Genomic DNA, 70,234 nt, shown 5'->3' with positions numbered 1-70,234 from the left:
AAAACCTTAGAAAATAAATTTTTTAAAAATGTACTTATTTTTAACATATATATTGCTCCTATCATTTTCCTTATTTCTGTTGAAACATATATTTCAGAGCTTCTCAATAGACAGGACAACAAGTAAAAAGTGTTATATGTTGAGTGCAAGGGAGCTATCAATTACTTGGTCCACCAATCCCCTCTACTGGTGTTGGAAACCCCTTCTTCTTCACTCAAGGTATTATATAATTCTTTCTTCCTAATTTGTATGATTCATTTTTCGTTACAGTCTGTCATTAAAAAATGTTAAAAAAACTTTATTTAATAATACTTCAACATTTTATTCATGTTAAGTTCTATTTATTTGACAAAGTGTTTCCATATATCTTAAATTTGATGCCCAGTAAAATTACATCACATAAATTGGGATTGAGATGGAGAGAGTAATTGTTTTCTCCTTTTGCTTTTCTGTATTTGTTACAAAAGTGCAAATTTTTAATTAGATATTTTTGAGTAGATTGTTAATAAAATGATTACCTACAATGTCTTTCATTTACTCCTAGATGACTACGCAATCCCAGATATTAATTTTTCAAGTAATTGACAAAATATCAGTTCAATTCACTATTAGATGTTGAAAGGACTTGAACAATTCTATAGGGAATAGTTCTCACAATTACAGCCACAAGATTAAAATAATCATTTTAATTTTCATGATCAAGCTAAAATGTTGTGACATGAAAATGACTTGATGGTATACTAGATGACCAGTACGTAGTGCATTTAATTTCTAATTTGACTCAACTGCTCTTCGATTTTGGGTGTTCACAAGTACACACTACTCTGTGTTCCAACAGATTTCCAGAAGGCGTGGAGCTTATTATGGTATGTTGGCTAGAAATCAAAGGAAAAATAAACACTCGAATGTTGTCTCCTCGTACAACATATGGAGCTTACCTCATTGTCAACCTCGCTGGTCGTGCTTTCGGCTTAGACTCTTTGCCATCGGAGGTCTCTGTCAAAGTAGGTGACCACGAATCGAAAGGAATCGTATATCTACGACGTAACAATGGGAAACAAGAATTGGAAATGGTGATAATGAGACACAGGGTGGAGACATTGAGATCAAGAGTTGATAGAGGAGGCCAAGAGCATGTTTTATGTGAAAGAGATGATGGATGGTTGGAGATTGAATTGGGTGAATTTTATTGTGATGGAGTCAATGATAAACAAGTTACAATGTGCCTTAGAGAAATTAAAGGTGAACACCTTAAAGGAGGCCTTATTGTTGAGGGCATTGAGCTAAGACCCAAACTAATTTATTAACTAACCAAGGGAGTTCCTTTGTTTTTTCTCTCTTATTGGAATTTTTTTACTACATGTATGTGTATACTATAAACAAATAGCTTATTTAAGATAACTATTTGAACTCATAGCCGAATTATATGAATTTTTATTGGTTAAGCCGTTTAGAATTGACTTCAGACTATTGAAAGTTTGAAACAAGAACAAAAAGAACATTACATATGCTGATCGCAATAGCACTAAGTGCTATGAAGTTTTCTTTAACAAATCTTTTGAAGAAGAAGTAGTTTGTCAATTCGTCTACATATTAAATAAGTTATTATTATTTATTAGAAAAAAACTGAATATAAGTTAAATAGAATTATAGCAATGTAAAACTTTCGCAAATAGCTACTATAATAAACTTAATTATACTTCATAGTTATAGTTTGCATATTTACGACTTGTAGCTACAGTTTAAGTTGCCTTATTTGTATAATTCGCCGGTATATTTGTATAATTCAGTTATTTTTTGTATAAACTCGAAATAACGAATTTATATAATTACAAACATCAGGCGTGTAAGAAGTTATACAAATTATATTATACAAATTCCGAAGTATATAAACGTGCGAATTATACAAAACTAAAAAGCTGAGCTGCGTAACTATAACTAAAGTAGGTTGCGAATTGTAATTAAGACAAACTATAGTTATGTTAAGTAATTAACTAGTACATTTGTATAATTCAATTATTTTTGTATAAACTCGAAATAACGAATTTATATAATTACAAACATCAGGCGTGTAAGAAGTTATACAAATTATATTATACAAATTCCGAAGTATATAAACGTGCGAATTATACAAAACTAAAAAGCTGAGCTGCGTAACTATAACTAAAGTAGGTTGCGAATTGTAATTAAGACAAACTATAGTTATGTTAAGTAATTAACTAGTATATGTTTGCTTATACGGGTAATTTTTCCCTAAATTGGCTACTAGGTGTAATTGGTACATGAATAAGTAAGTCAGGCCCAACTTTAGATTACATGGGCCTCTGTCCTCTTTGAGCACGTAGAAGGCCCAAGAAAGCACGGCTGAACTTCAGTGAAAGAAAGCCCTGTTGAAACCCTAGCCCCAATCTATTTAAACCAGTTGCCTCCTTGTTGTTCAATAGCAACTACTGCCTCTGCAGCTCTCCGATGTAGTTCCGGTAGATCCTTGTTTCTTTTTGGTCTATTTTGTTTTATTATTGTGTATAGCATAAACTGGGCGATTGCAATGATGATAACATTTCCCAGCTCATTATGAGACCTTATATTTAAGGTCTGGGAATATACTCCGTTTCCAACACATATATCTGAGCTTCGCCTTTCGTTTTCTTTATTGATTCTCTCAATGCTAAATCAATATGATGTGTCTTTTTTTTGTTTGCTTCCTTTTGGATTCTGTTTAGTCAATTATGTTTCAATTTGGCAATTGCAATGATGTTTACCTTAATCCCAGCTCTATGAGACCTTTTTTAAAGGTCTTGGATTAAACTTGGTTTCCAACACATATATAACTGAGCTTTGCCTTTCTTTTTTCTATCATATGATTGTTTCGGTTTCTGTTTGGTCTTTTTTGTTAGTATGATTTTTGTTTATTGTGTTAAAACACAGTGGCGATTGCAATGACGCTGACATTAATCCCAGCTCTATGAGGCCTTATATTTAAGGTCTTGGATTAAACTTTGTTTCCAACACATATATATCTGAGCTTCGCCTTCATTTTCTCTACTATTCTGAATTGAAAACAAGACTATGTGTCAATTTCTTGGTTGTTTTAATTTTGTTGATTGTCTAAAATTAGAGGCAATTTTGCGATGATGATACATTTTTCCCAGCTCATTATGAGACCTTATTTTTAAGGTCTGGGAATATATTCCGTTTCCAACACATACATCTGAGCTTTGCCTTTTCTTTATTGATTCTCTGAATTCAAAATCAAATATCAAGTTTTACATTAATAAATTTCTTTTGGGTTTTTTCAATCTGGAAAATTAGGTGTTTTCCCTGTGATGTAAAAATGACCATGCTAATTCTGAATCTTTTTTCTGAAGAAAAGCTTAAGTTATTTATCTGAGGGAGCATTCTTGAAAGTTTATTTAGCAAAACAAAAAATGAAATTTAGACTTGTTATATCGTAACAAACCCAATAACTACACCAATGCAATTCAGACTTAAAACCCAATAGCAAACAAATATGAAATTTTCAGATTGTATTTTTTTTTGTGTATTAGTATGTTTTCAGATTGTATTCTTTTGTTGTGTATTAGTATGTTCTTTGATTCCTTCTTTTTCAGAGTACATTGATATATCTGTACTTGATACAAAAGCGTGTTCATTTATTTGAACATAAATTTACCTGTTTGATTAACTATCTGCATGATCTTGTATATAAGATGTATTGTGAGAGCATTTGTTTTGGTTGCTATATGCGCATACAAAAACTGTTATGCTCAAAGCCCAAATACATAGGTGTTGCATGTGTATCTATTCTTCGATTCATGCTTAGAGAATTATTTATTTTTGAGTGAACTGTGAGATTTCTTGAACAAAGTTGAGGAATTTCAACGAGATGATTTTCTTAGACAAGGTAAGGAGAGAAAAATGTTAGAAAAAGAAAGAGGGATAAATGAGTCATGTTTTTTTTTTCCTTTTTCACGAGATAGTGGGGTAAATATGAGTCCAATGTGGACTGATTTGAGAAATTAAAGGAAAAAAATTTAATTATATTATGATACATTTTATTTGCTATGTAACTAAAATATTAATATTTTTAATAATTATTTTAAAGTATAGTTATTTTTACTAATTATGTTAGGTATTTTGAATAGTTAGCTAATATTTATTTTAAAGTATAATTATTTTTTTTACCAAAATTACGCTTTTAAAATTAAATATTTTAACTAATATTCACTCCAAATAAAAAAGATTAAAAATAATATAATTACATCCCTAATTTTAGGGATATCCCTTGATTGAAATTAGGAAAATAAAATAATTGATTCAAGTCCTACATAGGAGTGATGCCCCTTTGATAATTTGGCAACAAGTAGACAGATATATATAAAACTAGAATTATTTTGTTTTCCTTATTTCACTTAATGGGCATCTCTAAATTAGGAATTTAATTAATTCATTTGGACCCTTTGTAGTTGAAGCAAGTATGAGATGTGGTACTTTTAACAACATATTCAATTTAATCTCATACATGATATTTGAAGAATATAGTGTGCATAAATATGTTGTGAGGTAAAAAATTTGTTTCAATAGAACCTCTAGACAATATCTGAATTGTAAATTCCATATCTAAACTAAAGCAGAAAACCCAGTAATTTGTGCCACACCCCAACAATGTTGTTGCTTTTTTGGTACGTCGAAGTTATAATTCTATCCAAACTTAGAAAGATACTTTCTAAAAGAAGAAAATCGATGATACAACACACAAAAATGTCATTAAATTACTGAACTACGAAACAAAATTGACCGATCGGGTTGGTGTTGATCAACGTGGCCAGTTTAATGGAACATTATTTGATCATATTCGAAGTGGAATGGACCACCACATAGTTGATTGTGTGTATAGTGTGACATGTAATAATTCTGTGACATTCATATATATGCAAGTGCAACAACACAAATACATATATAGTGCTTGCTGTTCACCTAATCATGGCTCTCAAAAAGGATGCACACCATGTGTTCAGCCAACTCACTTGTACATTGCACACCTTTTCTTCCCATTCTAGAGGATTTCTATGGCTTTATTTTATGCCAAAATGGAGCAAGGCCCGGGCTGCCTTAACCCCTAGGCCATTAAAGTCATCGCTTGGGGACTCATATTTTTGGACCCCCATTTTTAAAAAGTAATTACTTATATATGATTATTTTAAAAAAAAATTTATATGTATTATGAGTGCCATAATTTTCTACTAAGGAAATTGATATGAGATAAATATAAACCTGAGTTTCGTAAGAAACAATTTGATGAAAATATGGATAACGAAATCACAAACTTCCTTGAAGAATCTTTTAGAGTTGATCACTTTATATATGTAGAGTAGATCAAACTATTTTTTTACTTCAAAATAGATTTGAACCAATTGAAGTATATGAAAATATTTTTGACTTCTTATTTAGTGGTAAAATATTGAGATCACTAGTAATGAGAATTTTAAAAAATAGTCTTAACCTTGAACTTTCTTCAACATATAATAGTTATTCTGATATTGATGGTTTAGATTTATTTTTGAATTAAAAGCGTTAAGAGAAATAATACAAGTAGAAGATAATGATCTAATGAAAATACTCAATCAAATAAAAAGACTTGATTCTTTTTCAAATACACATATTGCTTATAAAATAATGTTAACAGTTCCTGTAACCGTTGCCTCAGCCGAAAGATGTTTTTTCAAAATTGAAATTGATTAAATCTTCTTTAAGATCAATAATGTGTCAAGAGATATTGAATGAATGAATTAGCTATATTATTATTTGAAAATGAATTATTAAAACAAATTGATTATAAAATAGTACTTAATGACTTCACAACTAAAATAGCTAGAAAATTAGATTTTAAATAAAAATATATATAATAAATAAATAAAATATTAGGATCCCTCTCTTAAGTTTCATTTTATGCCCTGATATTGATGAGTCGGCCATGAGCAAGGGTTCACTTTATGGTATCAAGAGAATATCACATGACATTATTTAATTATGTGCTACATATAACGTTTGTTCACACTAGTATGTAAGTGTGACATTATATGATTAAAGTTATTAAAATAAGGAATAGACTTAAAATGACGTGAAATAATTTGTCTTTAAAGATTTATAATCTCTTGAATGACTTGAGGAAGAAAAAAAGTACAATGAAGGCTTATTAATCTATATATTCTAAAGTTTTTTTTTTTGTTGAGTAGTTCAATGAATAAGTTTAAGTAGATATTTAGATTATATATTGAATTTAGGTAGAATTTTGTATTGTACTTTTGTTTAGGGAACAAAGGGGTAACTAGATTAAACCCAAGTACAAAAGAGTTTCATTTAATTAATCAATAAAAAAAAACAAAGAGAAAGGATAACTATGGCTTAACTGATTTGAACATATCTTAATTGGGAGGATATGAACATAAAAAATGGCATCCAAAAAGACCATTGTGCAATATTAGAGAGTTGTTGTAAAACAAAGGCTTAATACATAGTTTTTGGACCATTGTGCAATATTAGAGAGTTGCTGTAAAACAAAGGCTTAATACATAGTTAGTCTCCGATGGAACACCTCAATTTCTAATAAAGTATTTTAATTAGGCACTTTCAATTCAAAATTTGAAAAAAAAAATTACACATATTTTCTTTTGCGTATAATACTATTAAGTTAACCACATAAAATATATCATATTCTTTAATTTAACAACCATGAATAGGAAATGTCTATGATATTCCGATTTATTGAAATAAATGTATATAAATAAAAATAAAAAAAGGGAAATTTTAGATGGTAATTAGCTACATAATAAATAGACGAGAATAGACACAATTTTCTTCCTTCAAAATTATAATATAAAATATTTAATTAGAATATTTTATTAAAAACTAAAGTATTCAATTGAAATACATGACTTAGTTCGAACTTTGAATGTATATATCTTGATAAGTTTAAATATTACTCCCTTCATTTAAATTTTTTTTTATTTATTTTTCTTTTTAATTAAAAATAATAATTTATTTTTTCACCATACTTTAATTTCAGTTTTACACACCGATATATTTAAGGCCACGGAGATTAAATGACATTTTTGATTAATTTGATATAACTTTAATTAAGTATTATAAGATTGTTTTTAAAAAAAAAAAATTGTAATCAAACTAGATCGTTTAAAAAAAAAAGAAGCTAGGGAGCATGTATTAAGGACCAGTTTGGTAGACGGTATTAATTAGAATAGTCCATGGACTAAAATTTAGCCCATCTAATACATTGGTTGGTTAGATTATTTAACTTAAGTCATGGGTATAACCATGGCCTTATTTTATCCTTAGGAAATGGAGGGATAACTAATCCAAAGTTTTACAATTCTTGGATAAGATCCCTAAATGATTAAACTATCTGTTATTTCTTTTCCTAAATTTCTTTTGCAATTTGATTTCCTTTTTATTTATATTGGAATGGTTATAAATGTTCTTTTTGATTCTCCAAATCCCTTTTTTTGTTATTTGATGATTTTACTTATATTTTTTTCTCCATTCTTTTGATTTTTTTATTTAATGTAGTTTGTCGATTAACCACTACTATTTAAAAAAAAAAAAAGATTTAGGTATTAAACAATTTAAATAGTCTTAAATCTATGTTAAGTTTAAGATATATTTGACCAACAAAAAATTAGAAATACACCGTGCTGTCAAGGATCTCCGTAGTGGTACATCACACCTCATAATTAATAACAATATATATATAACTTAACTAGTTAAATGAATTAGAAAATCATAAATAAAAAAAATATTGTCCGAAAGTTATCTACCTTGACTCAATTATATGAAATAAACAATTTCATAATAAAACAAATGTATAATAGGAAATAATTTTTTTTGTAGAGTTTTTAATCAAACACAAAATTAAATGAGAAATAATGAATCAAACCGTTGATAAAAATAAATCAATATTATTTATTTCTATATTAATAATCTCTATTTTATTAATTCATGTATTACTAATATCTGCCTTTATCAATATTTATACCAAACCACGTATAATAAATGTAAAGATATTTTATTCCTTGTCCTTTGAAAACATAGGCCTTTGCCTACAACAGTGTTCTTCGCACCTGAAAGTTCAAAGCTTACATTCCACGTGTCCACGTTTCTCATTATAAAATGGCTGCCCATTCCTTATAAAACAAAAGGCATAGTACTGTAATTGCCACCATAGACATCTTTCCAGTTGTACATTTGAGGATTAACTATTAACCTTCTTCTTCACCTAAAAAACATGTTTTTTTAAGAAACAAAATCTTGTTTACTCTAAAAAAAAAAAACTTCATGTACAGAGCAGTCTAGCAGAATCTTGAAAAATTCTCCAAGAATCAAGAATGTCAACTTCGGATGTTGCTTCCATGAGAAGCCTAAGTGAAATTTCTGAGGAAGAAACTGTACGGTTGAGTATCGATCTTGTAGCTGCTGCAAGACGAAATCTTGGGTTCTTGAGACTTGTAACAGAGTCTCAATGGCTTCAAGAAAGACCCAACATTCTTGAATCTATTAGAAGGTTAACTATTACACTATTTCATCTGGGTATTCCTGTTTTCTTGTTTTTCTGAGTCCTGGAAATCTTGATGATGATTTTTTTTTGCAGGTATGATCAGCTATGGATGCCATTGATTTCTGATCTTTCTAATGGGTCAAACCCTCCAATGATTCTTCCTCCTCTTGATATTGAATGGGTTTGGTACTGTCACACCTTAAATCCGGTAAGAGATACAGTGAAAATAGTGTACTTAATTTTACTTGGTTTATGATAAATATTCGAAAACAAGAAAAAGATGTTAATCTTTATCAGTGAAAACTTTCAGTAAAAAGTGCTACCATATGATTTTTTTTACTTCTAGTTTATGGAAGAGTAAAGTTACATACCTAATTGATTTTCAATTCAGGTCAGTTACAGACAATACTGTGAATCAAGATTCTCTAAACTTATTGGAAAGGCAGCTATTTTCAATGAAGAAAATGAAGAGTATGCATTAAACAGATGCAAAGGAATTTGGGTCCAGAGATATCCAACAGAGCCTTTTGAGAATGAATCTGATGACTCCAATTTGCAGAACCCAGTTTCCACTGTTCATGAAGAACTGCTGAAAGAAGTATCCAAACAAAGACTTTGTTTATACACTAAATTTTCTGAGCCTTACTATTCAGAGATTGTGTATCTGATGGCAGCTCGACAACGGTATAAGGGCTTTCTGTATATGATGCTTAAATTTGCAGATAGTTGTTCTGTTTTGGTCCCTACTTCAGATATTCTTCTAATGTGGATCACTCATCAGGTAAAGGTCTTTCTTTGAAGTTTACATACTAAAGTTTTTGTCTATGGAGAAATCTTTAATTTTCTATTCAATTTACTTTTAGGGAGCTTGAGCATAACTTCTTAAGATAAGTTAAATAATTCATAATGGATTAATGAGCTTTGGGTTGATTGTTGTTCTTACAAAATACTTTATGTCTTCATTATCTAAAGGAAGAAAGCCAAAAAGATCATTAATTTACTAAGTAGATAAGATCCTTTAGGCATCTTCCTGGTCATTTTCGTTGGTCTTCACGTTGCTAGTAAAAGATTTCTGATTTTAATATTGCCCTAAATACTTTGATACCTTATTCAAATGCATAGTACACTGTCAATTTTATTCAGCTTTTAGGTAGTATGGTGTTGAGCATTATTGTAATTTCCGAAGTGTTTGTCATAACCTTAATGTCATAATCCTGATGTCTGTTCACCATGATTCATGACAAATCGGTCTACGTGGATTTGTACTATCTGTTTACTTAAATATTAATATGTATATTTTTTCTCTTTTCAAATGAATGATTCCATCAAGTTGAGATAAGTTTATTGTCTATTGATCAATAATGACTAGTGCATTGATGCTGATACATTTTTTTTTTTGGTTTTTTGTGTATTTGATTAAACAGAGTTATCCTACTGCATACACTTTAGACACAAAGGGGTTGGAGGAGGAAATGAGAAAAGTAGTTGGAGGATGGGAGAATGTGAAGGAAGAAGATGTTGAGAACACGAATAAACTATGGGAAAGAATATTTGATCAGCCATATGAGAAAGCTGGTGGCTTGGCCATTGGAAAGGCTGTTGATCTCAAGCCACCAATATACTGGGAAGTCACAGATACTGATGTCAATGCGAAATACTCATCCATGTTACCGCGATTCTTGCTTGAGGTTAGTTGGATCTTATGCTTTCACGCTTTGCAATTTCCCACTTGACAATATTAAAATTAGGACATATTGAAAAATGTAGTCACGGGAGTGTAGGGACTAATTATTGTTTTCCCTCTCTCCAACAGTTGCAGTTATACTAAACTCAAGTAAGACTTATAAAGTTATATTATTTTTTATCCAAGTTGGTGCCCTATCATCATCTTATTAGGTCACATTTAATTATTGATGTTTCTTTTTTGGATCAGTCCTACTTTTCCTATCTTTTCTCTTCTTCCATCTATTATTTTATGTTTTCATGTTTTTGGTTGGGATGAGTTGTCTTCATCAGTTGATAAGTCTAGTGTGTTGCTTTCATCTTGAGAATTTAATTGCTTATTCATACACGCCTACTTGCCAATTTAATACAATGATAGTTGTTATCCTGGATAAAGGAATATTGAGCGTTGAAGATGAATTTGCAGAAGTATATAAGAGGGAAGTGCTAAAGCAATTTGTTACCTACACTTTCATTAGAGTGGGAAGTAAAAGTTGTAAGATATAAACAAAATATGGTGAACTTTTACTGCTTTTCTTGGCTTAGTAATTGACTAATGGCAGATCAAAGCAATGTTCGGAGATGCTTGTCATATGACTTGAAAATTTTCTAAGAATCAGGAAAAACATTTAACAATTGTCCTAAAGTTGCTTCTCTCTGTAATTTCTGAAAATAATAAATAAATTAAATCTGTTGTAAGAATCTGAAATAATAGCATACATGGAATTTATAATTGAACTTTATAATGTAGTGTGGATGGCTTGGTTCCTCCCATTGAGACCAACAATACTTTCCCTCTCATGGTTTTTCTAGTAAAAAAGAAGAATAAGTTTAAGGATTTCATGCTTTAGAAGTGAGATGAACCTATCTTGTTGGAATATATTACATCGATCCTGCTTATTCATTGCTATACCATGAGGACTTTTTTACTTTGTTTTGTTCTTTCTAGAACTAAAATTAGGATGCTGCTTGCAAATCTGCAAAATACATGCTCCTTATGCATGATCATATATCTTCTTGCCTTTTCTATTGCTGGATTTTTGTGTGAATCAGATAAAATCATTGATGTAATGAAGAACAGAAATAATTTGGGGTACCTAGTTTACAATTAACTAGTTTTGTAAATGGTCAATCCACCAAGACCTGCAACATATAGTTGGTTTTCCTCAAGCATGATTACGAAGCAGACCAGTTCCATGAAGGCATTGTACTATGAGGGATTTTCCTTTGTCACTGTCGCACAGGCAGAGACTTGATTTCATGGATAGAGCTTTTCTTTGATTATAGCATTTATTCCTAGATTTCTGATTTATTTACTTGGATGACAAAACTTGAGCAAAATTACTCAAAGGGGTTAATGTCTATTGCCTGATTAAAACTGTATGACATCACAAAGACTGCTACATGTTGAATCCTGTGGCTGTTGAGCTCAAACATAGTTCTATCGGAAGCCCAATCTAGTTAGTTAATTTGATATCATCAGACAATCAGGTTTATCATCTATAGCTTCTTCATGTTTCTTTTACTTTTCTTTTTTGGGTTTGGAGGTGGGATGGGTGCGGGAATAGCGTTGCAGTAGTATCTAGAAGGAATGACTAAAAGGTTGGATGTGCTATGGTTTGCATTACAGGTCTGTTTAACAGTGAGGCTAAAACAAAAAATGAAACCTTTGAGTTGGGATGCGTCAAAGGAGTTTTTACGTCTTCAGATGGTTAGATGTCACAGGGAGCTCAAAATAGATAGACCACTCAGCAAATTTACGTCTCAAAGGTGGCAAAAAGCCTTGCACCTGTATTGTGAGTTTGGAACTAAAGGAATGGTTCTTGAGGTTCGCCAACGTGGTGGTGGCTGCATCAAAGGAAGTAGCTTGAGAGAGAGTGTAACATTTCTTTGGAATGATTTGTTACGTGCGCCTTCTCTCAATTTTGCAAAAGAAATTGACCAAAAAGTCAGGGTAGCTACATCAATAACTCCTCCTGTCCAAGCCTCCTACTTGTTGAAATGTGTACCTGACCGAGTATCAGATGATTCAGGTGCTATGATATCTGATGTTATTCTGAGGATGAACCAATATCATCCCCAAGAAGGTAGATGGTTATCTCGGACTGTTCTGGATCATGCAGGCAGGGAATGCTTTGTGATTCGTTTTAGGTAGTGAACTTTTTTATTTTGTCTAAGTGATGATCTGCCTCCTTGTGTTTTATCTCCTGATCTTGTGTTGTTGACAATAATGCTAGAGTTGGAGGTGGCTTTTGGAGGAGAGGAGCTGAAACTCCTTCAGCTGTAAAATGGGAGGACCGTATTATAGAAATACGTGAAGGTCGTTGGTCCTATGTTGCTGGTTCCATCGGTAGAGTGCCTGGTATGTTATAATTCCTCTGTCTACTTGACTCTTATCTTTTCTCTGGCCAAACATTCATTTCAACAGTCTATTAGTTATCAACTCATAGATCATGCTGGTTACCACTTTCCAGTGGATGTCTCCTATTATCGGTTTCCTACCTAATTTGTGGTGTCATTTGCTTGTGTTTCTCATCTAGTACAGAGAAAGTGGTAGGTATTGCAAAACCAAAAGATCCACCAGAAGGATGGCATGCTCTTTGGAATCTTTCAACAGGACATGAGCTATTAGTACAGTGGGAATCATCAAGATCCACTTCAGGCTTAAATTTCAGCGTAATAAACCAGCAATCAACTGATTCAGTGGTACGTACAGTGTGTATGAACTCTGATTTGATCTCAGCAGGAATTCTATAGAGTATTGATCATCTGAGTGATCCTTAAGAACACAATCCTTGCAGGTAAAGTTATTGGAAGGGCGACAAATGCAGTACGAAGTCGAGAAATCTGTCTTAGGTGAGGAGACAGAACATGTGCCAAATGAAAAGTTAAAGCAAGTGGAAGACAAAGAAGAAGATGGATTCATAACAGTAGTTAGGTTCTCTGAGGATAATCCGGTTGGAAAAGCTACAGCACTTCTTAACTGGAAGTTAATGGTGGTGGAGTTTTCACCTGAAGAAGATGCTGTATTCATACTTCTTCTTTGCATGTCAATTATCAGAAGCATATCAGAAATGAAAAAGGAAGATGTAGGAAGCCTGTTGATTAGAAGAAGAATAAAAGAAGCAAAGCTTGGTGACAGAGATTGGGGCTCAGTGGTTGTCCATGCTTCTTCATATTCTCCATCGATCTCTTCACCTTACCTTCAGCCTTGGTATTGGAATGTGCAAGCAGTGATGGGATCGCAAGGTGTAGACAATATCCCAAGGCTACAAGCTCCAGTATTGACTTATACACCAGCTGAAGGTGGCGACAAGTTGTACAAGCATGGGATAATCAATTAGGACAAATTACCATTTCCTAATAACACGAAACTGAAGAAGTTTTTCAAGCACAGATTCTGAAACAGAGTATGTACACTCCATCTAAAGTCATTCTGTTATATGGTATAAGCATATCTTACCAGCTCTACCTAGCTGAGTTAATAATTAAAAGGGTAACGAGTATCATCATGTCTTCGGTATACCAAATGATTTTAGAAGTCTTAGTTATGTATGTGTACATTAGGCGAGTTGCACCAAAGACTTGATGCTAGAGGGCACACCCTTGTACAGAAGACGCGGTCTGGGATATAAATAAAGCCTTAAATCATTTATCTAAGATTAAGTTTGCTTAGCGCGGTTTGACCCGGATAAACTTATAATTTGTTTGGAAGTTCCAGTTGCTCTTTCTTTCTGCAGTTCTAATGTTTTGAATAACGTATGGCCTGAGGGAAATACTTGTTTTGTAAAGCTCAAGAAAAAACAAATCGAAAAAAACAGTAATTCATTTACATGATAAAGAAAGAAGACTTTAATATTGAATGGGGTTAGTAGAGAAGCATCTTCATTACTTGACTTCCTTTGTTTTAGTCAAGTTGTTGTCCCTTAATGTGGTATAAATTTTGAAATGTAGACTCTAGTGTATGGATTTTTTTAAAAAAATCCTTTTTATTCACCTATTAATTAATATATGTAGCTAAATTTTGAGAGTAAAGGGGCAAAACAAGTAAGTAATAATATAAGATCTCCAACTTGTATTAGATTCTGAATTTGTGTTAGTTGATATAGGATGGTCAAAACAACAACGTTATTTTGATGCAAAGTCTTTGATCCAGTTTTTTTATATTATATTATAGATAAAGAAATGCCTCTCATTGGATCTACCTACTCTTTATGACCCACTAATTATGGAATTTTGTCTTTGAAATAAAAGTGAGATGCTTTCAATGTGAAAAATCTGTATCAAAGCAATTAAGTGTTGGTCAAATCACATGTTACTGAGTCATATTATCAATCTAAATTAGTATGTTATTATTCACTTCGATTCACAATATTTTTTTTTTTTTAATCTATTCAACTAGAGGTATGTTTGCTAGTGAGGAAAATATTTCCAATGTTACGTTAGTTTGAATTTTTTGGAAAATATTTTTTAGAAAAACAAGTTTAGGAAAATAACTTTTCTAGAGAAAGTAGAGAACATAAATTCTATAAATGACATTTTATACAAGGGTGGCAAGAAGGTCAAGCCACTAACGCGAGGCTGCTTCAATTTTTTTTTTTCATTTGGTGTTTAGTATCTTGCTTTAAATTTTTTGATTTATTTTATTTTAAAACACCTAAGGCCGATTAAAGAGGAAACTGCTCCTTACCAAAATATATTTCATTTTGAGGTTCAAACTTAAAACGTCTAGTTAAGGAAGGATGAAACTCAAATTTTACCTATAATAAATTTATAGGTTAATTGTTCTTTTAAAAAATATTAAACAAAAAAATAACGTCTCTTGATAAAGTTGACTTTAGGACACCGTACTTATTAAGACACTCTTAATTCTATATTTGATTGTGTCTTTCTCATTTTCTAACACACATCATCTTTATTCCTACCTCAATAACTTCCATCCCTATCATCAGTGGCGGAGCCACCTTATAGTTAGGAGGTTCATCCGAATCTCATTCGGTAAAAAATTATATTATTTGTATATGATTAAAATAATTTTTTTAGATAGATATAGTAGATATCAAACTCCCTTCAACTACTTTGTGTATCTATTTCTTTAAATTTTCAACTCCTTATTTAAAATTCTGGCTCTGCCTATCATCCTTCACCCTAATTCCCATAGTATTTCTATGATTGAGTAATAGAATTATTTTCCCCTTAGATAACTTCGTTAGTCGACTCTATAAGATTATTCCACTAGTAATGAATTTATGGTTCAGATAGGGTAACTAACAGATATGTACGGTGATTGCACGTTTTCAATCTTTTATTGTCCTTCTACAAATTTGCGTTATTACAGGGACCCACCAAGTGGTACGGCCACGGAAAAAGAGGAACAAAATAGACTTTGGAATTTAATATACATAAGAATAATTAATCAATTGCTGAGGTATTAATTATACAGAACTGATTAACAAAATTAAATCCTTAGATTTTTTTATTTTTTTTTGGTAAGGAATCGTTCGATTATTACTTCCTCCGTCCATTAATAGTTGTTCATTATACTATTTTAAAATGTCTAAAGTAATATTTGTCTATTTTATAAAATTAATGAATAATTTTACACTTAGTTTCTAATTTGCCTTATCATTATATATAGTCATTTCTCTATTACATTTTTTAAGATATTGTATCTATTATAGGGTAATGCTAAATTGTCAGAAAATTAAAAAGTCTATAATATCCTTTTTATTTAAAAATAAACTAATTTTTTTTCTATTTTTTAATTAAAAGGTATTAAAGTTAAAAAGATAAAAATGTTCAAAAAAGTAAAATAAAATAGTGTGAAATATGTTATTTTACCATTCTGATTAAATTTTTTGGCCAAAAAGATTTTTCCTTTATTATATTCAAATGGTAAATTTTTAAAAAATATGCAAAATAAATAATGAACAAGTGTTATTGGATAAAAGAAAGTACGTACTACTATAACGTGAACTATTATTGATATCATGTTGACCTAGCTCTCCAATGCAATAATTTTAAATAATTGATATTCATAAAGAAAGTATAATAGATCAACTTATTTAAATTTGAATTATACAATTTTAATTAGAAAACCTAACTCAATTTATTTTGACCCAAATAGAGGTGAAACTTGGATAGGAGGTCATCAATCCCCAGTAAAATAAAAAATAATGTATGTGTTATATGTATAATACATATTAAATAAGTTAAGTAATGTCTATTAAAAAAACGGTGACATTTTTTTGTAGTTACAGACTTATATATACCAATTTCTTGTTTTGTTGTTTTTTTCTTCTTTAGTTTCAAAGATCTCCTTACCAGATTTTATAGTGCCTACATTATATTATACAAAGAAACACAATTAACATATGTATATTAAAAGGATTAACACTTCATCATTTTCAAATATTCTGAATTCGCATCTGTCCCTAAATAAATTGTGAATAAATCAAGATGTGTCAACTAAACCTGGCACCACTCGATCTATTTTCTCCGTTCATTTTTACTTGTCATTATTTGACTTAGCACATCTATTAAGAAAATAATTATTGATATATGTATTTTACCAAACTATGCTTATTAAATGTTGTTTAGTACTCTCTATGTCCCTAATTACTTGTCCACTTTTAAATTGACACACCTATTAAGAAAACAATGATTGACATAGTGAGTTTATCATTTTACCTCTATTAATTATGGAGTAGATGAATTAAAAATTTAAAATTTTCAAGAAGCTCTACCTTTTTCAAATTTAATTAATTGAGGATATAATAGGTAAAAAGAATTTATCCTTTCTTGATTTGTCAAAATAAACAAGTAGAAAAAGGAAAATTGAACAAGTAATTAGGGACAAAGAGAGTATTAAGTCTTTGGAAAATGATTTGGAGAATAAGTATTTAATGTTGACGGTAAAATATGAAAAAAATTTGTCTTTTCTTGATATGTCAAAAATGATAATTAACATATAAAAATGAACGGGTAATGCTAAATGGCCAGAATTTAGCCAGAAATTTAAATTTTTTATAATATTTTTTTTATTTTAAAATAAATTGATCTTTTTTTCATTTTTTTAAATTAAAATGTATTAAAGTTAAAAGGTAAAAATGTTCAAAAAGGTAAAATAACATAAGTAAAATACCATTATGGCAAATTTTTCTGGCCAAAAGGATTTTTCCAAAATGAAAATTTAAAACTAAGAGCATGTTTGACATTGCTGCTAAAAACTGTTTATTTTTAGAAGCGTTTTTTTAAAATAGATTTTCAGAAATGTATTTTTCAATAAAAGCAATTTGTATTTGACAAATTCATTTTAAAAGTGCTTTTGATAAGCAATTTGTGTTTGACTAATTTTTTTTTAAGAAGTGCTTTTGAGAGTTAAATTACGAAAAAGAGTAAATATCAATGTACTTTTAATTTTAAGATTATTTTATAAAGAGAAACTATTTCAAACATCTAATACAAGAACTTTAATTACATTTTTAATTTAATTAGTTAAAATGTACATCTTCAAATTTTCAATCAATATTGTATATAGATAATTGAAAAATATTGATAAGATGAATCTTTGTGTTATTTGTTACCTATTTTTTTGGATCCAATCTTAGCTATTATCTTTTTTTTGGTTATAATACTCTAAAGTTTACAAAATTCAAATTAAAATAAAATAATACGTAAATTAAGAACAAAAAAAATTGTTATTTGTTATTTTTATGGGAGAGTCTAAATCTTTAATTGTTACTTTTTTTAATCTTACAATTTTTTGTTGTTAGTTTTACTTTCTAACTCTGTAAAATAATACGTAAATTAAGAACAAAAAAAATTGTTATTTGTTATTTTTATGGGAGAGTCTAAATCTTTAATTGTTACTTTTTTTTAATCTTACAATTTTTTTGTTGTTAGTTTTATTTCTAACTCTGTAAAATAATACGTAAAGTAATATAAACAATACAATATATAAATAATAATATAAAACATAAAAAAAATAAAACTCTTCAATGAAAATTAACCAAACTTATGAAATATATTAATTAATTAATAAGGAATATATTGATAAATATCTATGTAAGGGATATTTTAGTTTTAAAAAAATAATTTTCTACTTGTGCTTTTGCTTTTTTTAAAAAAATAGAATTTTTTATCTTCTTCCAATAGCAGAAAAACTGTTTCTCCTTCCATTTAAAAGTAGAATTTGTCAAATACTTAATTTTTCATAATAAGTGTTTTTTCTCAAAAAAAAAAAAAAAACTTCTGACCCAATAACAATTCCAAATAGGCTTTAAGTAACAAGTAAAAATGAAGCAAGAATATTTATAATACAATTTGTTACTATGTTTAGAAAGTTTAAAACAACTTAATTATTTTTTGTGAAGATAGATACTAATAGTAAATTTCAAATGGGCAGCAGGCTCTCACGTGAGATGCCTAATTTTTGGCCACTTATTAGTAGGCATCAATCAACATGCCACCATCCCAGAGTTTACAGATCACTTATCAATGAAAATGCATCTCCAGCACCATTCCACTTATCTTCCCAATATCAACAATCCTTTCTTTCTCTCTCTCTCACACACACTACTTGTCTTCTTTAACCTATGTCACACCTGTCGTCATAGCACCTCGGAATTTCCGATACCCACCTGAAAAACATCGCCGGAGAATTAGGCATCTACCATGATCATCTTTGTCTGCATGACCCGGTTTGGTCTTTCTTGTACTCTTTCTTTTTCCACCCTTCAACCCCTTCTCAACGCTCGTCTCCTCTTCCTCTTTGTCCCGACATAATACAGTTACAACCCTTTTCTTTTCTTGTAGTTTTTGGTGGGAAGAAGAAGATCCGAACAGAAAGTATTGACTAGTTGAGTTTTTTTTTTGTTTTTTTACAGAGTATTCAAGATTTGTATGTCAGCGTATTGAATGTTAAACGGATTCAAATGGGCTTAAAGGAGTAGTTAGAATTCATTTAATTTACCCAAGAAACTTGGAATTGAGGTTTAGTACAAGTAGTTTTTGTTGTTGTTGTTTCTTATAGTTTTCATGGATTCTGCTCTGTTTGTTCTTAACGAGGATCTTCTTATCAGAATTCTTTCCTTCATTACCCATGATTCCGACCGCAAAGCTTTCCGTTTGGTTTGTAAAGCATTCCTCCGGGTTGACTCTTTCCACCGTACCCATCTCCGGATCCTTCGTCCTGAGTTCATTACAACCCTTTTCTCCAAATTCCCACGTATTTACTCCCTTGACCTTTCCGTTTGCCCCCAAATTAATGACGGAGCTGTTTCCATGCTGGTGGGTTATGGGTTGCCGGATTGGAGTAGGAGGTTGAGGAGGTTGGTGCTGAGTCGAACCACTGGGTTGAAATCAGCCGGGTTAGAGATTCTTATGAAGTCTTGTCCTGTTTTGGAGTCTATTGACGTGTCTTACTGCTGGGGTTTTGGTGATAGGGAAGCTGCGGCTTTATCTTTTGGTGGGTCTTTAAGGGATGTAAAGCTCGACAGGTGTTTGGGTCTTACTGATGTTGGTTTGGCAAAAGTAGCAATTGGGTGTCAATGCCTAGAGAAACTTAGCTTGATGTGGTGTATTGAAATTACTGATCTTGGGATTGATTTTCTGTCCAAGAAATGTACACAACTGAAGCAGCTTGACATTTCATATTTAAAGGTTTGTTTATCTTACTATCCTTCTTTTTGATCGTAGCATATAAGGTATCTGTGTTTGTGAAAATGTGGATTTGGTGTTGTTTCAGGTTACTAGTGTGTCACTGCATTCTATAAGCAGTATGGAGAAGTTGGAGCTTTTGGCTATGGTTGGGTGCGGCATTGTGGACGATGAAGGACTACATTATCTTGGAAAAGGGTGTCCTTCGCTTCAGGTGATTAACACGTTTGTCAAATTATTGTGATCAATTGTAGAAAAATATGAGATCATAGCTGCTTTTTGGAGTTTTGTTCTCCTCTCTTAAGGTGGCCTTTACCATGTTGCTATCTGGTTTTTGCCGATTTTAAGACTGAAAATAAACCTTGTATGCAAACACAATTGCTTCATAAATAAGCACATGTAGTTTCATTTTCTTATAGCTTGTGGAATTATATTTATTTATCATAGAGTGAAGATGGGCTTAAATTTGTTTTTGTTAACTTATACTCTCTCAGTTCCAATTTATATGACATAGTTCAACTCGGGACCGAGTTAAAGAAGAAAATGGAAACTTCTAAACTTGTGGTCTTAATCATGCCATAATATTTGTATTGCTATAAAAATTTTGGAACTTGTTATCATAAACATGCCATAACATCTATGTGGCTATAAAAGCTTCTTGTTGAGTGTAGAATGAGAAGTTTTACGTTAAAGTTAGTTCAATTGGCAAAGGTTGAGGGACTTGTGTCTTTGGTCACAGATTCCCGAATGTCAAAGGCTGTGGTTGGCCCAAAGGATTGGCTCCATATGGATTTCTCAGTCACTAAAAAAATTATATCCAAATATAGATATGTGCCATTCTTTTTGGAATAGACACATACGAAAGTATTGTCACATAAAAGGAATAGAGTGAATGACTCGTTTCAGGTGTCATGGTTGGAATTTGAGACAGTTAGTGCATATGACATTTTCCTGATGACCAAATTATGCAGTAAGCACATGAATCTGGAATACAGGAAATACTTAATGGAAAATATGATTTATGGCTGGTGATATTTCCTGGTATTCTGACTGTAGGCGAACAAAGGCATCACTTGATGCTGCATGATCTAGTTCTGATCCTTCTTTATCTATCTATCTATTTGTACTTTTTATGAATCCCACTTTCAGCTTTTCTAGTGATCTTTAAGCATACCAGCTGCATTCGTATTTCTTCTTTCTTCAAGTTATATTTATAGTGGAAAACAATTTTCTATCCATGAATATCTGAAATTAGTATTCTAAAGCTCAAGCTTTAGCATTTTATGTGGCGTACATAAGTTTCTTGGGTTGCCATAACTATTCAGAAACTTGTATGTTTACAGGCACTGGATGTATCAAGGTGTGACAGACTAAGCTCATCTGCCTTAGCTTTCTTGATTAATGGACATCCTTCAATGCTACAAGTCTACGCTAGTCACTGTTTCCATGTGAGTAAATTTGTTGTTAGAACCTACATTTTGAATAATTCCTTGGGGAGTTTTTGATGTTGGTTCTGCAATTTAGATTGAGAATCTTGATGCACCAGGAGTTTCCTACTAAAGTCATCCAAGGGCTGAAGGACCTAAAGAATCTGAAAAAGCTCATACTTGATGGAGCACCGGTTTCTGAATCATTCTTCAAGATCATTAATTTCAATTGCAAATATTTGGTCGAAATAGGGCTTGGAAAATGCAAAGGAGTGACTGACAAGGGCATTCTCCAGCTGGTATCAGGGGGTGTTAATTTAAATATCTTGAATCTCACATGCTGTAGCGAACTTACCGATAATGCAATATCAGCTATAACAGATTCTTGCCGGAGTGTTTTGTGCCTCAAGTTGGAGTGCTGCAACTTACTCACAGAGAAGAGCCTATATCACCTGGGATTACATTGTTCCTTACTTGAGGAGCTTGATCTTACTGATTGTTTTGGAGTCAATGACACTGGTGAGGCTCAAGCCATTGTTCTTTTGTTTTTATTAACGTATTTATTCTGTCACCATTCAGATAAAGGTAAATTTCCATTTATTCTGAAGGACCCAGAGCAAGAAATCTGATTTTCCCTCGTCTCATCTGGATTCTATTTCCATTTTTATATTCTTCAAGTTTTGGGCTTTTGAGTTGGCTTCCCATTTCTCAAGAGCAAGACATCTAATTTTCTTCTTTTAATGACATGTGAAGCTTTGTGCATTCATGTCTCAAAGCTCCTCGTGTCAAGTCTTCGATGATATGGTTACTCCAAAACTTGTGCAGTTGGTGACATACCTTTAAATTAAGCATTTCAAGCTAGGAATTCAGCTATGCTTTAGGTCTGCGCTAATATGTGTTGCATCTCATCTCTTCTGCAGGACTTTATTACCTGTCTAAATGTACAAAGCTTATATGCCTAAAGTTGGGATTATGTACTAACATTACTGACAAGGGACTGTACTGTGTGGCTAGAAATTGCAGCGAGATTCGTGAACTTGATCTATACCGGTAAAGTGATTGCCCCATCTGACTTATCCTGTGAATTTGAAAATGTCTTCTTATATTGTATCTTGAAAACCATTTGCAGGTGCCAAGGAATTGGTGATGATGGACTCTATGCTTTATCAAGTGGTTGCAAAAGAATGCAGAAGTTAAATTTGTCTTATTGCAGTGAGGTTACTGATAGAGGAATTGAGTGTCTCGGCCATCTACCAGAGCTCTCTGACCTCGAGATGCGGAGTCTTTTGAATGTCACAGGCACTGGTTTAACAGCACTTGCTACGGGATGCAAGAGACTTGCTGAATTGGATGTGAAAGACTGTACTAGCATTGATGATTCAGGTTTCATGGCGCTTGCTTATTACTCTAGGAATTTGCAACAGGTATAATTTCTCAATCTTGAACTATTCTCTCTACTTCTTGTAATGTATGATGCTGTTAAATCTGCTTGGCATGTACTTTCTGCATTACCAGTTGATTCGTAATGGTTAAATAACTATACACCTTTGATCAGTTTTTATCATTTCTCGAAATCCTGAGAACAGTAATTGAGTTGTAATCCTTTTTCAAAATTTTGTTCGATACAACATAACTCTCTTCTCTTGGTCCACAATTACATTTATATAAGTGCCAGGAATTTATTTTTTGTAGAAGTTATCAGCAACTCTGTAACTCTGATTTAGTTGCTACAAGAGTCCGTGCTCCTTTTATGTTATCAGCTCACTTTTGAGAGTCTAACAAAACTTTCCGTGATAAATTAGGTTTTAAATACTTCAACAGATTTTTGGCCTCAAGTCTTTCATAAAACTGAATCAGTTTTTATAAAAAGACTGTTTGTTGGGATCAAGCAGTCCTGGTTTTCTTTTTGTTCAAAGTTCAAAATAGCATAGTAATCTTGGCGGTGCATAATGGTTCAAGTTTCACTAGTAGATTTTCTAGATTACTCTTTTTGTATAATTTTCTGGACCCATGATAAGATATGTTAGAATTATGTTTCTCGCAACTATATCCACTTTGTTGCCTTTGGACTTAGTAGGCCATTCATCAGGATTGAGAATTATCATTTCACTATATGCACCACACTGAAAGGACTCTGAATGTTGCATTAACCCTAATCAACTGGTCAATTCTTGTTTGTAATGCTTAAAAAGTTCAGAATACCCCTACTTTTTGGATATCAATCACAGTTTTTGCAAAATTATCGACAACGTTTTGACTGATCAAACTTGATATTGAGTTTACCAACTCAAATAATCGACATATACACTTACTCCATTTCCCCTTTAAGGTTTATTAGCGTCAGATATGTCAGGTCACTTAATATTCTTACCAGCAACAGTGTGTACTGTGTATGAACAGGTAGTGATCGTACTTGAACTTTTGAGTTGATTTTTTTTTCTGCATACTCATGAGGTGTCAAATTGAGACCATCTGAGGATTAACTATATTTTTTCAATATCAATTAAAGGACAAAAGGAATCACATGGAATGAAGTTGTCTCGAAAGACCTACAGTTTTTTTGGAACCTATGCAGACTTAGCTATAGATAGAGCAAAATGGAAGAAAAACATCCATAATAGGTGATATTTACTAGTTGGGAACAGGTTTTACCATTTTAGTCTTGTTAGTAGGTTGACTTTGAACCTAGTGCTTTTCTGGAGTATTTTGATCTTACCATAAATTTATATGTCAGTCAAAATATAGAGAACTTTCAATATTAGTGTTACTATTATTTATATATTTAACTCATTTTCAAAAAAATATTATTTGGTATGATGATGACATGAGTTGAGTTTAAATGGAGAAACATGGTCAGTGAGGATTCTTATAACCAACCCCAACTTGTTTGGAATTGAGGCATAGTTGTTGATGTTGTTGTAAATAAAAGGACAAGTTTCAACCATGACGTCTGTTTTAACACCTTTCTCACAGGCATCTGTATGATGGTTACTACACTTTTCAATCAGATCATCAGTTAGAATCATGTCACTGTTTCTTGCACAAAGCTGTGGCATAATTATTTTTTTTAAAATTTTGATTCCACACTCGACTTGAAAGTTGTAACATGCTTGGTTGAATTTTATAATTGTTGTCTGTTCAAGAATCAGATGTACTTGACAGTGCATTTGTTTAGTAGATCTCTGAAATGAGCATTCATCAGATCTATTGATTGCCTTGCTATTGCTCTATGCTTTTACGGTTTAATGAACAATCTCTTATGAGTTTAACTGGGTTATATACTTGTTTAAGTTGGTCAAGTTGACTGAGTTCAAAATGAAGGTCATAACTCATAATCATTAAGTGTAATACAAACATTTTGCCGTATAAAAAAAAAATACAGACATTTTCATGTCAATTTCACTAAGTTCTACTAGCCGGAATTGACTCAGTTTGTGCAAGTATGGTTAAATTCATTTGTGAGTAGATGCATGTAGCTGTTGTTGGCACCCTTGATGCTTGCTATGCATTGAGACTTGGTTATGTTATGCATGCAGTAGTATAAGCAGCAGATTTTCTTCTAGATTTTTGTTGTTATTCCTCATGTATTCCTAAATAAAGTACATTTTGTGCGATTCATGCCATTCTTGTGTCCTTGAATACCTAAATGGGAATAGAGAGGCTTATGAATTTGTCTACAACTGCTGAAATAAGTCTTTGATGGCAGATTAATCTGAGTCATTGTGCAATCTCGGATGTGGGCCTGTGCATGGTGATGGGGAACTTGACACGGTTGCAGGATGCCAAGCTCGTAAACCTTTACAACGTGTCAACCAATGGCTTTGAGGTTGCTCTTCGGGCTTCCCGTGTTCGGCTGAAAAAAGTTAAGTTGATTGCCTCCCTGAGACTACATCTTACGCCGGACGTAGTTAAGACATTGAAGGCAAGAGGTTGCAGGATTAGGTGGGATTAAAAGGTACAATATCCCAACAGTACATGCCAATGTGTGTTACCATACCCCCCCACTTACATGAATGGGGTACTACCAATACATTTGAGCTGTTGAACCTAAAACTTCTCCCATTACATCAGTAAGCAGAAATTTTCCATCATGTTGTTTTTGTAAGTCCACCGAAGAGATTTTGCGCGACTCTTCACTTGTGTGGACTCATTGTATAAACTTCTTATGTACCTTTGCAGTCTGGAGATCAACTATATGAATGATAAAACATCATATCAGAGGATCTCTAAAGTTAATGGCAGAGAATATCTTCTTATTAATCCCTTTGCCATTTTGCGCCTGCTTCTTGAGTTGAGGGTCTTTCGGAAACAATCTTTCTACCACCCAAAATAGGAGTACAATCTGCATGTATATTACCCTCCATACCCCACTTGTGGAATTACACTAGGTATGTTGTTGTCTGGTTATTGTGGCCATGTTAAATGTGAACCAGAAAACTAACAAGTAGAAAAGGAAGGAGGAGACCAACATTTTTTTACAAACCAAAAAGTATATTGAATGGAGCCCACACACTGGAGAATCTCACTTTAGGTATCCAGAAATAGCCTATTTAAGTTAGCCACCATGAGAAAATTGACAATACATTGTAAAAAAAGGGAATTTTGTAACCATGTCATACAAGGCATGCAGGATAACTTGAAAGTTGGAAAGAGAGAAAAGCATATATTTCCATGTTTAGAATTTTCTCTTCCTTTTCTTTCATGACAAACAATTCTCAATTTGTATTCCCTTCCTATCAATCTTTCTTTTAAATTGGCCATTGCAACCATTCCCTTTTTCCAATCTTCATCCAAAAATAATAATATGGGGATCACCAAATTTCTCTTTATTCTCATTCTCTTACCTTTCTACCAAGTTCTCTCTCAATATGAATATGAAACTTTCCATCCATATCAAAGATCCCCTACTCTTGATCCTCATGCTATGATCATTCAAGCTTGCAACAACATCCAAAACCAAGCTTTATGCCTCTCACACATACAATCCAATCTTGATGATCCTGTCCACAGGGACCCCAATTCAATCCTCAAAGCAGCCATTCAAAACTCCCTCAATCAAGCAAAGCTAACCATTCAATCCATCACAAAATTCAGCACATTATCAGCTTCATCCAGGGATCAAATGGCCATCGAGGATTGCCAAGAACTTCTCGATTTCTCAGTCACTGAACTAGCATGGTCCTTAGGTGAAATGAGAAAAATCCGAGCTGGTTCAAAGAATGTTCATTATGAGGGAAATCTCAAGGCGTGGCTGAGTGCTGCATTGAGCAATCAAGACACATGCTTAGAAGGATTCGAAGGCACAGACCGACACCTCGAACATTTCATCAAGGGCAGTTTAACACAAGTAACACAACTCATTAGCAATGTTCTAACTTTATATGTTCAATTACATAGCTTACCATTTAAACCACCAAGAAATGAGAACATAACATATGAAAATCAAAAGTATCCAGAGTGGATGACAAATGGTGACAAAGATTTGCTAGTTTCTAATCCAAATGGAATGCATGTAGATGCTGTTGTATCCTTAGATGGAAGCGGCCGTTATCGGTCAATTGCACAGGCTATAAATGAGGCTCCAAGCTATAGTAACAGGAGATATGTGATCTATGTGAAGAGGGGAACTTACCATGAAAATATTGATTTGAAGAAGAAAAAAACCAATATCATGCTTCTGGGAGATGGCATTGGAGCCACTGTCATTACTGGTAACAGAAATTTCATGCAAGGATGGACTACTTTTAGAACTGCAACTGTTGGTACGTAGTTTTCTCATCAACCTCTTTTCTACGTTTCTGTTTCTTTTAACTTGACTTCAACTGACATTTATGCACTTCAACTTTAGATATGCACAAACTGTATAAAGTTGAACAAATAGACACATGCATGCATCCTACCTGACAACTAGTTCCCTTTCTCTTTTGATTTATTTAACAGCTGTTTCGGGCAAGGGATTTATTGCAAGAGACATAACATTTCGCAACACTGCTGGGCCTAAAAACTTCCAAGGTGTGGCCCTTCGTGTGGATTCGGACCAATCGGCCTTTTTCAGGTGCAGCATGGAAGGATATCAAGACACGCTTTACGCCCATTCACTCCGTCAATTCTATCGAGAATGCAACATCTATGGCACCATAGATTTCATTTTTGGCAATGGTGCTGCAGTTCTTCAAAACTGCAAGATTTATACTAGACCTCCACTTCCATTACAGAAGGTAACAATCACGGCCCAAGGTCGAAAAAGCCCAGATCAAAGCACTGGATTTTCGATCCAAGATAGCTACATTTACGCCACTAGGCCCACTTATTTGGGCCGGCCCTGGAAAATGTATTCAAGGACTGTTTACATGAATACCTACATGAGTGGAATGGTCCAGCCCAGAGGATGGTTGGAGTGGTATGGGAATTTTGCTTTGAATAGCTTGTGGTATGGTGAGTATAAGAATTATGGGCCTGGATCATCACTTACGGGTCGGGTTACGTGGCCCGGTTACCATATTATCAAAGATCCTTCATCGGCTAATTTCTTCACTGTTCAACATTTCATCGACGGCATGTCGTGGTTGCCGGCCACCGGCGTCCAGTTCTCAGCTGGTCTTACTAATTAGGCTGCAGTAACGTATAGTAATAGTTTAATTGTTTCATTATATTGTGTATATAATTCAAAATGGCATTGTATTGAAGAGCAATAGTTATACCCTACTACACATGATATTTTATGCAGTTAAACTGAAAAATAATTTCAAAGGCTAAAATGAGCTGTAAGGTGTAAAAACTACATTGAATGCTTAGGAAAACTGCAAAATGTGAATACTTTGATTTTTAGAAACGTAACATGCCATTACTTTTTATTAATATATCATACAGCCCATGTCTATGATTAAATATTTTATAAGTGTGCTTGAATTTATCATATGTATGTGTTGATCGACAAGATATAGAAGATTTGTTTTAAGTTGACCTATGTTTAGCTGTGTTACGTTGTCAAATTGCATAGATGAGGAACAGAATGCGCTGGATTGAATGTTTGAGATCTCCACAGCTTGGCACATCTTAAATTGGTTATACATTTATCCATATATAATATTAACGGTGTATATAACTTAAATTCATAATCTTTTCTTCATGTCTAAAATGATTGTATTAGAAATTTAGAATACTCCTAATTGGTGAAAGCAAAAAAGTTGACTTACAGTTCGAAATCTCCTAAAATCATGTGATTACTATTTTAATTTTGTCTTACCATGTGCATAATTTGCCACGTGAAATATATATATTGCACAATTATTTTTTTAAGCTTTTGGATTGCTTAATGCAACGTAGTCAATAGTGATGTTATTGCCCTCTATTGATACTTCAAGATAAAGGCAAGACAAATTTGTCTTTGTAAGTTGTGCCGATTTGTCCCTGACCTTGTACTCAAAAGGACAATTGAAACAACAATTCTTGACATTAGTCATTTACTAGTACAAAATTATCTCATCCATGATCAATCATCAATGGCCAGTAAAACAAGGCCAATTTTATTTTTGTATAATTGAACAAAAGACTGTTAAATTAGCCTATTTCTTGCGTGTATCAATTGAAGTATTTTGATAAATTGAGAATCAGAACGTTCATTCAATTAAAAAAAACGTATATGCAAGAACCATAAAACGAAACTCTTTTTATTCAGAATTGTTCTCCTACCTTTTGTGTGGAATGCACCTTTATTTAATCTTTTCCCCTTTAATCGTGATGGAGAACCTGTTGCAAGTGTATGACAAAGCTTCATATTAATAGCTAGCTGAAAAATAAAGTTAGCTACTTATGTAACTCGTGGTTTTATAAGAAAAACTGTGCAAGTTTGTCTTTGTATTATTTTAGCCCAATAATTGACATCAAAATCAATGATTTAGTGAGATGAGTACGGAGATGATAGTGTGATTGTGTAGAATCTTGTTTAGTGTCTTTTACTACCTTTATATCTTTGTTTCAAAGATGCATGCACAAAAAATATCCTAGTGGGATTTGGTGACCATAGTTACTCGGTTAATATCAGTGGCACACGATTAATCTTTCAATTAATTAGATCATTTATATTTCAATTGGGTAAAATGTGGACTTCAATATATTTTTTACCCACAAGAATATGAACAAATATGGGTACTTAATTCGTTAAAAAGGAGAAAATCTTTTTCCTTAAATTTTTTTTTTTTTGGGGTGGGGGGAGTTTGTTGGATCATTATCTTACTGGTGTAAAGCGTTTTGGGGGGGGGGGGGGATCAACGTATAGATTTGATTCAAAATGAACAATATCCTCGCATATTAAAAAGTATATTAATTTGGATTATTTTAAGTATTACTTACATAAATTCCATAGTGTAAAAAGTAAATTACATCTTATCCCTACTTTTTTTCTAATTACAATAATCCCTTAAAATTTATACTTCCGGATACATAAGTCACCATCCGGATACATTAATTCTAATACAAGAAAAATCTTTCTGTTGCGTGAAAAAGGGAATAAAATCTGAAAATTAATTAAAACCCATAAATTATGCTTATGTTTGCTTGATCCTCAGCATCTTTGAGCAGATTTAATAACCGGTTGATTTCTTTTTCCATTTAATGAATTTTCTTCTTCAGTTTTATTCATGCAACTCATCAGATGAAGCTCCTTTTCCTCCCACTCAACCTTCCATTTCTCTAGTCCGCCTTTGGATTGTTCGATGGAATTGGTAAGAACATCAAGTTTCTCTTTTGCTTCAGGAAAATCCTAATAGAACGAAGAAATTCAAAATTTCAAATTGCTTCCCCCGTTCAACGAAGAAACCTTTCAGATTTGATTCAAAAACTTTTGTGGAAATTTTGGGTAAGCGAGGTGAGTTATGAAGGATAAAAAAGTGATGAAATTGTTGTTGGACAACAATATCATTTTGAATCTTCAAGTTCATCGAAAATCCTTTCAATTTTGATTCAAGATTATCAAAAATTTTGAGATACAAGATTCTTTCTTCTCCCAGTTCAGTGAACATCCTTTCAATTTTCATTCAAAATTGTTGAAAATTTTGAGATTCAAAATTCTTCTCCTACTTTATTGAAGATCCTTTCATTTTTTATTCAAAATTGTCGAAAAATTTGAGAAGATACATCATGAATATCTTTGCTACTTAGCATTTTACTATTTATGTATCTTGTTTAAATTGATAAATATTGTATTTATACTAGATACATTAAATAAATAATTGTTGCCCATAAGATTTTAGATTTGTAGATCGATACATTACTGTGTGGTAGTTGCTATGTAATTGGTACATTTAGTATAAGTTCGAATCTACGTATCATATCTAAAAAATTATGTATCTTGTTTAAATTGATAAGTATTGTATTTATGCTAGATACATTAAATAAGCGCGCAATTGTTGCCCATTAGATGTTAGATTTGAGATCTATACATTACCGTGTGGTAGTTGCTATGTAATTGATACATTTAGTATAAATTCAAATTTACATATCATATCTAAAAAATTAGTGCATGATACATTACTATTTATGTATCTTATGTTAATTGATAAGTATTGTATTGTTTGCCTTGAAAGATATGTATAACTTACATAATGTATCATTTTGTAGTTGATAATAATGTATTTGATACAATAAAGTTGTGAAAGAAGGATGTATGTAAGCTGAAATAAAGTGTATCTATAAATGTATCACAATAAATAAGAATTAAGTTATCAGTTAGATACATGAACAAACACAATCCATTAAAAAAAATTGATTATGAAAAACAAAAGAAAAAAGAAGAAAATATTAGACTGTATGAAATTTTGGTGAAATTGAAACTAAAATTATTATGAGATAACATGAAGATTAAATTATAAATCAAGAATCCTAATCAGTTTCAATGAATGATTAGTTGTTAGAGTCCATAACCAACTCAAATTATAAAAAAATTACAAATATTATATTAATTATTACCAAATAATAACTACTAGTATTACTTCTTCTTTTTTCTAATTTATGTGTTAGTGTTGAAAATTTGAAGTTCACTTATTTTATTTTATTATAAATTTTGGAGTATTTTTAAAAATAGGTAAAAGACTCATAAATATCCTTTGTAAACTTTTCTGTCTAAAAATATTCTTAACCTAAGAAAAGAGACTGATTTTGAATTTCAAATGTAAATGAGAAAATAACTATCAAGATTCTGTGACTAAAATTAAGGAGAGATTTGTGGAGTGAAATAAGGAAGGGATAAATGTTGTTTTTGGGAGTTAGGATTTATGTATCTAGCGTTTGGGGATTTGGGAGTAAAATAAGGGATTTTGGAAATTTTTAAAACTGATAGGGAATAATGAAAATTATGGGAAAAAAAGATGTGTATATAGGTAATTTATCCTTATTTTAACCCAACAAATCCTTCCTAATTCGAGATGGAATTTAAATACTCAGGCTTGAAAGTTTTAAAAGTTCACTAGGTACAGCTTTACTTTGCTTGCAAATCGATGTGTAAATTTTGCATGATAAGAGAAGTATTGCAACCCCCGAGAATCAGATATATTACCAATATAAAATATAGCCCACTTTTCAACACCATGGTATCCAAGTTGCACCATGATCAATCAAATCCAACTATATATTATTAAAAAAATGACAATTGCTTATGAAACTTAATTGCTATATAAATGCATGTCTTCATATTTATAAGCCTAGCTAACCATTTGTTTGCCATGGCATTCACACATTCTATTCTAGTATTCTTCATAATTCAGTCCTCCTTTTTCTCTGCCTCTCATGCATTTGCTCTCTCTTCTGATGGAATTTGCAGCATCACCCCTTTTCCTAATTTGTGCAAAACTTTACTCCCTCCAAACAATTCTATTGACATTTATGACTCAGGAAGGCTCTCCATTCAGCTTTCCCTTTCAACAACTAATCAGATTATTAACTCAATTATTGATTTCCTCAATCTAAATTATCTATTACTGCCTAAAAGCACAGTTTCTGCTCTCCATGATTGCCAGTATCTCCTTCGTCTAAACGTTGATTTATTACTAAATGCTGCTGATGTTGCTAAGAAAACGAATAACTCACTTGAGAATTCAGAAGCTAATGATGGTGAAACATGGCTTAGTGCAACTATTACTAATAAACAAACTTGTTTGGAAGGTCTTCTAGAGGCGCCTTCTGTTTTACAGGTTGCTAACCTGATTACACCTTTAATTTCTAAAGGTATGTCGTGTTGAAGTTTGTAATCATTTTTATTTAAAAGCTTAGAGCTTGTTTTGTTTAGAGAGAGCTAGCACGATTTAAATTTACTTAATTATATTATGTCTGTCTCAACAGGTAGTATGATATGCAGTGTGTCACTTGCACTTTTTAAGAAAGGGTGGAATCCTGGTTCTGGTGTAGGTGATTTTATAAGTGTGAGTATGCTGAAAATTAGACAAAAGGTTGTAGTGAATCCAGATGGAAGTGGGAACTATACTAGTATCAACGACGCGATCGCAGCTGCCCCAATTGATAGCATAGAAGATGAAGGCTATTATCAGATATATGTGGTTGCTGGTGTCTACAATGAGTATGTTTCCATTGCTGCAAACAAGAAGTACTTGATGATGATTGGCGATGGCATAGACAAAACTATAATCACTGGGAATCGAAATGTACCTGATGGATGGACAACTTTTAATTCTGCCACATTTGGTAAGTACTTTGGAATATATATACCAGATCTTGAGTACTAGTACTAGAGTATCATTTATTAAAGATTTTACAGGAAGAGAAAAAATCGCCCATGATAATTTCTGTGCATATTTAGTACCCATGCAGTTCCCATGTCCTTTGTTTAAGGATTATATATTTCCTAGACTAGAAGTCATATACTCTTATTTAAGCTTCTTAAATAACTATATGATATCCTAGTCATCTAAATCTTACTCCCTCTATTACCTGACACAATTCCTTAAGAAAGTTTATCCCTCTGTCTATTTTTGAATTGACACACTTATTAAGAAAATAATAATTAACATAATAAAATATCAAAATCAATTTACTCATTAAAGAGATTCTACCTCTTTCAAAAACATTAATTCTCTAAATAAATTGAGGGTATAATATGTAAAACATATTGTTTTTTCTTGATTTGTCAAAAATGGACAAATACTAAGGGACAAATAAAAAATAAAAAATGGACAAGTAAAAAGGAACAGAGAGAGTACTAAATTAACATTATTAATAATGCTTTGGACCTCTAAATTTGACTATTACTATTTTATATAGTTATTTAATACTATGTGTAGTATAGCAAAAAAGAAATAAAATTCTCATAATTTGCTAAAATAGACGAGTATAATAAAACATTTATTTTTGGTACAGGAACCAAGTAACATGCAAAGGAGGGAGTACATGAATCTTTACTATAAATCCAGTTATATACTACTCTAGTATATATAGTAGTATTATCATTACCAGTGAAAATTATAATGGTTGAGGATTTGAGGTTGGTTGGGGGAAGACAGAGGATAATAACTAATAAAGCCTACTTAATAAGCACTACAATTATCGGGAAAGAACATACCAACTTTCTTTTAAAATTGTACTTACTACACATGACATTGTAAATAATTTTTACACTAGTATAATTAATCTGTTATAGTAGCGTATTTCATTACGAGTAGTTATTCGTTTAACAGTGTTGAGGCACATAACTTCATTTAATTATTTTTTTCATGGATCTAAATGTATATAATGACTGATGCAGCTGTAGATGGGCAAGGATTTGTAGCAATGAACATTACGTTTAAGAACACAGCAGGAGCAGCAAAGTTCCAAGCTGTAGCCGTTCGGAATAGCGCTGATCTATCCGCATTCTACTACTGCAGCTTTGAAGGCTACCAAGACACACTTTACACACATTCTCTGAGACAATTCTACAAGGACTGTAATATCTACGGGACTATAGATTTCATTTTTGGAAATTCAGCTGTTGTTTTCCAAAATTGTAACATATATCCGCGTCTTCCATTGCCCGGTCAGTTTAATGCAATTACAGCACAGGGCAGAACAGATATTAACCAGAACACAGGCATATCCATTCACAAATGTACCATTACTCCGTCTATTGAGTTGGCCTCGTATACTGGCACAAAACCAGTACGGACATATTTAGGGAGGCCGTGGAAAGAGTATTCGAGAACTGTTTATATGCGATCATTTTTGGATAGTTTTATTCATCCTGATGGTTGGTCGATTTGGACAGACAATTTCGCGCTGAGTACGTTGTATTATGCTGAATTTAAGAACGATGGTCCAGGATCGGACACCAGTAAAAGGGTCCGATGGCATGGTTATCGCGGTGAAATTAGTTATATGGATGCATCTTCTTTCACTGTCTCCAATTTCATATTCGGGAATTATTGGCTGCATTGGACTGGAGTCCCTTACACTGGTGGTTTATATTTATAATAAGCAAGAATTTTTTTAATTCTTTATTTGGTTGTGTTCTTCAGCTAATTCCAAGTGATCCTCTATCTAATTCATTATGTATTTGTTTTTTCACCCCTATTTTTTTTTTTACTATGTGATGCATTCATTTCTTGGTTATTTAGCCTGTAAACGCGTAAAAAAACGTGTTCATATGATATTTATAGTTATGGTTAAGTATAACTCGTGTGTTTAAGGCGTGTAGAAAGAATGGATAAAAAGTTGCCAACGGACGATTGATTAAACATCACTGTTTTATCCCCGTAAGTTTAGGTTTAAATATTGATCATTCAAAAAAATAGGAGTTGATGGATGGTGTTAAAAATCTCCTAGCTTTTTGGAACCTATAATAAGACACAAATGAACAGCTTTCAATTTTATCCTCTGTCAATATGCTTGTTTCCCTCTAAGCTTCTTATCCAGAACAGAACAATGTTTGGGGAAAAGCTATAACTTGACTTTAATCTCATTCGTTCTTTTTTCAGCCATTTTGAGGAGAGGGTCAAGAGCAATCCTCCAGGCCCTTCTCCGTTACAATTTGGTGAATTGAACGTGAAGCAATAATATTTCTAATTATTTGTTTTACAATATCTAATACATTTAAGAGTAGAGATCAAGCATGGCGGGAAATAATCGTAAGAGGAATTTCACCATTATTGGTGTATGTTCATTAATCTTGGTGGCTATGGTAGTTGCAGTAGTCGTAACGATGAATTGGAATGATAAAGAGGCTGAGGCTAAAGATGTTACGAGTACGAAAAAAGCTATTGAATCCATATGCCAGACTACACAGTATCAAACTACATGTGTTGAGAGCCTTGAGGCAACGGGTGAATGCTCCTCAGATCCCAAAGACCTTATCCAAATGTCATTTCAGGTGACAATTAAGAAAATTAAGGAAGCAATTGACAATTCAACATTCATGCAAAAGCTTGAGAAGGATCCAAGAGCAAAAATGGCCCTGGAGAACTGTGAGATGCTAGCGTTGCAAGCCGTTAATGATCTCAATAGAACACACATCAAATTCGAAAGTTTTGAGTTCAATGACCTGAGTCATTGGATTGCTGATTTGAAGATTTGGTTGAGTGGTGCAATTACATATCAAGAAACTTGCTTGGATGGCTTTGAGGACACTACCGGAGAGGCGGGGGAGAAAATGAAAAAGGCACTGAATGTTTCTATGCAGCTAACTAGCAATGCCCTTTCAATGATCACCGAGATTTCCGATGTCTTCACAAGCCTCAACGCAGGCTCCAATCGTCGTCGTCTCCTTTTCGATGATACCCCTGTTTTGGGTCATGGAATTGAGTTGTTACCTGATTGGATTGATGTGGGAAGGCGCAGACTTCTTGCTGTTAACATGTCTAACGAAATCAAACCCGATGTGGTTGTTGCCAAGGATGGATCAGGCAAATACAAGTTTATAAATGACGCTCTCAAACACATCCCAGAGCATAGAAACCAGACTTATGTTCTGTACATCAAAGAGGGTGTTTATAATGAGAAAGTGGAGATTCTTAGCACCATGTCGAATTTGGTGATCATTGGGGATGGTCCGACCAAGACCAGAATCACCGGAAACCAAAGCTTCAAAGATGGCATTCCAACCTATCAAACTTCAACTGTTGGTAAGTTTTGGTACACAACAAATTACTTATACATTAGTTAAATACGAGTTACTCCCTCTGTTTCATTTTATATGACATTTTTCTCTTATGGTCTATTCTAAAAAATGAAACAGAGGGAGTTTATTTCATAACACTACATATATAATTGTTTCATGCTCTCTTGTTTGTGATTTAATAGAAGAGTAACTGTGACTATTGTAGCTATAATGGGAGATTATTTCGTTGCTAAGGACATTGGTTTCGAGAACACTGCTGGTCCAGATAAACACCAGGCCTTAGCTTTGAGAGTGGCAGCAGATAAATCAATCTTCTACAATTGCCATGTGGACGGTTACCAAGACACTCTCTGTGCCCACACCTATAGACAATTTTATCGGGATTGTACGATCAGAGGCACCATCGATTTTGTTTTTGGGGATGCTGCTGCTGTGTTCCAGAACTGCACTCTCGCGGTACGAAAGCCTATGAAAGAACAACACTGCATTGTGACAGCACAAGGCAGGACAGATGCCCGCCAGCCAACGGGACTTGTCTTTCAAAACTGCAGCATTGTGGCTGATGAATCTTATAATGAGGTCAAGGGGGAAGTCAAGACATATCTTGGTCGTCCATGGAAACAGTATTCAAGAACTATCATAATGGAATCTAATATAGATGATCTGATTCAGCCAGAAGGATGGTTGGAATGGAACAAAACATTCGCTTTTGAGACACTATTCTATACTGAATTCAACAATAAAGGGTCAGGATCATCCAAAACAGATCGTGTAAGATGGTCAGGTGTTAAGGAACTTCCTATCGAACGTGTTCAACGATTCACAACATCAAGTTTCATAGATGCCGATTTGTGGATACCATCTACTGGTGTCCCTTATACCTCAGGATTTTTCTTATCGCCACCACAATCTGATTCTTCCATCGTATACTCCCCAGTGGATGACCAAGAATACAAAGACATCGCCAGTGGTAAAGACAAAACTTTTTATGAATCTCGTTTTTAGAAATAATTACTAAAAGTTTCATAAAACATTTCTAAACAACTTCTTAAAAAGAAATTATCTTTTTATATAAAACCAAATGCGTGTACATATCTGTCACATACATACATACATACATGTACACAAAACTACAAACTATATTGAATTTGTAAAACCATCAATCAATAATAGAACTACCACACTCCAACTTGCTTGGGTTGACGCGATTTTTTATTTTATTTTTATTGCTAGTCCGATAAATTTCATAGAATAGTAAAATTGAATTAAATACAAAAAAAAAAAAAAGATAACCTTGTGAACATTACTCCAACAGAGGATGGAGTTGCAGCTCCCGCAGAATCCCCGACCGAATCTTCCGCAGATGCTCCATCGACAGAATCTGTAGCAGACGCCCCGGAGTCAAAATCGTCAGAGGAATCTCCGTCAGAATCCCCAGCGGAATCTCAGTCACAGTCCCCGGCAGAATCTCCATCAACATCTCCACCAGAATCTCCGGCAGCAGATACAGATGAATATAAGGCGACAGCACAAGCACCAAGTTCAGCGGAATCTCCGAGCGGACAAATTTGGCTGCAGGGTAGTGGGAGTGACGGCAGCTCCTAACAAGAAATTAGGTGTTTGGGGCCTAATTGGTTTATAAGCTTTTGATGAGAATAATCATGTGCTTCTTTGATTGGAATTCCTTCATTATCAGCTTTCATTCAAATCCTCTCCCATCAACAATTTTTGCTACTATTTGGAGATATAACCCAACTGTTGCTAACCGCTCGAACAAATAAAAACTGTGTATGGGAAAAAGAAAAGAAAAAAACCAAAAAAAAATAATTTTGATATTTTTCTCTGTCATAATCTGACCTGTAATTATATTCCTTTCTTTTTAATGTCTTTGAGTATATTTAGGAATTTGTTATGATAAATGCTTGAATATTTGAAATTAGGTAAAAATAGTAAGATAATTGGATTTTCTCTTTCCCAAGTCTTTGTTGATAATTTCACAATATGAAAATTTGTATGCCAGCGTGGTTGTTGGTTTAGAGGGCTTCTGCCTGAACTCAATTATTCTAAAATTACATTTGTAAAAAATTATTTTGATTTTCGATAAGATTTGAATCAAAATACTTATTTAACTATGAAGGAATATATACCATTTAGTCAAAAAGTTCAATAGTGTGTCATTAGTTGATGTATCTTAATCGCTCATTGCAGTTTATATTTAATTTTTATTATATCTAATTTAGAAGTTTGTTTGATTAAATTTTTGAAAATTGATTAGTTTAAATTCGTCAAAGCTTCTTTAGAGAAAAAGAGCTTTTAAAATTATATCAGTTCCTATTTTGTCAAATTAGGAAACACTTTTATTTGTATCTAATCAGTCTTTTTAAAATGTGATTTTAAGGGTGAAGTTATAAATAAGTACAAATTCAATAGAAATTTAATTAAAATATTTTATCCTTTGATTGAGATTTTAATGGTTTATATATAAGTTATTAAGTTCGCTTGTTTTTTTAAGTTTTATCTTAATTATTAAATATGTTTATTTTATTAGAGATTAAGATTTGTAATAAAATTTGAATATCATTAAGTGTATGGTTAGATATTTCTACAGAAATAGTACTTTTGCTAATTATATTCACTTGTTATTACGATTATCGTCCACTTTTATCAATTATTGCCATTGTGATCCACCATTATCAACTGTGTTCCACCACTCATTATCCTTAACCACAACTTTCATTATTATCGATCACTATTAATAGCCACCATTTACATTTATCATAACTAAATATCATTATCATAATTAATTTCATTTTTTTTGCACAAATCATATCAATACATGTGTGTCAAGTAAGACCTATGAATATCCTTTCATCGTTAAGGATAACTTCTATTATATAATGCCTTAAAAAGCCTATAAAATAAATTAGATAAAGATCATTTGTCTATCCAATTAGGATTTCCATATCATAAATAATTTTCTTAAATATGATATCAAATCCAAGGCGTTTGAATTAACTTATTTTAAGTATTTTTTCTATTTTTATGTTACTTAAAAAGACTAAAAAAAACTTTAAAACAGTTATTTTTAGGCGATGAAAATATAAAAATAAATTAAAATAATAGCTATATCTAGAAAGTCAATCCAAAAACTATGAGATCTCTCAAATAATACTTTTATTTTTCTAAGAAAAAAAACAAAAACGCTAAAAACCTTTGTCAAACAAGCCTTAAGTTTGAAGTTTAGGGGTTTTACTTTTATTGAATGGAATACTAGCATAATACCAAGATTACCCTTTCGAGAAACGTAAAATCCAAAGAAACGTCGCCAAGCAGATACAACTTGCACCAGTTTGTCGTTTCTCTCTTCACAAGGGAAAAAAAAGCGCTCAGCTCATCGGTCGATCTCCATGGCCGCCTCTTCGTCCTCATCGCTATCGGAGTCTTCATCGTCTTCAGCTCACCGGGACCGTAAGCGTCCTCGGCGCAACCGCAAAGACAAAGATAAGGACTCTCTCAAGATCCGCAAGAAGAGCCGCTCTCGCACCAAACGTCGTCGTAGCCGTCATTCATCGTCCGACAGCTATTCTTCTTCCTCATCATCCGAAGATTACAGGTTTACTTATACATAGTTTGTTTTATGGAGAATGATTTTAGGGATTTGACGATCTTGCTTTATGAACTTAGGGTTAATTAGCCGTGTAAATTGATTCGAAGGATCAATGCTAGTTAGATATGAGTTATTCAAATGGTTGCTTCAAATTATTTGCTTATCTTGAAATCGGTTATAAGTATTGGGAAATGGGAACTGCTGTATTCTTCACGAAGATATTTGTCACCTTGTCAATATAAATAGATAGTTAGGTGTTACCTAGCGCCTTATCTATACCTCTCAATTTACTGTTAATTTCCGAAAGCTGGGGATTAAGAGCCAGACAAGTAATAAGTTCTAATCTGTCAAAGTATTCTTTTAGGTAATGTAATGTCAGATACCTTGTTTTTTTTCTATTTAAGTTAGGAAAGTTGCTTGGTGACTACTTGTAGCAAGTTGGCTTGCGATTTGGAAAAGAATGTCATTTATTTCTCAACCAAGGGAAAGAAAGTTTCTGAACTGCAACTTGCAGTGATGTTAGCTTAAATCAAGCACCAATAACAACTCCGCTTGTCTCAAACTAACTGTGTCTTCGTCTATATGAATTGTCACTGACCATTTTACTCCATTTATACTCATCTCATGCTTCATGGCAATATTATGCTAATACAAATATATTTTATTAGAAATGTATTATTCTCTTACAGGTTGTTTGGATATAGGGATATAGGGGTTTTATCTTATACAACTTGATATGAATTGGTTCCGTGCTTGGCTGTGGGTATTAAGCTAAAACCAGGAAAAACTCTATACCAAAATCCCAGAATTATAATTGGGACAACTTTGTTTTGAACTAAGTGACCCTTAAAGGTTAAACTACTCATAGAAAGCATAAAACCTATAGTAAAAGTGCTATTTTAGGAAACTTTTTAACCCATGAATTTTATCCTAAATTAGTATTTACACTAACATGTCAATTTTCAAATGTGTGATTGTGTTATATTGTGGAGGGCTCCTCTTGCTATCTTTGTAACTGCATGTCAAGTCTTTATCAATTAGATGGATGCTTCCTTTTTCCTTGTAACCATCTTGTTACATCTCTTTTGCTGACAGTTCTTCAGACAGTGAGCGTGAAGCAGTCAGCAGTTCAAAAAGACACATACATAAAGATAGAGGCACAAAGGTGGTTGCTTCAGAAGATCTGATTATTATTCATTCAATTACATGTTTTGCTTGAAAATTGACATATTATCAGCTTGTTGTCTTTTTAGAAGAAGGATAAAGAGAAAGGGAAAAGTCACCGGCAAAAACGTCGTAAGAATAAAATTAAAGAGGTAGATTTTTGTTCTCATGATCAAGCAGTGTTCATCTATTCTGCCAGACTTCTTCTGCATTTTATGTTCTCGTGTCTTACATAATTACACTGAGCATATAAATGTTAAGAGTGTACAGTTTTACAGTCCATATGAACTTAGATTTCAGTTATTGTGAGTAAATGCATTTTGTTACAGTATGAGATGCTTATAGTATTTTTCTGCCTGTTTGTTTTTTATGGCTCTTCAAATTTGGAGCTGTGGACATGATGACTGGATGCTCGATAACTTGCATTGTTTTGTTACTTGCTTGTGGATTATGGTGGCAATGCGAGCCATATGCAGAAGCAGCAGGTGGAAAGTAGTGGCCCTGTGCAGCTCTCTAAGGTTTTACGGTTTCATACTTAAATTGTAGTTCTCTTTTAGGATTTTTCTCCCTTCTTTTTTTCACATGTGTAATCTACCAAATCCAGTTTTTAGGTCGTGACAAAGATGATGGGGTCCGTCGGAGTGCTGTCTCTGGAAAAAAGGTATGTTCATCTTTCTGGGGAACATTTCTACTGGTGTTTGTTACCTGTAGCTTGTGTATTAATCACCTTGAAACATGGGTGCATTAAAGCTGTGTTACTTACGTTTCTTATTGTGGAATGTAAGTGGTTAAGTGTTCTTATTTTGTAGATTCTCTTGAAGCTAGACAAGACAAAGGAGGATAAGGAAGCAGAGAGTAAACGAAATGAATTACTCAAATTCCTGAATGCAAGTTATGATTGATTATTGAAGCCTAAAAGTTGGTGTTAGTTTCCCGCGCGTCCAAGCAAATGTTGAAGCAATATATCATCAAGTATCAGTGTTCTCATTGTATACAGAACTTGGATCATTTTGCCTTTATTGGTGATGGGTGTTGGTTGAATTCAGCGTCCAGTTGTTCAATGCCATGCTTCTGCATTTCTGCTGCTACCAGTGTGGGAAGTATGTGAAAGCACCATAGCATTAAGCTCTCATATATGGTTTTACAATACCATACAATGTAATGTTAAATTATTGAAGTGTTTTGGCTGATCATTGGTGACCTTTATGGGACGAAACCACCCTTGTTTTCTGAGGATAACTAACTTACAAACTGAACTCTCTCTAATTTCAGACACCATATCTCGATTTTTGATACATCCTTATATTTGACTAGTACAAATTGACCCCCTTGTTTTACCAAATGTGATTAGGTGATTGAAATTAAATTTGTGCCGTTAAATCTGTCTGCCTTATTGGTTGAGGCAGAGAGTAGGAGCTCTTATGACCTTGCTTAGTGAGTAGGGCATCTCCTGTGATTTTATTTATATTTGCTTCATTTGTTCTTATTGTATGAAGTCCATCTTTGAAAAAGACTCAGGATTCTGGAGATTTTAGATGTGCATACACTACTTGCTACTTGCTGCAGAACAAGAAATAAAATTAATTGAAGGTACCGTAGCGAGTCTTAGCATGACTATTTATATTATTTCAAAAAGGATTTAATTAAAACGAAGATGCTGGAAATATATTTATTGACATGGATATAGTAAACTACCTAAGCCAAAATCTACAGAGTGGATTGTTCGTTCTAAATCATGGTAAATCTCTCTATATACCACATTCTATCAAAAACTCCTTGTTATTTTGCTGAAGGTTATCTTTTCTTCCTAATCCTAAACATAATACATGTGAAATGAATAGCCAGAGTCCCAACACACATAAAATCCCAAAATTCGACTGCGCAACGCTCATCAACCAAATATTGGCACTACTTGAAATGACGAAAGGAGGTCATTAATATTACTACTATTTAATACATACAAACAACTAAAGAAGAAAAAATAAACTTACTAAAATTAGAAGAAACAAACTTGGTACTTTCCTTTCTTTTTATGTATAAACGTAAGCTTTCTCTCGTGTTACAACTCCACCTAGTACAAAAGACAAACAGCCAGCAAAGAACGGTGTTACGGTTTGCTTATCTTGAAGACTTGCTCATCTTTGTACTTTCCATAGACAATGACAATCTGCCAGCAACTTCACATTATTCATGCAACCTTATAATAGTAAAAAATAATATTGATCAACTTATTACATGATCTTTTCTTTTGGACATGGTTAGTTTTGTAAGGTGAATCTGTCCTGATTATATGGAAAACCAGTTTGACTACAAGTTCTCCCTTCCAATTTATTTTGACCTCTGCCATAAAAAAAAAATTGTTTATTTTGACTTCCTAGGATAAAAGAATTGTTTATTTTGACCCTAGGAAGCTCTATATAAACTCTCACTTTCCAAAATTATATATTCCCTTCAATGCAAACACAATCACTGTCTCTTCCCTCATATATTTTTCTGGAATCAATCAATATGAAGTTCATACTCTTCTTTGCTTTATCCTTCTTCCTCCAAGGAGCTCTTGGTAATATCTTTAATTTCTTCTTCATCCTTAGCTCGGTTTCAATTTATTTGTTTTGCTAACTCTTTACGTGACATGTTTAAAAGATATTTTGGTACATTCTATGTATTTTTAGTTTAAGACCACAAAATTCAAAAGTTATTTTTACTTTGTTAACTCTACAAAATGGAGTAATACCTAGTATAGTTTTGTTATTATAATATTTTGTTTTGAGTTATCTTTCAGGTGAGTTGATATGCGAGGAACTACCAGTTGAAATGTGTGCGCTTTCAATTGCATCGGACGGAAAGAGGTGTGTGCTGGAGAGTCGCCCGTCTGAAGAAGGAAATATTGAAGTGGAGTGCCAGACTTCAGAAGCATTTGCAAGTAATAAAATGTTGCAGGAATATATAGAGACAGATGAATGCGTTGGTGCATGTGGTGTTGATAGGCAATCTCTCGGCCTCTCTTCAGATGCCCTTGTTGATTCTAAATTCATTGCCAAGCTATGTTCACATCACTGTTACAACAATTGCCCCAACATTATCGATCTTTACTCCACTGTCGCTTCTGCTGAAGGTGAGGTGTTTGGATAATATTTTAAGTTGAAGTTCTGTTTGAACACTTGAAAGAATAAATTGAAATTTTGAGAGGGAAAATTACTACTTCATTTGAAACCAAATTTCAAATCTTCACAAGGTAGTTGATACAAATTTAAAACTTCACATTATAATTAGAGTATTCCCAGGGCATTTGATAAAAGCTAGCTAGGCCTCTTTGTTTTATTTGATACATATGTGCAGGATTATCTTTGCGAAAAATGTGCGCATCTCAGAAAACTCGTCCACGCCGTGGAATGTCTCAGTCCGCATCCATAAATTCAGGTGCAGCTGCTCCGGTTGTTTCTAGTGATGCAAATCCTCCTGCCGGCAGTTATCCAGTGACTGGTGCAGATCCTCCTGCCAGTAATGCTCCAGTGACTGATGCAGCTTCTCCTGCCGCCAATGCTCCAGTGACTGATGCAGCTTCTCCTGCCGGCAATGATCCAGTGACTGGTGCAGCTACTCCTGCCGCCAATGATCCAGTGACTGACGCAGCTTCTCCTGCCGGCAATGATCCAGTGACTGGTGCAGCTACTCCTGCCGCCAATGATCCAGTGACTGACGCAGCTTCTCCTGCCGGCAATGATCCAGTGACTGACGCAGTTTCTCCTGCCGGCAGTGATCCAGTTTCTGATGCAGCCCCTCCTCCTTCTCAATATTGAGTTGATTATATATTGTGCTACTAATAAATGTGTAGAACATATGTACACACACGTATGTACGTTATCGCAATATGTATATCTATCACAATTATCTCTCTGATGATTTGATAGATACATTTATTTCTTGTATTGTAAAGAGTCACTTGTTTATGCTATGGTTGGTTGTATACATGTTTAATTCCCACAGTATAAAAAAATAATAAAGCAACTTTATACTCCCTCCATTTCATATTAATTGAATTATTGAGGTGTTTCACACCCTTTAAGAAAAGTAAATTAAGACATAAATTGAACATAGTTTTCCATTTTTACTCTTATTAATTATTGTCAAATTTATAATTAAAATAACTAAACATTAATTAAAGTTTATTGAAGTCATCACATTGAAAATCCAAATGAAGTGTAAAATTGGAAGAATATTTTAAAAATAATCTTGAAAATTAAACAATTAAGTTAATTTGAAAAATGAAAAATGTTTCAACAATTCAATTAATATGAAATGGAGGGAGTATATAGTAGTAGAAACAAACAAAACGTGCACAGTTTGAAACTCGATAGATAATATTAATGGACCTCTTCTCAAGCAGTTGGTCCGATTTTCTTCTGTCGTTACTTATCAAGAATTGGGCTTTCACAGATAAATAGTAGTCCCTCTGTCCCTAATTACTTGTCCACTTTTTCTTTTTTAGTTGTCCCTAATTACTTGTCTATTTTGACAAATCAAGAAAGGACAAATTTTTTTTACCTATTATACCCTCAATTAATTGCTTTGAAAAATGTAGAACTTCTTGAAAATCGTAAGTTTTAATTCATCAACTTCATAATTAATAGGGTAAAATGATAAACTCACAATGTCAATCATTATTTTCTTAATTGGTGTGTCAATTCAAAAATGAACAAGTAATTAAGGATGGAGGGAGTAATAGCTCTTTGCAATGAATGAAACACTTTGATATCATTGGAACTTCAAATGGTATTTAATTCACATAATGTTAAATCCTATTGATCAGATTGATGAACTTATTACTCTCTCCGTTACTATTTATGTGTCACCATTTTTTATTTTGGGTGCATTAAAAAATTATTGAGTAAGTTTACTATTCTACCCTTATTTAATTTATTTTGAAGTCAACTTTGCAATAAATGAATATGAATTAATTTGACCAATGAACATGAATTATTCAATTTGTTTTTCTATGTTGGTCAAATGTATGTTTTCAAGGTTAATAACTCACAAGTATAAAATATGAAGTTTATGCATTGATTTTATGAAATGACAAGTACTATGGACCAATTACTTATAATAAGGATGACATATAAAAAGGAACAGAGAGAGTATTTTTTTTAGAAAAATTGAGTAGAATTTTTCTGGTATATATTATCCTACTATTACACAAATATTATGGTATATACGCCAAATTTTACTTGTATATTCTGATTCTGAGTATACAGAAAAATGAAGGTAAGGAAGCCACTGAAGAAATGATTTCGAAAATAAATTGTTTAATAAGCATAAAGATCTGTTAGTTTTGAATTGTCTTACTTTAGTCTTGTATAACACTATCATCGTCTCACTAAGGCCCAGCCCACTAAGACCAGGTCATGGGATTGGATGGGCTTACCGTTTAGTTCCCGGCCCAAAACTCCATTCATAGGTTATCCCATTATCCAGCCATAACACTCATCTTCTTTTTTTCATCAGTTTTTTTTTTAATTTCTTAGGTTGTTCTTTGTTGCCTCCTCCCTATTTTTTGGGTATCCTAATTTAGTTCTTGAATTTTCTTTTTAATCAGCACAAATGATGGTAACTAAAGGTTATAATTGGACACCCTTCGTTCAAAAATTATACAATGTATATAAAAAATTATATGAAGATACACCCTTCTAACCAGGAAAGAAAAAAATTGTGTTTTTTCAGTCGTGTGAAATCTTTTTTTTTGGTAATGTGCTCTTGTATCTGCTCCTATATATTTCATTGATCACACTGATATTTATTAAGTACATATATTTGCCAGAAATGTCATCTTTATCAATGCTGTATGTATAATTGCAGTTTTCTGCAATCATTAATATAATCTAACTTAAAGTAATTGTTTCATCTAACTTTAATTTAATAAAAAAAAATTGAACATAAATTGTAGTGTACTAGTCTTTAATATAATCCTCCCACATAGTACAAACAATTTCCTCACGTTGAACTTGCATTTCTCGATCATGTGACCGAGAAGACGAACCAACATTGTTACTTTGAGCCATTTTGTTGGTCAATATCCTCCGCAACTATATCTTCATGTTCATAGACCATAAATATTTTCATCACTACTTTGGTATTCTCGCAAATAATTATGTAACACTGCACAAGCTATGACAATTTTCACTTGTGTATCAATATCATAATGGTTCATGCCTTGTTTCAGTATTCTAAATCTATTTTTTCAAGCTCCATAAGTCGTTCAATCACATTGCGCAGAGATGAATGCCTATAATTAAATAGTTCTTTGGCATTTTGAGGCTCACTTTTACTTCCTCGGTAATCTTGCAAATGATAGCGTAGTCCTTTGTATGGAGCTAAAAATAATTTTGTGTTTCGGAAATCAACATCAACAACATAATATTTATCTACCAAAAAACATTTTATAAAGAATTACTAAAAGCATATGTGACGTAAATGAGACAACTTTGTGTAAATAAATAATATTTATTCTAAGGATGTAATTTAAAGTTACCATGTGAAGGAAATGGAAATTGTGGCGTTGGTTCAACAAGTGCATTCTCAAGTACTTTACTATCATGTGCAGTACCTTCCCAACCAACAGCAATAAAGGTAAATCTCATATCAAAATCACAAGCACATAAGACATTTTGTGATCGATGTTCTTCCTTTGCGATTACGATATGCTTGTTGCACTGCTTTAGGAACCTCCTCTTCTATATATGTTACATCAATCGCACCAACACAATCCTACCAAATAAAAAAAAAAGTAATGATGTGATTATAAATTTTATTTACATATGAAACAAATGGTTAGTAGATATAAATGTGGGGTTGTTTTAACAAAATATAAACTCATAGATCAATTATTGTATTAAAATATCTCAAATCATGATATGGAATCACCATGTAATTCCATATCATGGTTTTTGGAGAATATGGTATCACCTCTCATGATATGGAATCATGAGATGGAATCAGCGTAAAATCGCATGTCCAAACGATGATTCCATCTCACGATATCATATCGTGATATGATATCGCATGACCAAACGCCTACTAAATGTCACGGGCCACCAAATGTCTTGATGTGTTTTTTTGTTCAACACTTTCTAAAAGCAAAGAGCCATCAAGATCAAATTTTAATTTTAAGAAAATAAGTATAATTAACTTTGGGAAATTGAAATTAATTCAGTAGTTTGGTTAACATTTGTAGAAATATATCATTTATTTCTTTATAATAATGAAGGTGATACATGATCTTTACCAAAGGAATGAGATTAATTTTATTAATTAAGAGAAAGACGAGAAATAAATGATGCAGCAATAATAATAAGGTGGGTGGGCATATGTTGGTTCATCTACTTCCCTCTATTATTGGACAGTCCTTAATCACTAAATTTTTCTTTTTAGTAGTCCATCCATCCATCCATCTGGTCCATAATATTAAAAATATAGTTATTAACTTTATTTATTGGCCAATCTCAAAAATCAAGAGATAATTTACTAATTTTATTTTATTTTACTCTTGCTATTAAGTACTATTTATTTTTCAATATTTAGGTAACTTATACTCCTTTCACTTTTACTTGTTAATTACTAAAATAGATTTTCATTTTTACTTGTCCCTTTAGATATCAAGAAAAGACAATAATTTTTTTTCTATATTTTACCCTCAACATTAAATACTTATTTTTCAAAACATCATTAATAGGGGATAGTTTTGTAAAATACATATTTCAATAATTTTTTTCTTAATGGGTATACCAAATCAATATGTGACAAATAAAAGTAAACAGAAGAATAATTAATAGAAATGATATAGTAAAGTTATCTCACTATTTATTGTTTCCTAAAAATTGTCATGTCATGGAGAGAATTTTGTGATAATGATGCGGGAATAAGTACTTATGAAGATATAATTCTAATAAGAACCCACTCTTCATTTTTCTTTATTCCTTTTTCGAATATATAATAAAATAAAATAAAAGCCCTTCACTTTTGTAGAGCAATTAAAGTTGTTGAGATTTTCCAATCAAATTTGTCTCCACTAGAAAAAAAAAGTCAAACTTAGCTTGTTATATGATAAGGTGACATCCTTCGAGGTATGGCCTTTCATCAATACAAAATCAGTATAAACTTTGGTAGATGACCGTTATATTTGATGGTGCATGTGAATATAATAATTAAGAGCAAAAGGTCTAAACTGTGACCCTCCACAAAAATATCTAAACGAACAAATTTATGCAGTGTATTCATGGGACACACACGGTTATTTCCACCAGAAAAAAAAAGGTTGCCTAAAATTGTTGAGGAAAAAATTTTTAAAAATTGCATTTAGCCTAACTCAATCTAATTCATAAAATGATGATCGTTAAAAATTATGTAAAGAGATGAATTTCCTATCTCACATGAATTGATGTAGGATAACTCAACAAACCCCCTCTCTCTCCTGCGTTAAGGTCTCAACTCGAGTAAAAAAAAATTAAATAATCTTGACACTGATAACATGATAAGAAATAAATTTTTAAGTCTAATTAAATCCAAAAATTAACTCATAAAACGAGAATCATTCGAAATTCATATAAGAACACCGAATTCCCATCCCACAAACGACTTGGGACAGTTCAACACATGTTTGCTTTGCATCGTCAAACTAAAAATACAATTTGTGCTACATATATTGGGACAAGAAAAGTAATATATTATATAAAAATTACAATAATTAACAACTTAAAATATTTAAAAATCATATCAAAATTTAATTGACTCTTTAAATTTTATCTATATCATATAAAGTGAGACAACAAAAATAACATATGGGCCACGGACACTTAGATCTAGTATCATATAAAGTAAAATGAAAAGGACTCGATTTCCAAACCCCCGTCCAAATGCCCTCAATAGTTGGGGCGTTACAAGGCGCTAGCGTGGCATTCATATCATATAACACAATTGATACACCTATTAAGAAAATAATAATTGACATAATGAGTTTATTATTTTATTTTTATTAATTATGTTAGATGAATTAAAAATTTAATATTTTCAAAAAGTTCTACTTTTTTTTTAAAATAATTAATTGAGAGTATAATAGGTATAAAAAAAATTAAAAAATAAAGAAGGGAAAGTGGACAGGACAAGCAGTAATCCGGCACACAGAATGTAGATACGATAAATATTTTTAAAAATAAGGGAAAGTAATATAGTTAAGCCGCGTTGTTCCAATGCACCATTATTTAGAGCCATGAATATTATGGCAGCCGCATTTATTTACTTTCATCGGTCACCATCCCGCCTTGCCCTTTAATTTTCCATATAACTACCCTTTAAATATACACATAATATACTGCTATCATAAAAAACAAAGCAGTTGTCTTCAACAAAAAAATGGAAGGCATTGAGCACAGAACATTGAACGTTAATGGCATCAACATGCACGTAGCAGAAAAAGGCAAAGGCCCCGTAGTTCTCTTCCTCCACGGCTTCCCCGAACTTTGGTACACATGGCGCCACCAGATTGTAGCCTTGGCTGACCAAGGCTACCGTGCGGTGGCGCCTGATTTACGTGGCTACGGGGACACGGACGCGCCTAAGGAAGTTACGAGCTATACTTATTTTCACGTAGTGGGTGATTTGGTAGCGCTTATTGAGTCGCTAGGTGTGGAGAATGTGTTTCTAGTGGCTCATGATTGGGGTGCCATGATTGGTTGGTACTTGTGTTTGTTTAGGCCTGATTTAGTGAAGGCATATGTTTGTCTTAGTGTGCCTTTAAGGCCAAGGCATCCTAAAATGAAGCCTATTCCTACTATGAGAGCCTTCCTTGGAGATGATTACTACATGTGCAGATTTCAGGTACGTATTGTTACAGTTCCTTGCATATATGCTTCTGCTATCATGTTTTTCTTTGAATTAATATTTTGATTTACTTGAGTCGAGAGTCTTTTGAATTAATATTAAGGTCTGCATACAGTACTCTATCATTTCTGGAACTCATCTTGTGAGATTTTATTGGATTTGTTATTGCATGTATGATTAATCAAATGATATTGTAACTCACAGTGCGTACAAATAAAGGATTACACAATTAGTGAAATAGCTTTCACTCTAAGCAACATCCGTTTTTCAAAAAGAAAAATCTTGTCAAAAGCACTATACTTGATTAGAATAGGTTTTCTATCTTTTATTTTCTTCCAAAGTAAATAAATTGACTTCTACTTTTCTAGTACTTTCAACTTTTAGATTTTAAGCTTCTAAAAAATACTGATGACAAAAGAGTAGTTGAAGGAATTTGTTTGTTGTACATTATTGACTTGTTGTTTTTGAGAAAAAGCAGTACATCCAAATTAAAGGTCCTTGTTAAATATAGATATTAAAGTTAGCACTGACCTCTGTTATTGTCAAATCTGGCTATCCAATACAGTCCTCTTATTTTTATCCTCATTGGATCAAAATGGGGTCCAAATGTACTTGCAGCCCTAACGTAGAGTCATTAGTTGGTGGTACAGTCGATATTAATGATGTAACGTGCATGTGTGTGTTATAAATATCGTTTTGGCAAAAAAATAAATGTATGTAGTAAAATTTACAAGAAGTATAAGCACTAGTTACTTTTTATTAGCTAAAATCACTTATTGGTTGGCTCCTTATTATATGTAAAATGACCTAAAGTGATACGGAGAGGTGTTAGTTTAATTTGTTCGTTAACATATATAGATCAACACAGAGATTTTCTAGTAGTGTTGTTGTACTAGTACCTCATCTAAAGTAATCTGTTAGTTTAAATTACTAATTTGGAGAAAGTTGTTCATGTCCGTGGACCGTAATAGGGTATCAAGACTACAAATCAGTGCACTTAGGAATGTCTATTTGGTCTTAATTTAATTAAGTAGAGTAATTCTTAACGCACAAGATGATCCACTATATGTATATATTATAGTGTTGTTCCCTAAATACTTGAGTACTATGCTGTTTGAACTTTTATATAAATGTCAAAAAGATATGTTGTCAGTAAATTTTTCTTATCGTGCACTTAGGAATAAGAGCTTATCAGATAAAATTGACAACTAGCCAAGTGGGGTAACTGATGCTTGCTCTCTCGTCCAAATTGTCACGTGAATATGTCTTGCTATAATTGGCTGGTTGGGGAGGTTGAAACACCTACCTATATTAATGACTTTTTTGGATTCCCGCTTGCTATTTGGTTGCTCAATTAAATTTGAATTGCATACGATAGAGTTCATTTGGGGTGGCTCTTTTCTTCGTATCATATCAGTGTTCGAATGCGAGACTTCTGATTAAGAATGGAGCAGTTCCAACCAATGCACCACAACTCATTATACTACTAATTGACTTTTATATAATTTTACCGTAAAAGAGTACTTATTATAAAAATTGATACAAAGTGATTATGTTTGTTTCTCTAATGAGGGGTTAATGTAAGATTGTGATTTTGATATTAGGACCCAGGCATGGAAGATGAGATGGCCAAATACGGCAGTGAAGCAGTACTGAAAAAGATATTGATAGATAGAAAACCAGGACCACCTTGTTTACCTAAGGACAACCCCTTTGGCATTTCCACTGATGATAAGTTGCCTTTATGGCTTTCTCAAGATGATCTCAACTACTACTCTACCAAATTTGACCAAAAGGGATTCACTGGTGGACTAAACTACTACCGCGCTCTTGATTTGTACGACCCTAATTATATTCTAATTTGAATGTGATTTATATGTTTCTTATACCGTACCGTTGAATTTTGGGCAGGAACTGGGAGCTGACAGCCCCATGGACAGGGGTGAAAGTGAATGTCCCTGTGAAATTCGTTGTTGGTGATTTGGACGTGGTGTATACAACACCAGGAATGAAAGAGTATGTGCATGGAGGAGGTTTCAAGAAGGATGTGCCCATGTTGGATGATGTTGTTGTGTTGGAAGGAGCTGCCCATTTCATTAATCAAGAAAGAGCTCAAGAGACTAACTCTCACATTTATGACTTTATTAACAAGTTCTGATCTAAATGTTACTCGTTTGTTGGCTTAACTTATGATGTAGTACTGCTTTTCAATCACTTCTGGTTACTCAACTCGGCACAATGTTGGTTTTGAAGTTTTATTTGAGTGGTCACAGTTGTTATTCAACGTTTGTGGTTTCTTAAATTACAATTGTTATGCCTAGAGCACTCCCTTTCTCTAGCATGATAGATAGAAATTGAACACCCAACTCAAATGCTCAATATTGGGGATCGTGCAGGGAGAACGGAAATAGTACGTATAAAAATAAATCCTTATCGACTTATACAAGCAAAAATTCAATTAAACAATTTTTTTTATAGGTGAACAATGGACGAGAACTCTTATCACACTAGGCTAAAATGTGATATGTAGCTAGAAGTGGTAGACTAAAATCTAAGACCTATAATTTCCAACGTGCGGTATTAGTAGTTATTTTTTCAGTCATTTTGAGGGTTAGTTTCACATTTGTTTACTGAAATTTACATTGTAAATTTTGTTCCTGAAGATCTGATTATACAATAGAAGAGTCCGGAGCCAAAAGGATAACAAATTTTTTCTAAAATTCTAAAAGGGCAACAAAAAATTTTATCAAACCAAAAGAGTAACAAATTTAGATACCGTTTAAATTAGGTTTCTGTCGCAAAGCGCAGCAGCCTTGAGCCTCGTAAGCTCGGCGACATGCGTCTTACAAGGCGCAAGGTTACAGCAGCCTTTTTCAGCCGCTTTCTTTCTGTCTTTGGTAATTTCTTACTGCTTCTTCTTTATCATCATCATGAATTGTCTGAGTATTTTTTTAAAAAATTATATAGGAAAATATTTTTATTAAGTAGGCGTTTGGAGAAAATTTTCTTTTTTTAAAAAACGTATTTGAAGTTGTAGTGGAAACAACCATACGAAAGTTAAAATTGTATTTTAATATCTCAAAATTGACATTTATCTTTTATTATTTTATTTTATAATGACATAGTAATTTTGAGCTATTTATTTTATTATTTTAATCATAAACATGTTATAAAACTTAATTTGTTTTGTTATGTCAATTTTTTTTTAAAGTGATAAATTTAATTGAGTGATTTTATTGATATAAAGTTCTAAGTTGAGTGATTTTATTGATATAAATAAAAGTTCAAAGACTTTGCTAGATAAATTTCCAAAGTTTGAGTAACCTTTTGAGATATTTACTCTAAATTTAGTGGTTGAATTCATTTTCTATGAAATTTAATGCAGATAAAAATTAATGCAAATCCTACACCATAAACTTATAATATGTAAAACTCAATCAATTGTAATGTAGGTCACCACCAATATTAATCAAAAAAAAATTGAAGTCCTCCGATTATTAAAAAAAATTTGAAGTCCTCCGATTATTTTATTTTTTCTTTTGAAGTCCTCCGATTATTAAACTGTTCTTTTATTAATCTTAAAATATTATGTAATATGGTGCTAAAAAAATAATATGGCAAGTATTATTTTTTTCAAATAATCAACATAATAGTAATGTTAATGGATTCTTCTTTAAACACATCGGAACAATGTGAAACAATAATTGTGGCCTATTTCTTAGTAATATATCATATATAAATATTTCTTTATTAAATTTTTGAATAGTTATTCATTACAATGGATATGTAGACATGACATTTCAAATTAATAACATTTGGGAATGTTGATAATCTGAGAGATTATATTATAACTGACGACCGATTTTTTTTTTAAAAAAAAAAACTGCAAAACGCTTGTAAGGCGCATGTTAGCCGAGCCTTACAAGGCTCAAGGCTGCTGCGCCTTGCTGCAAAAAACCTAATTTAAACCGTGTCTAAATTTATTGTCCTTTTGATTTGATAAAAAAAATTGTTACCCTTTTAGATTTTTGAAAATTTTTGTTACCTTTTGGCTCCGAACTCTACAATAGAATGGGAAATAATAATTTATCATTCTACCACTTTGCTTGCTTATCGACAAAAGCAATTCCTAACAAACTACAGTCACCATGATTATTAAGCAAGATTTACATACACCAATGAAAATTTCGATGCAATATAACGGGACATCTGAAATTGGTATTCTACTTTTCAATTTACTATATCCATATATCAAAAAGCCGTACAAGCAATAAACCAAGTCCCTCTGCTTGTAGCTCAGTTCATTGATATCCTTGTTCGTAAATTGATTGAAAATATGCAGAACAGTAGGCAAGTACGTGGCACTGTAATTAACCCAAAGCCAAGGTATTTCAGCAAGCGGTAGTTGAATTTGGTAGCAACAAGAAGCGTAGCAGGTCTATATACCTATTGTAAAAGGGACCTTGAGGATTATACTGTTGCTTAGAAAGGGAAAGCCAAACCAACAATTGGAATCCCTACTTTTGAGCTCGCAATTCCAAACAACCCAATCCATAGAACATGAGGATGGGAAAGTAAAACTTAAGTCATATTATATGACTTTTGCTCAACGATAAACTGATGCACCACAATCATTTTTTAAACTAAAAGTTGGTTTCACAGTGAATAAAAATCAAATATCCTCAACAAGACGGGAGTAAACATAAGCAACTGCATACTAGAGTCTGCAAAAACTTGTACTGCCACGATACAAATAACAACCATTCTTAGATAAATAATAGAAATCAACTTAAACCTTGTAACCCCTGCTCTTCCTCTTTCCTCTAGCTCTCTCAAACTTTCTTCCCTTGGCACGGACATATGGTTTGGTATGGCTGTGTGGAACACCTGGAGCTGGGCCAAAGTGCTTCACTGCTTCACGTGCATTCTTAGGACCTCTGAGGAGAAGCTGCAAATCAATCAACAATATTAGCATTCAATCAAGCTGGGAATTTTTATAACTAGAAATTAAAACAGTAAAGGGAATATTATACTCTATGAAAGAAGATAAATGGGGGCACTTACCCGTTATAAAAAAAAAATTCTATCATAACCTAATTCCAAATAATAGTACTATTTCATGTTACATTAGCTTTATGCGCTTTCTATACACCATCCAATATCTCTAGTTAATTGAGAGGATATCTTTGTCCTCTTAAAATTTGCTACCATCCATAAGACTCAAAAATATACGTAACATAACAATTATTTGGAAGAAGTGTAATCCTGATACATTGAAGCACATATCCATCGATTCAGTTAGGAAAAGGCTTAAGCAGATAGGATCTTTTTCTGGTTTGCTATACGCACAGATAAAATCTTTGAAATCATGAAAAGATTTCCAAGAAGAACTAAGTGCGATAAATGAACAGCTAAGATCCTCTTAAAATTTGAAGTAATCCAGACAAAAGTATGTTTACATGTTACACTAGCTTTCTATGATTTCTAATCAGATATCTAGCCATATATTTCAGTTGGGAAAAGGCTTAAAGCACTTGATTCAAAAAAATGTAATCCCAGTACATTGAACCACAACTCCATATATTCCAGTTGGGAAAAGGCTTTAAGCAGACGGGATCTTTTCTGGTTTTCTATACGCACAGAAAAAATCTTTGTAATCATAAGAAGATTACACAGAAGAGTAATGTGCGACAAATGAACAGCTAAGGTAATCTTAAAACTTACAGACATCCAGATAATAGTACTTTTCATGTTACATTAGCATTCAATGCATTCATTTCAAATATTTAGTAAAAAAAGAGGATACGTTGTTCTCCTTAAAATCTGCAGTCATCCTGAAAGAGACTCAACAATTATACAGCATACTAATTATTTGGAAAAATGTAATCCCAATACATTGAAGCACAACTCCATATATTCAGTTGGGAAAAGGCTTAAGCAGATAGGATCTTTTATGGGTTTCTATACGCACAGATAAAATCTTTGAAATCATAAGAAGATTTCCAAGAAGATCGATGTGCAACAAATGATCAGCTGGGATCAACAAAAACATATGGTGCAATGGACAGAGAAGAAGCCACTAAAAAATAACATTCAAAATACAGAGGACGTAGCTGAATTGCTAATAAAATCAACCGATAAGAAAGAATGGCCAAACAATGTCAAATTGTCATTGGGATGACATGAAAGCACGTGTACAAGCTGAGAGAGCAAGTGTTTTACTAGATAAGACCACCACACTAAATTATACCAACTATTTCACAGGCATACTAGCCTTTAACCATGCAAAGTGACAATCCAAATAACAAAGTTCATTCTGGTATTATATTAACAAGAATCAATTACTCAATTTAACAAGTATCCATAAAAATACAATGAAAGACACAACTGATGGTCACAAACAGCAAAACATCGAAGCCACTCAAATGTGTATAGAGAATCAAGACTCACAACGAAAATGCAGCAAGATAATTAAGGGCCATTCAAGGTTTAATATCCAAATATCAAAAGCTTTTCTGTTCAGTAAATCCATGAAAAATCAAGTACTAAACAAAAGTAGTAACATCAAAGGCTGAAAAAATGGGACTTATCACCCTTTTCCAATTAAAAACAATCAACCACTTCGCCAAAAGTGAAAATATAGATACAAATCACACATAGCTAACAAAGACACCTGAAACAAAATACTGCAAGTAGCAAAGAACTATAAGGATCTGATTCAATACCGTGTTCTGTCCAAGTGGAGCCCTGAGAGCCAACTGATCGAATGTCAAGCATTCACCACCAGCCTTCTCAATCCTTGCCCTGGCTGTCTTTGTGAACTTCAAAGCACACACCTTCAATTTTGGAACTTCATAAGCCCTAACATCGTCGGTAACAGTACCCACAAGGACAACAGTCTTATCGCCCTGATAAACAAATATCAAAACCATCACTTCAACCGCAAACAAAATCACATATACATCTAAATCAACAAAACAAAACACAAAAAAAGCCCCAAACAATATACCTTTCCTTCGGCATAAGAAATCAACCTCGAGAGAGAGAGTGGAGGCTTGTTAATCTTGCTCATGAAGAGCCTCTTAAGAATCACCGCATTGAACTTGCTTCCGGTCCTCCTTGCCAAGAATCGGTAAAGCTATTAACGCACATCAAACAACAAAGTTTAAGCCATCAAACAACTTGAAAATTACATAAAGAAAACAAACTTCACTCAAATTGAATCTATATATACCTTGACGAGGAGCTTGAGGTAAACATCGTCAGACTTAGGAGCGGTACGCTTAGTCTTCTTACTCTTACCTCCGGCCTTCAGATCGATACCCATGGCTGGTTGGACTCAGCTGAGAGAGATGGAGAAATGGCTGCAAGAGGCGCCTCTTATATTAATATATGAAGTGAAATGAGGAGGCTAGGGTTTTTAGAGAGGTTTGTGTTGCCCTTGTGTTTTGTGTGGTTGAGGTCTACAATAAACTCTTATGCACCTTACTTAGATGTTCGACACGTCTTCATTTACTATGATGCATCTCTTCTTCCTCTCTAGGAGTTAGGGTTTTGTTTTAGAGCCCTCATTTTAATATTTAACCCCTTTTAACCTTAATCCATTTTATTATTACACCCATTAATAAACATCCAAATTAGATTTGGAGGAGAAAATTAGTATAATGTAGAGTGCCACTTGACATTGTTTAAAAAACTATTATGTAGCATATATCGCACAAACAATTAATTATTGACATGTCTTGATTCAAAGAGAGTGATAATTTAGACAACTTAAAAAAATAATAGATCAAATTGAGTAATGAGCCAGGGCAAAGCTAGAAAGGGCTGAAGGGTTCATCCGAACCCCCTTCGTTAGAAATTATATCATTTATATATGATTAAAATTATTATTTTTATGTGTATATAGTAGATGTTGAACCTCCTTTTGATTCACGAAAAAGTGATATATTAAGTACTCCCTTCGTCCAACAATCCACTATACTATTTTGGTATGTCCAACAATACTTATCTACTTTATGAAAAGGCATAATACATAAATGTGTCATTAAACTTGGTCTCATTTCACATCTATACCCTCTAACTTTGGATATGTACAAGTAAACACTTAAACTTGTGTAAAGTTAAGCAAGTAGGCACATGAGTACTACGTGGCACAATACACGTAGGACAAAAAATGACATGTAGGATGCCATGTAGGACATGTGTATCTATATGTTCAACTTTATACAAGTTTAACTATCTACTTGTGCACACTCAAAGTTGAAAGACATAAATGTGATTTGAAACCAAGTTAAAGTGCATATTTATGTATTATGCCTTATGAAATCAATGGATAATTTTATATTTAGTTCATAATTTACCTTATCATAAATTATAGTCATTTTCCTATTACATTTTTCAAGACATTGTATTTATTATATTCAAAGAGTAATATAGTAAAAACGTAATGCTAAATGACCAAAATTTGGCCAGAAATTTAAGAAATGTGCAAATTCAATAGTGGACATTGGATGGAGGGAGTATATTTTTTACCATTATGTTTAATATCTTCTCACTTTTCCATGTTTGATTTAGAAGGATGTGACTTCTTTTGAAAACAATGCAGTTGGATTGACAATTAGTATTTTTAATCTTTATTTGTTTGTCAGTTCTTAATATGCAAAAAAATGAAAGAGAATAAAGCATTTTAATTATTTTATTTTCCTACACTCCTTGCTCATACTGAAAATTTTGAAGGAACACTTATTTCTTCCAATAAATATCACTTTAGGTTTATAAATTTCCTGATCTCATCCCGTTTCCAAGTTCATAATAACCACATGATCAGAACAAGCAATTCTTGTAAAAAAAAAAAAAAGTTAATTAACAACCCCCTTTGACAAATATTTACAATGTGTAACTAGATTATATGTTTATGCTAATTTTCATTGGCCTTTTCTTTGTCCCGCAGCAGCTACCCTTTGGGTGCGCACAGGGTAAAACCCCCGCTCCTATGCAATAGCTCGCAAACCACATAAAAGAGGTAACCCGCACTAGACAAACTCGGTGCGATGAACTCGACCCAGAAGGCAAACCCCTTGCTTTCGCTGGCAAGGGTTTCAAACTTGAAACCTCCAACATGAAAGTCCCAAGCCCAAACTACTGGGCCACCCCGAAGGGTTTTTCATTGGCCTTTTTATATATTTAATTGTTATATTTTGATTCTCTAAAGTTAAATTCAGACACAAACACCTTCCTTTGATCACCTCTGATCGAACGGATAAAGAAAATTTGTAGTTCCAAACTAATAATCATAAATTGTATAAATCCCCTAGAAACTTGGCTCTCCTTCATTAAATTTAAAAAGGAAATTTTGTTCAGCTTGGTCACTAACATCTGGAGAAATGAAATAACAGCTGCATAAAGAAGAGCAAGTCTTTGCTATTTGCAGCAGGTAAACATTGTCCATCTAGTAAAGATGGCATTTAAAGCTCAATCCAGTCGCTCCATCTGTCAACAAGAAAACAGATAATGAAAAAGCTTTCACATCACTTACAAATGCAAAGATTAGTCATGATTCAATCAACAAACAGAATGCCCTAGTTATAAACCATAAGGAAACAAAATTCACTGCTCGAACAGGAGTCGTGACAAGATAGTGAGTACCTTCCAGAGGCCATCATTAAGATAATGCATGTTATCCACACCAATTCCTTTGTTGATTGCCTTTCTGCAAAGTTGGACATGATTTTTCAGGTGTTGAAACAACAGAGGTGTATACATCTCAAACGTGAGAAACATAAATGACAGAAGTCGAAAAACTGGTTCTCGGAGTAGAAAGTAGGCAAGATTGTCCGTGCCAAAGTTTGAAAAAATCATTTGGTACTCCCCATAACATAAAGTGTCTTTTCCACACATACAGAGGATGAAGATTCCACACATACAGAGGGTTGGAGACAGATTGGGTAATATAATCAAGAAAATCTACCAGTCCTCATGAGAAAACTCTTTTTCTCAAATCTGAGAAAAGGAACAATCAGAGAAGTTGAACGAAAACAAGATCATCAGTGCCAAAGTTTGAACATGTAATCTAATACTTCTGACCAGAAGTGTGTCTCACAAGAGAAGGACAATCCAATATGCAGTCCACTGTAAATATACCAAAACCTAAATGACAGTTTGTAAGAGATAAAATGATGATCAGCTTCAAAGGCCATTCATAATCTTAAATAAATAAATATTTTTGAAAAATCAAAGGCCATTAATCTTCAGAAAAAGTATAAAATACTTCTTGATGTTTAGTTCTCTGCATCAGCTCTCTAGGGTACGGAGAAATCTACCATCTCCCTTATAATTATGGAAACCCACTGCTCAACCGTAACTATTACCTTGATCCCATTGTTAATCGGGATAAATGTTACAGCATGGATCCTTCCACCAACTCTAAGCTGATATTTACCACTAATTATATCCAAAGAAGCCTCAAAATATATTTCTTCCCTCCCCCTTTGATCTTGGCCAACACGGCAGTCATCTTCCCTACCCAGAACTTGCCAGAATATCCACCTCTTGAAGCGGATGGAATGCTATTGACAGCATCCATCCTTACTTTCATACTATTTGTGTCTCTCACCTTGTACATAATTTATGCACACACAAAAAACATTCCGAGACAAATACACTATATTGATGCCCAACACAAATACTCACAATGTTGACAACTCACTATACAGAAACTGACAAAATTATTCAAGGTCAAGGAAAGAAATATATGTATTTTTAATGTTAGAAGGTGTCATCAGCCGATTACCTTGACACAAAGAGGTCACATGTTAAGTTCAAATAGAAACGTATTGCTCAGGACAATTGAGGCAATAAATTGTTATGGATAATTCACATTTAGGGAGATTAAACAATCTAGATAAAGGAAGGGCAGAACATATTTAACCTAAAAGGTAAACATCTCAGTTCTATCACACAGAACCGGAGGGGCATGTTTTAGCATACAAACGAAACAGAAGCCGAGCAAATATTTACATAGCAACTCACATATCCTTTGCCGACATCTTTGTAAAGCCAATAGCTAGAGCATGTTGCTTCCCTTCAGCCATAATAGCCTAAAAACAAAATGCCGCACATTAAAATTCCACAAGAAAGTTGTAGCAACGACAACTAATAATATTATAGCATAAGATTGCCCTTATTCATACCACGGGAGTTTCTGCTCCCACTTCAACATCCAAAGCACCCCCAGGAGAAGTAAGACCTGGACACATTATGTTGGCTCCAGAGAGGACAAATTTAATTGCGCCCCTATCAACTTGTAGTTTTTTCATTATATTTGGATCTGTACAATTGGAAAGAAGAAGGTTATACAGAGCATTGATATCACAGAGTAAATCAAATCATCAACAGATGAAAAAAATAAAGTTCATCAATGGCATACATTGAAAAGTACCAAATCACAACCATTTGCGTGCTCATACATATGTGTATGACGATGAGTCATTCAGAAACCTGCTCGCTCCATCTCAAAACTGAATAATTTTTTCACTTGATTAAAACAATATTGTATGTTTTCTTTCATGCGCGTACTTACAAGGAGCAAGACCCAATTAACTGAATGAAAGATGCACCATTGAGATTTAGAGTACCCACATCATCTCCAAACTCAACCTCAAGATGCACCATTAGTCCCTCTCAAGAAATCAATGACCTCAACATGGTAACTTATTTTCCTAGATTCAATTTTAAACCAGATTGCCTATCAGTCTATTAGAAGTAAACAAATGCTTGATCACTTGACTGTGACAGCTAATTTCATTGAATTAAGCAGGTGTATCTTCTTTAATTTAATATTCAGTCAACTAATTAATGTTATGGGGAACTGGTATAGTACACACGCTTGAATAGCACTACTAGTTATGCTGTTATGCATATCAAAGGAAAAGAAAAATAAGGCACTAAGATATCAAGTGCCTTCTAATCAGTTTCCTGATGTGAACCATATATCCTTTTAATTATTGCTTGGTTATTTATTTTCATATGCTAATCAGCAGCATTCAGCTGGCGCGAATTATTTGTTGCATAGGTCAAAGCCATTCCATTTTTAAGCATGATCTATATCATCGTGTTTGGTTCATGTTCAATTAGAATCTCCAAAAACTCCATAGATGAGAAGTCCACTATCTTTCTTTACATTCTTCAGATTTCTTATGAAGCTATTGTTTTTACTCACAGCCCACAAGGGCCAACATGGCTGCATATTGAGGGAAATACATACTGCCAACAAAAAATGTCCTAGTAGTGACCCAACTCTAACCAGCCCAATTTTTTGAAGTGATTTCACTGGTAAAAGACCTATCAAAGTAAAACAATGGAAGGTTGAAAAAGGCACGCCACAACACTCAGAAAGATTAGCAAAAGAAAGGAAGGATGAACTTTGATTTAATGGAAAAGATAAAACAAAGGAGGAAAAAAGATAAAAATCGGATAACTTACATTGATGCAGAAGACGTAAAGTAGGCATATAAGGTCCATCACGTATGTTGAAAAACAGGGGTACATTGTTTACCACAACTAAATTCAGATGATTTTGACTGCAGAGAAAAGATGAAAGAAGGAAATATAATGTCACTCAAAGAAAAAAAGCAGATAAAAAAACTGCATTAAGATAGTTGAAATCAACCATTTTGCAACAATGAGAGGAGACTTCTTTGGAAGCAAATCTTCCAACACTGGCTCTAGTAGTGGGTACTGCAAAAGGGAAATTATGTTTGCATTATTAACACATTATAACCGCGTAGAATGATTTCAGGGAAATCCTTTAGTTGGAATAAAGAGTGGAAGAAACAAAGTAAGTGGCTTGTAGCATAGTCCTGACCTCTTCCGCAATGCTTTGACGAATTCTACGCTGAACAGATGCCTTGACTTGATTTTGTCCAGACACTTCTTCAGTTGAAAACCTAATTATTAACAAGATTGCATTGTACAAATTAATTTAGCTCAGTTTAAAAAACTGCAGTGGGCCACTGCAAACTTGATAAATTTGAGCAAGAGAACACAAGATATAAGACCAATGACAAACACATTCTCTTTTAGAGAAATTTGACTTAATGATATTCAAGGTTAAGGGCCTACTTAGTTTGAATGATTTTACCTGACTAAATCAATTACATAATAATTGTCAATTGATTAGTTGCAATACCAAATAAAAGTAAATGTAATTCCTTCTGGATAATTAAATGTAGTTTATATCAATCAGGTAATTGGACTGCTGAAAGCTACCACAAGTAAGTCTGAGGGGCCAAAGGCAGTTCTTCGGCCCTGAACATGTAGGTTATGGGATCAACTACCACGGGGATGAAATGCATACTACCAAAGACATAGGCTAACAAGACAATCAATCATACAACAATTGATCAAGTAGGCCTCAATCAAAAATAGGTCGGCTATATGAATCTTCCATATCCATTCCACTATATTTAAGCATGTAACATATTACATTGCAACCTTAGATAATTTATGATTAAAACAACTCAGGGATTCTTCAAAACTGAAAATCTTGTTATAATCTTACATTTTTCTCGACGCGGATATGCAAGTTTTAAAACCAGAATAAAGAGTCTCTCACAAACATCGGACATAGTGTAAAAACAACAACTGTGGCTTGGGTCATAACTGGTAGCTATTGTTTATATAGGTCATCTACTTCATTATGTTATATTCTTGGCTAAATCCATAATGAATAATGACTTCTAAGAGATAGAAGGTTCTTTAAGATGACTTCTCCCTATGATTAGGTCGATCTTGTTTCTAGTTTTCACCTCCTTCAATCACCATAGGGTCATACCTACAACCTGTCCATATGGAGGTCTACATAAAAACATGATCAAATCACCAGGTGACAATATTTCATTTTGTCAATGTTTATCATGCATAACTTGCGACTTTTAACTTGTCAATCAACTAGTGAAGGGAATCAAAGCATAGGTAAGTAGGAAGGATGAGAGAGCAAGCTGACTGAGTAAATCGTGGAGATGCTCACTTTGTACATTGCTGATTCAGAAAAAGAACACCCATCATAAACCAGATATGAATTGCGTCCATCAACAAAAAATCTAAAGTCTAGCATGTCACAAGATGGCAGCACATTTAAATCAAGCAAGTGAACTGTTCAATTCTTTGGCCCACCTCTATAGATCAGGATCTGCTGAAGTAAACATCTACCCATTGCTCAATTCCCTTTGCAAGAAATACTTATTCCTACACTACCTGACTAACATCAATGTTTTGATTATACTTATAACATACAGAACCTAGAGCCTGCTTACAGTAAACATTCTTAAATCTTAATCACTCCAACAAGGTAGAAAGGGCTTATAAGTCCGATGATATAGACAGAGTTCAGAATAAATCACCCATTGCTCAATTCCCTGATCTTAAAGAGGATGAAATTAGGGGATTTGGAAGTGGTTAGAATTGGATCAAATTCTCAATTCAAACAGCCAAATTAAGCAACTTATTTTCCCAAAACTAAAGAAATTTAGTACAAGAACAAAAATCAATTTCTCCATTGCGATCGAAAAGGCAAACCTAGTTACAAAATCACTTGCAGATACCCTACTTAACCAAAACAGTAATCAGGCTTCGAAGGTAGTACCAACGCAAGAGAATAAAATATGGCGAATTGAACCTTAAATTAAGAAAGAGAGTAGAAAAAAGACAAATGCACTTTACTTCTTGAACATTTTCACGGGCTGACGCTGAGCGAGAGAGAGAGAGAGAGGGGTAGTAGGGTTTAAGCGATGAATTGACAAATTTGGAAATTGAGTTTTCAATTTTATTGACAGCTCCCGTCCCTGTGTGCCGCGTTGTAAGAAAGCTAACGTATCTGAGATTCTGAGTTCCGACTCTAATCATTTTTGCCCAAATACCTAAATAACCCTTTAAACTTACAAAATTTATCACTTTAGATACCTTAACTTTTTTAGTAATCACTTAGACATTTATACTTAACGAAGCTTAGCCTTGTCTAGTCCATAACTTTTTTTAATAAAAAGAAATGTATAAAATTGACTTTGGCAAATCATACCAAACATCAGAAAAAAATGTTCATCATATATGTTTGTAGTTGGGCTCGAAAAAGATATATTTGCCAAAAGAAAAAATTACTTCATCCCATATTAAATGGACAGTTTCTACTTTTTTTGTCTCTAATTACTTGTCCACTATTGAATTGGCACACCTATTAAAAAATAATGATTCACATAACAAGTTTATCATTTTACCCTTATTAATTATGAAGTGAATGAATTAAAAATTTAAGATTTTCAAAAAAGTTCTACCTTTTTCAAAATTAATTAATTGAGGGTATAATAGGTATAAAAATTTGTCCTTTCTTGATTTGTCAAATCGGACAAGTAAAAAAGAATTTTGGACAAGTAATTCGGGATAGAGGGCGTATTTTACATAGTGATCAAGAATTCATTAATAGATTGATCAACTTTACTATTTTGCCCTTTATTCTTATTAATTAATTAGTCTCTTGAAAAATAAATTCTTAGATCTTGAAATTTCATTTAAACTTCTAAAGACCATATTAATTGTAAGAGTAAAACGGGGAAAAAATTAATCAATGTTATCCTTATTCAACAAGTGATAAAGTAAAATGAAAAAAATATTTTAAATAAAATGTTCATCTAATATGGGACGAGGGAGTAACAATCCAAAAGACATACGGGGAAATTACATGGTTAAGTAAACATATGGAATACTAGTTAATTAGTCATCATAACTATAATTTTAGTTAACTACCACTCACGACTGGAGTTTCGATTTTGTACAATTCACACGTTTGTATAATTCAGAATTTGTATAACTTTTGTATTATGTAATTTTGTATAATATAATTTGTATAACTTTTGTATTGTGTAATTTTGTATAATATAATTTGTATAACTGTTTAAAGTTCAGATGTTTGCGTTTGTATAAATTTGTTATTTCGAGTTTATACAAAAATAACTCAATTATACAAATATACTCGTTAATTATACAAACGAAACAATTTAACTATAGCTACTACTCATAAATATACAAACTATAATTATGAAACATAATTAAATTTATTATAGTTGTTATTTGCAAAAATCTTGCGAGGCATATCTATGCGCACTTTGCCAAAAGGGATGATGGGCCGATTTGCTTCTAACCTATTAGCCAAAAGTTCTATATGGGCTTTAAAAGAGAAAATGGTCAAATGAGCCCTCAACCTATTATCAGATTTCCAATTACACACTTATATTTTATGGGGATCCTATTAACCCCATGAACTATTTAAAACTGAAATTATTACCTCCCTAAATGCTTACGTGGCAAAGTGAGTATATTTCACTCTCTTTGAGAGAGTGAAGACCAAAAATAAAAGAGATAAGAGTCTGAAAAATACCCCAACTTTGGTCGGATTTGTTGTTGCGATACTAAACTTTCATGAGGACCTATTACCTCCCTAGACTATTTAATACCGTATTTTAAACATATATATTTGCCCACGTGGACATAAAAAATAATGTAAAATTATAAATAATAATGTGTCCACGTGGGCATATATATACCTTTAAAATACACTATTAAATAGTTCAGGGGGATAAAAAATACGGTATTAAATAGTCTAGGGAGGTAATAGGTCCTCATGAAAGTTTAGTATCGCAACAACAAATCCGACCAAAGTTGGGTATTTTTTCAGACCCTTATCCCAAAAATAAATATTAAAACTTTATTTTTATATTTATTTTTAATATTCTTTTAGTTTTTTTTTTTTATTTGTTTTTTTTTTTAAAAAGTCAAATAAAAACACCCAAAGTAATTGAAAAATCAAAACAAACAAAATCAAAAGGAAAAAAAAAACTACAGAGAACAATTTGAAAACTAAGCTTTTTTCTTCCTCGGAGCTCCAAGTGACGGTCCAATGCCTGAGCAGCGCCGCATTGATGCCGAAAAATTGAGGTACAGAGTTGAAGCCAACTTCAATCACGCCAAACTTGAAACTCCTATGAAATTGCCAGCTATATAACTCTCATCAGCATAGATCTGCCATTGAAATAGCACAAAAGGCTTGGATAGATTTCATCCAAGACAACTATCTCATCTCTATTTTCTTTTCTTCTTCTTAGCAACTTAGTAGAGCATTCATGACAACCATCAAATTTCACCATCACAATCTGCAAATCAATACCATTACAATATCTATCAACACCATCACAAATCATAGATAGAAATCTCCTTCCAACTCTTCAAACAATCAAAAACTATTAAGAAACTATTTTACACTCATTTTCAAAATGAACTATTAGCTATTAAAACACCATTGAAATACCATCTTGAAGCTATTGTAACAAGCTTTTTCAGTTAACAAAATTCATTCAAATAACTTAATTATAATGATGGAAATCTCTAACAAAGAAATCTCAAAATATCCTCATCGGAAAAGATTTTGACGGACAATTTATTTTTTAGGTCAATTAAATTGACAATAGATCTTATCATTTATGCACCTATTTCATAACCATAAATTTAATGATAGTTTTAGATTTGACAAAAAAGAATTTAAAAAAGGGAAGAAAAAATGGCATTGATGTGTTCAGGGATTTTAAAAAAAAAAAGAGGAAGAGAAAGGAAAGAAAAAATGAAAGGATTATTGGTCAAAAAGGTAAGAAGATAAAAAAAAATTACATGTGTCAAACGCGTGGATTTCACTTATCCACATAAATGTGGTTGTGACTTTTTAGGGAGGTAATAATTTCAATTTTAAATAGTTTAGGGGGTAATACGACCCCCGTGAAGTATAAGTGTGTAATTGGAAATTCGGTAATAGGTTGGATACTCATTTGACCATTTTCTCGGCTTTAAAATCTCATACCAATCCTATCTAGTAACGACTAACGAGTAGAGCTCCTTCTACTTCATTTCTAAGTCACTCATGTCAAAATTTGTTTGTGTAAACTGTAATGTATCATAAATACAACAAATTACGGATAAAAAGAAAATGAACAAAACATATACACCAACAAAATCTCTTGTGTTGATATAAAATATTAGGTATGTATGATCAAGAGAGTTGAATTTATAGGTTACTTACAATATATTTTTTAGTCATATATTTTTTTTTATAAAAGATTTTTCATCTTTAAATATACGAAATCTATAATGTTATTTTCTTTTATTTAATTTTTAACTGGCATAAAGATATATCATGCCCTTTTTTTTCCCCTTGGATACTTATATTATGATAAAAGTATAATTGATAACAAGAAGCTAGTGTGTTATCATTTGGGAGCTTTCTTGGTTGGTTCTTTAGACAAGTCCTTTTTATTTTATTTTTATGATTCGGCTAACATAAAAGTGTACAAGAAGCTATAGAACAACTCAAACGCAACTTAAATACACAATGCAACGGAGATTCACTCCCACATTGTTTTGTTCATCTCCTTAATTAAATTGATTTTTTTAATCTTTTGCATGATAAAAAAAAAAAAAAAAAAACTCAAAGAAGAAACTAAGATATGTGGTCTCACGAATGAATAAAAGTAAATATTACAAAGAAAATTAATGAAATATATATTTGTAAAAATCAAAGCGTCTGTCTGTATATGTCCTCGGTGGCATAAAAGATAGACAACAAAATTCTTACACCTCATACATAAGGCAGAACAAAGAACATAAGTAAATATTCTTCTATTATCCAATTCTCATGCATTGTAAATACAAACAACATTGCAGGTGTTTATAATAAAATTTAAAGCAATAGAAAAATAAATCACAATAATAAATAAAATATGAAGAAACAAAGTTTAATTAATAAATATTGTAGTTACAAATCTGTTTATTCCTTGATGACAATATTTGATGTCTTTATGATCTCTATTCAAGAATTTATGGGATATTCGAGATGTCTTTTCAAGAATATATTATCTTTTATATAGGCATTATAAGTTGATTTATGATAGAATAGTCTTCAAATTTTTTTATTGAAATCAAACACATGTCGTAGAGCCTATAAAATTTCAATCTCTAGCGAAATGATCATCAAAACATATACTAGTATATATATAACATCTTTACAGATTTCGTAATGCCAC

At 32.7% G+C, this 70,234-nt stretch overlaps 10 protein-coding genes across 10 annotated transcripts in view; 8 read left to right on the top strand and 2 right to left on the bottom strand.

The window, feature by feature from the left end:
• LOC102588000 (F-box protein PP2-B15-like) overlaps positions 1–1,414 on the top strand; it is a 2,102-nt gene extending 688 nt beyond the window's left edge. Inside the window, exons 2-3 of the mRNA XM_006344639.2 lie at positions 98–219; positions 839–1,414. Of these exons, the coding sequence (XP_006344701.1) occupies positions 98–219; positions 839–1,307 (591 nt within the window). The 3' untranslated portion in view covers positions 1,308–1,414. The remainder of the gene's footprint in view (positions 1–97; positions 220–838) is intronic.
• A 6,794-nt stretch (positions 1,415–8,208) lies between these two features.
• Positions 8,209–14,030, top strand: LOC102587681 (glycine-rich domain-containing protein 2). Its single transcript, XM_006344638.2, has 8 exons — positions 8,209–8,575; positions 8,663–8,777; positions 8,961–9,350; positions 9,994–10,257; positions 11,922–12,442; positions 12,529–12,653; positions 12,837–12,997; positions 13,093–14,030. Exons 1-8 carry the CDS (start codon positions 8,400–8,402, stop codon positions 13,633–13,635), a joined length of 2,295 nt encoding a protein of 764 aa, XP_006344700.1. The 5' UTR covers positions 8,209–8,399; the 3' UTR covers positions 13,636–14,030.
• Positions 14,031–18,763: 4,733 nt separating this feature from the next.
• On the top strand, positions 18,764–25,638 carry LOC102587135 (F-box/LRR-repeat protein 3). Its single transcript, XM_006344636.2, has 7 exons — positions 18,764–19,954; positions 20,040–20,165; positions 21,295–21,399; positions 21,498–21,897; positions 22,299–22,428; positions 22,508–22,802; positions 25,085–25,638. Exons 1-7 carry the CDS (start codon positions 19,331–19,333, stop codon positions 25,328–25,330), a joined length of 1,926 nt encoding a protein of 641 aa, XP_006344698.1. The 5' UTR covers positions 18,764–19,330; the 3' UTR covers positions 25,331–25,638.
• An 82-nt stretch (positions 25,639–25,720) lies between these two features.
• On the top strand, positions 25,721–28,238 carry LOC102586789 (putative pectinesterase/pectinesterase inhibitor 22). Its single transcript, XM_006344635.2, has 2 exons — positions 25,721–27,140; positions 27,319–28,238. Exons 1-2 carry the CDS (start codon positions 26,183–26,185, stop codon positions 27,987–27,989), a joined length of 1,629 nt encoding a protein of 542 aa, XP_006344697.2. The 5' UTR covers positions 25,721–26,182; the 3' UTR covers positions 27,990–28,238.
• A 3,858-nt stretch (positions 28,239–32,096) lies between these two features.
• Positions 32,097–34,833, top strand: LOC102578401 (probable pectinesterase/pectinesterase inhibitor 20). Its single transcript, XM_006344782.1, has 3 exons — positions 32,097–32,598; positions 32,713–33,072; positions 34,130–34,833. The coding sequence occupies exons 1-3, from the start codon at positions 32,097–32,099 to the stop codon at positions 34,831–34,833; spliced, it is 1,566 nt and encodes a 521-aa protein (XP_006344844.1).
• A 395-nt stretch (positions 34,834–35,228) lies between these two features.
• LOC102586456 (pectinesterase) lies at positions 35,229–38,310 on the top strand. The gene is made up of 3 exons (XM_006344634.2): positions 35,229–36,479; positions 36,681–37,445; positions 37,791–38,310. The coding sequence occupies exons 1-3, from the start codon at positions 35,471–35,473 to the stop codon at positions 38,078–38,080; spliced, it is 2,064 nt and encodes a 687-aa protein (XP_006344696.1). The 5' UTR covers positions 35,229–35,470; the 3' UTR covers positions 38,081–38,310.
• A 1,473-nt stretch (positions 38,311–39,783) lies between these two features.
• LOC102586243 (probable splicing factor, arginine/serine-rich 7) lies at positions 39,784–42,568 on the top strand. Its single transcript, XM_015307529.1, has 6 exons — positions 39,784–40,088; positions 41,178–41,247; positions 41,336–41,398; positions 41,723–41,764; positions 41,851–41,907; positions 42,056–42,568. Exons 1-6 carry the CDS (start codon positions 39,883–39,885, stop codon positions 42,146–42,148), a joined length of 531 nt encoding a protein of 176 aa, XP_015163015.1. The 5' UTR covers positions 39,784–39,882; the 3' UTR covers positions 42,149–42,568.
• Positions 42,569–50,518: 7,950 nt separating this feature from the next.
• Positions 50,519–53,400, top strand: LOC102585912 (bifunctional epoxide hydrolase 2-like). Its single transcript, XM_006344633.2, has 3 exons — positions 50,519–51,113; positions 52,721–52,953; positions 53,028–53,400. The coding sequence occupies exons 1-3, from the start codon at positions 50,649–50,651 to the stop codon at positions 53,272–53,274; spliced, it is 945 nt and encodes a 314-aa protein (XP_006344695.1). The 5' UTR covers positions 50,519–50,648; the 3' UTR covers positions 53,275–53,400.
• A 2,324-nt stretch (positions 53,401–55,724) lies between these two features.
• Positions 55,725–58,514, bottom strand: LOC102585572 (60S ribosomal protein L18-2). Its single transcript, XM_006344632.2, has 4 exons — positions 58,351–58,514; positions 58,126–58,254; positions 57,842–58,024; positions 55,725–56,064 (listed from the first exon to the last, which is right to left on the bottom strand). The coding sequence occupies exons 1-4, from the start codon at positions 58,441–58,443 to the stop codon at positions 55,906–55,908; spliced, it is 564 nt and encodes a 187-aa protein (XP_006344694.1). The 5' UTR covers positions 58,444–58,514; the 3' UTR covers positions 55,725–55,905.
• Positions 58,515–60,355: 1,841 nt separating this feature from the next.
• Positions 60,356–65,983, bottom strand: LOC102585232 (malignant T-cell-amplified sequence 1 homolog). Its single transcript, XM_006344631.2, has 8 exons — positions 65,838–65,983; positions 63,982–64,063; positions 63,787–63,854; positions 63,600–63,697; positions 62,309–62,445; positions 62,148–62,215; positions 60,765–60,828; positions 60,356–60,608 (listed from the first exon to the last, which is right to left on the bottom strand). The coding sequence occupies exons 1-8, from the start codon at positions 65,846–65,848 to the stop codon at positions 60,591–60,593; spliced, it is 546 nt and encodes a 181-aa protein (XP_006344693.1). The 5' UTR covers positions 65,849–65,983; the 3' UTR covers positions 60,356–60,590.
• Positions 65,984–70,234: the final 4,251 nt, after the last annotated feature.

The sequence above is a fragment of the Solanum tuberosum genome, unplaced genomic scaffold, assembly GCF_000226075.1.
Source record: "Solanum tuberosum cultivar DM 1-3 516 R44 unplaced genomic scaffold, SolTub_3.0 scf00060, whole genome shotgun sequence".
NCBI classification, from domain to species: domain Eukaryota; kingdom Viridiplantae; phylum Streptophyta; class Magnoliopsida; order Solanales; family Solanaceae; genus Solanum; species Solanum tuberosum.
Note: the sequence above shows the minus strand (reverse complement) of the source record. Positions and strands in the feature narration are given on the sequence as shown.

Coding starts and splice junctions, on each gene's coding strand:
- LOC102587681 (XM_006344638.2), top strand. CDS start 8,400: ATGTCAACTTCGGATGTTGCTTCCATGAGAAGCCTAAGTGAAATTTCT. Junction 8,576..8,662: donor ATTCTTGAATCTATTAGAAG/GTTAACTATTAC, acceptor TTTTTTTTGCAG/GTATGATCAGCTATGGATGC. Junction 10,258..11,921: donor TACCGCGATTCTTGCTTGAG/GTTAGTTGGATC, acceptor TTTGCATTACAG/GTCTGTTTAACAGTGAGGCT.
- LOC102587135 (XM_006344636.2), top strand. CDS start 19,331: ATGGATTCTGCTCTGTTTGTTCTTAACGAGGATCTTCTTATCAGAATT. Junction 19,955..20,039: donor TTGACATTTCATATTTAAAG/GTTTGTTTATCT, acceptor GTGTTGTTTCAG/GTTACTAGTGTGTCACTGCA. Junction 21,898..22,298: donor TTTTGGAGTCAATGACACTG/GTGAGGCTCAAG, acceptor TCTCTTCTGCAG/GACTTTATTACCTGTCTAAA.
- LOC102586789 (XM_006344635.2), top strand. CDS start 26,183: ATGGGGATCACCAAATTTCTCTTTATTCTCATTCTCTTACCTTTCTAC. Junction 27,141..27,318: donor TTTTAGAACTGCAACTGTTG/GTACGTAGTTTT, acceptor TTTATTTAACAG/CTGTTTCGGGCAAGGGATTT.
- LOC102578401 (XM_006344782.1), top strand. CDS start 32,097: ATGGCATTCACACATTCTATTCTAGTATTCTTCATAATTCAGTCCTCC. Junction 32,599..32,712: donor TACACCTTTAATTTCTAAAG/GTATGTCGTGTT, acceptor CTGTCTCAACAG/GTAGTATGATATGCAGTGTG. Junction 33,073..34,129: donor TTTTAATTCTGCCACATTTG/GTAAGTACTTTG, acceptor TGACTGATGCAG/CTGTAGATGGGCAAGGATTT.
- LOC102586456 (XM_006344634.2), top strand. CDS start 35,471: ATGGCGGGAAATAATCGTAAGAGGAATTTCACCATTATTGGTGTATGT. Junction 36,480..36,680: donor CTATCAAACTTCAACTGTTG/GTAAGTTTTGGT, acceptor TGACTATTGTAG/CTATAATGGGAGATTATTTC. Junction 37,446..37,790: donor ATACAAAGACATCGCCAGTG/GTAAAGACAAAA, acceptor TTACTCCAACAG/AGGATGGAGTTGCAGCTCCC.
- LOC102586243 (XM_015307529.1), top strand. CDS start 39,883: ATGGCCGCCTCTTCGTCCTCATCGCTATCGGAGTCTTCATCGTCTTCA. Junction 41,248..41,335: donor ATAAAGATAGAGGCACAAAG/GTGGTTGCTTCA, acceptor TTGTCTTTTTAG/AAGAAGGATAAAGAGAAAGG. Junction 41,908..42,055: donor GTGCTGTCTCTGGAAAAAAG/GTATGTTCATCT, acceptor CTTATTTTGTAG/ATTCTCTTGAAGCTAGACAA.
- LOC102585912 (XM_006344633.2), top strand. CDS start 50,649: ATGGAAGGCATTGAGCACAGAACATTGAACGTTAATGGCATCAACATG. Junction 51,114..52,720: donor ACTACATGTGCAGATTTCAG/GTACGTATTGTT, acceptor TTTTGATATTAG/GACCCAGGCATGGAAGATGA. Junction 52,954..53,027: donor TACTACCGCGCTCTTGATTT/GTACGACCCTAA, acceptor AATTTTGGGCAG/GAACTGGGAGCTGACAGCCC.
- LOC102585572 (XM_006344632.2), bottom strand. CDS start 58,443: ATGGGTATCGATCTGAAGGCCGGAGGTAAGAGTAAGAAGACTAAGCGT. Junction 58,025..58,125: donor TTTCTTATGCCGAAGGAAAG/GTATATTGTTTG, acceptor TTTGTTTATCAG/GGCGATAAGACTGTTGTCCT. Junction 56,065..57,841: donor CTCCACTTGGACAGAACACG/GTATTGAATCAG, acceptor ATTGATTTGCAG/CTTCTCCTCAGAGGTCCTAA.
- LOC102585232 (XM_006344631.2), bottom strand. Junction 63,855..63,981: donor GTCAAAGCATTGCGGAAGAG/GTCAGGACTATG, acceptor TCCCTTTTGCAG/TACCCACTACTAGAGCCAGT. Junction 60,829..62,147: donor AAGATGTCGGCAAAGGATAT/GTGAGTTGCTAT, acceptor CCAACTTTGCAG/AAAGGCAATCAACAAAGGAA.